General features: G+C 42.2%; 2 protein-coding genes across 2 annotated transcripts in view; one reads left to right on the forward strand and one right to left on the reverse strand.

Moving 5' to 3' along the window:
- The first annotated feature begins 6,174 nt into the window (after positions 1–6,174).
- On the forward strand, positions 6,175–42,342 carry ptchd4 (patched domain containing 4). The gene is made up of 3 exons (XM_021612082.3): positions 6,175–7,017; positions 9,452–9,932; positions 37,405–42,342. The coding sequence occupies exons 1-3, from the start codon at positions 6,418–6,420 to the stop codon at positions 39,084–39,086; spliced, it is 2,763 nt and encodes a 920-aa protein (XP_021467757.1). The 5' UTR covers positions 6,175–6,417; the 3' UTR covers positions 39,087–42,342.
- A 17,157-nt stretch (positions 42,343–59,499) lies between these two features.
- The window catches only part of opn5 (opsin 5), a 14,492-nt gene continuing 1,902 nt past the window's right edge, over positions 59,500–72,089 (reverse strand). Inside the window, exons 2-6 of the mRNA XM_021612083.3 lie at positions 68,336–68,455; positions 61,765–61,935; positions 61,254–61,588; positions 60,799–61,043; positions 59,500–60,592 (exon numbers count right to left, since the gene is read on the reverse strand). Coding sequence (XP_021467758.2) covers positions 60,526–60,592; positions 60,799–61,043; positions 61,254–61,588; positions 61,765–61,935; positions 68,336–68,455 — 938 coding nt within the window. The 3' untranslated portion in view covers positions 59,500–60,525. The remainder of the gene's footprint in view (positions 60,593–60,798; positions 61,044–61,253; positions 61,589–61,764; positions 61,936–68,335; positions 68,456–72,089) is intronic.

Here is a 72,089-nt window from a genome sequence, read left to right on the forward strand (position 1 = left end):
GCTAAAGAGACGGCACAAATCATCATCGAGAATGTTTTCAGAATTCATGGCCTTCCGTCAGACGTCGTTTCGGACAGAGGTCCGCAATTCACGTCTCAATTTTGGAGGGAGTTTTGCCGTTTGATTGGGGCTTCCGTCAGTCTCTCTTCCGGCTTTCACCCCCAGTCTAACGGTCAAGCAGAACGGGCCAATCAGACTATTGGTCGCATCTTACGCAGTCTTTCTTTTCGTAACCCTGCGTCTTGGTCAGAACAGCTCCCCTGGGCAGAATACGCCCACAACTCGCTTCCTTCGTCTGCGACCGGGCTATCTCCTTTTCAGAGTAGCCTCGGGTACCAGCCTCCGCTGTTCTCATCTCAGTTCGCCGAGTCCAGCGTCCCCTCCGCTCAGGCTTTTGTCCAACGTTGCGAGCGCACCTGGAAGAGGGTCAGGTCTGCACTTTGCCGTTATAGGACGCAGACTGTGAGGGCTGCTAATAAGCGTAGAACTAAGAGTCCTAGATATTGTCGCGGTCAGAGAGTTTGGCTCTCCACTCAGAACCTTCCCCTTAAGACGGCTTCTCGCAAGTTGACCCCGCGGTTCATTGGTCCGTTCCGTATTTCTCGGGTCATTAATCCTGTCGCAGTTCGACTTCTTCTTCCGCGATACCTTCGTCGCGTCCACCCGGTCTTCCATGTCTCCTGCATCAAGCCCGTCCTTCGCGCCCCCGCTCGTCTTCCCCCCCCCCCCCCCCATCCTTGTCGAGGGCGCACCCATCTACAGGGTCCGTAGAATTTTGGACATGCGTCCTCGGGGCCGTGGTCACCAGTACCTCGTAGATTGGGAGGGGTACGGTCCTGAGGAGAGGAGTTGGGTTCCCTCTCGGGACGTGCTGGACCGTGCGCTGATCGAGGATTTCCTCCGTTGCCGCCAGGTTTCCTCCTCGAGTGCGCCAGGAGGCGCTCGGTGAGTGGGGGGGTACTGTCATGTACTGTCATGTTGTGTCTTGTCTCTGTCCTTTCCCTTCACCCTGTCTCCCTCTGCTGGTCGTTGTTAGGTTACCTTTTCTCCCCCGCTTTCCACCAGCTGTTCCTTGTCTCCTCTGACTACCCATTCACCCCGTTTCCCACCTGTTCCCTTTTTCCCTCTGATTAGGTCCCTATATCTCTCTCTGTTTCTGTTCCTGTCCTTGTCGGATTCTTGTTTGTTGTGTTTCATGCCTGAGCCAGACTATCGTCATGTTTGCTGTAACCTTGTCCTGTCCTGTCCGAATCTGCCGGTCTATCTGAGCCTACCTATGTTTGGTTATTAAAGAAGCTCTGTTTAAGTTAGTTCGCTTTTGGGTCCTCATTCACTCACCGTAACAAAATGACAGAGTGAAAAGAAGGAAGCCTGTACACAATACAAATATCCCAAAACATGGCACTGAAGTAAAACTACAAAAAATGTGGCAAAGATATGAACTTTATGTCCTGAATACAAAGTGTTATGTTTGGGGCAAATCCAACACAACACATCACTGAGTACCACTCATCATATTTTCAAGCATGGTGATGGCTCCATCATGTCATAGGTATGCTTGTCATTGGCTAGGACTAAGACGTTTTTTAGGATAAAAAGAAACAGAATAGGGTTAAGCACAGGCAAAATCATAGAAGAACACCTGGTTCCGTCTGTTTTCCAACAGGCACTGGGAGACAAATTTACATTTCAGCAGGACAATAACCTAAAACACAAGGCCAAATTATACACTGGAGTTGCTTACCAAGACGACATTGAATGTTCCAGGCCTTGTTACACTTTTGACTTAAATCGTCTTGAAAATCTATGGCAAGACTTAAATATGGCAGTTCAGCAATGATCAACAACCAAGTTGACAGAGCTTGAAGAATATTAAAAAGAATAATGTGAAAACATTGTACATTCCTGGTGTGTAAAGCTCTTAGAGACTTACCCAGAAACACTCACAGCTGTAATCGCTGCCAAAGGTGACTCAGGGGTGTGTCACGATCGTCGTAAGCATACTTGGACCAAAGCACAGCGCGATATGGGTTCCACTTGTTTATTCAATGAAACGCACAAAAACAATAAAGAACAAACTAAATGTGACGTTCAGGAGTGCTCACAGGCAACAACACAAAAACAAGATCCCACAAAACACAGTGAGGAAATGGCTGCCTAAATATGATCTGCAATCAGAGACAATGATAAACAGCTGTCTCTGATTGGGAACCATACCAGGCCAACATAGAAAAAAACTACCTACATTAGGAACACCCCCCCCCTAGTCACACCGGGTAGAACTGGGCCTCGGCGCAGATGAGGGCCCCGGCCATGGAGCTGGGTTGAACGCCGCACCCGGACTGGCCACCCGGACTGGGCACAAGGCTCCGGCCTTGGAGCGGGACTGGACGCCGTGCCTGGACTGGACTGGACTGTGGACCGTAGCAGGACGTTATGGACTGTGGACCGTAGCAGGAGGTTCCGGACTGTGGGCCGTCGTAGAAGGCTCCGGACTGTGGACCATCGCCGGAAGCTCTGGACTGGGGACCGTCACCGGAAGCTCTGGACTGGGGACTGTCGCCGAAAGCTCTGGACTGGGGACCGTCGCTGGAAGCTCTGGACTGAGAAGACGCACTGGAGGCCTAGTGCGTGGAGCCGTCACAGGTGGCACCGGACTGGGGACACACACTTCAGGGCAAGTACGAGGAGGAGACACAGGATGTACCGGACTGGGAAGGCGCACTGGAGGCCTAGTGCGTGGAGCCGTCACAGGTGGTACCGGACTGGGGACACACTTCAGGGCAAGTGCGAGGATGGACACAGGATGTACCGGACTGGGAAGGCGCACTGGAGGCCTAGTGCGTGCAGCCGGCACAGGTGGTACCGGACTGGTGACACACACTTCAGGGCAAGTGCGAGGATGGACACAGGATGTACCGGACTGGGAAGGCGCACTGGAGGCCTAGTGCGTGGAGCCGTCACAGGTGGTACCGGACTGGGGACACACTTCAGGGCAAGTGCGAGGATGGACACAGGATGTACCGGACTGGGAAGGCGCACTGGAGGCCTAGTGCGTGCAGCCGGCACAGGTGGTACCGGACTGGTGACACACACTTCAGGGCAAGTGCGAGGAGCTGGCACAGGACATACTGGGCTGTGGAGGCGTACTGGAGGTCTGGTGCGTAGAGCTGGCACATATTGTCCCGGACAGATGACACACTCCGCACGGCGAGTGCGGGGAGCTGGCACAGGACATACTGGGCTGTGAAGGTACTGGAGACTTGGTGCGTAGAGCCGGCACACATGGTACAGGACAAATGACACGCTCCTCAAGCCGAGTGCGGAGAGCTGGTACAGGACGTACAGGGCTGTGGAGACGTACTGGAGACCTGGTGCGTGGAGCCGGCACAGTTTTTACCAGACTGATAGCATGCTCCTCAGGATGAGTACGGAGAGCTGACTCAGGTGACATCAAACTGATAACACGCTTCTTAGGGCAAATGTCGTGCATCATACACCAACACAACAACTCCCTCATTTCTCTCTCCTCCAATTTCTCCATCAACTCACTGACGGTCTCCGACTCTCTCTGTTCACTCTCCTCCAATTTCTCCCTCTTCTCCCAGACTGGCTCTGGTTCACTCCTTGGCTCCACCGACCACCCTGTGAAAAAAACATTTTGGGCTGTCTTTTGGGCTTTCTATGTGGTCGCCGAACCCCAGCGTCGTCGCTGTCCTCCCTTCTCTCCTTGCGTCTGCTTCCAAGGAAGGCTTTCGTGTCCTGACATGATTTCATCCCAAGTCCAGGATGTCTTCTCCTTTATTTCCTCCCAATCCCAGGATACCCTCTCCTCCCGGGCACGCTGCTTGGTCCTGTTGTGGTGGGATCTTCTGTCATGATCGTCGTAAGCATACTCGGACCAAAGCACAGCGCGATATTGGTTCCACATGTTTATTCAATGAAAAGCACAAAAACAATAAGGAACAAATGAAACGTGTTCAGGAGTGCTCACAGGCAACAACACAAAAACAAGATCCCACAAAACACAGTGAGGAAATGGCTGCCTAAATATGATCCCCAATCAGAGACAACGATAAACAGCTGGCCAACATAGAACCATACCAGGCCAAAAAAAAAAAAAAAAAACTATATTAGGAACACCCCCCCCCCCCCCCCCCCCCCTAGTCACACCCCGACCTAACCAAAATAGAGAATAAAAAGGCTCTCTATGGTCAGGGCGTGACAGGGTGTGAATACTTACGTAAGTTAGATTTTTCTGTATTTCATTTTCAATACATTTGCTAAAATCTCTAAACACATATTTTCACATCATCATTAAGGGGTATTGTATGTAGATGGGTGAGAGAAAATAAAGATGTAATCCATTTTGAATTCAAGCTGTAACACAACAAAATGTGGAATAAGTCAAGGGGTATGAATACATCTACTGTTAACGTGCCTTCTCAAATGGCTTATCACTTTGACTTTCGGTCCTCTGCTGAACTAGTCAGGTGTGTCACAATCACATCAGCATTTATTTCCTCATTGGGGGCAATTTCTCCCCCCCAAAATTCTGCATGTATCAAACACACACAAACCTCTCAATGACAGATACATATTTTATGGCTTCAGAGTACATTCAAAACTCCCAATGGGCTGTCACTGGTGGCCATTCTGAGCAGTCTAGAACTATGACTATAACCTCATAAGAGTAAGACTGACCTGAAATCTCTTGAGCTTCTACTGTTCTACTCATAGTTTGAAACTGCAAGTGAAACAGAGTCGAGCTCACGAGTTCAGGGTGGCCATGTGAGGCTACTATGATTATTTTGAAAAATGAATTTGAGAGAGGTAAACATTTCTCCAACCTCATTCTTCAGCATCATGTGGCAGGCCTACCGTTATGTTTATATTAGGACTAAGGAGTGCACTATTAAGTTGAAACAATATTGTGTTACACAATATCAGATGCATAACTTACTGTACCGTAATGCTTCAGAGACACCATTCCTCTTATCACAGCGTTCCTTGCTGATAGATCCCTAACATTTCCCCCCGTCTTGTCTTATTAGCCAACGGTGTACAGTTCAGATCTTAGACCCTTCTTCTTATTCCTTGTTATGCTTACCTTTTTTGGACTAAATTACCTTTTCTGAGTATGCTAAGCAGCCCTTCTAAGCAAGCTAGCTAACAAACACAAAAATATTGCATATCTACAACAAATCACTCTGATTTAATATCAGTGATATATCAGTATAAAGCTGCTTTAATTTTGAAAGATGCTAGCTATATTACCTTTTTCCTTTAGGCTTCGGCTTTCTGGCTCTGTTTGAATGTGGCTTGATGGCTAGTTGTTTCTTGCATATGCGATTGGCTCTGGTCTAGGGGGCGGGAATGCAGGCTGGGAGACAGGCTGCCTGTCAGGCTCTGTTAAGGACTTAAACGCCCCATGAGCGAAGAGACTGTTGCTGTCCTGGTGCTGAACTTCCGAATTCCGATTGCGTTGCTGTCCACTTCAGTGGTTCCGAATCGCCTCTATTAGCTAGTTTTTATTATTATTATTTTTTTTACATCGGACGATTTACAATACTTATTGTGAGGCATCAAAAATTCCCAACAACGCAAATACTTACAATATATAAACGCTACATTGGTGTAGGACCTAGGCTACTGTAGAAATGTGACCCCAGACGATGACTTGAGGCCCTTTGTCACTGAATCCCAACAGATAAAAGTGAGCTAGCCTACTGTAACCCAATGATGTCACTGACACTATTGTCCCAGGTTGGGTGGCATATGTAAACAAGTGTCGCATTGAGAGGCAATCTAGTGTGTCTTTACTTGACTTTGAAGCATAAATCTCCTGGGGTGCAAAAAGTACTTTATCAGTAAACTCCCCATGACTTTGAAAGGCTGTGTAGGACCCGCTGTCACCCTCTCTCAAGAGGCTAACCTGGGTTACTGGCTATTAGATCTACGCGCAACTGTATGGTTTCCCCATTCATGAGGTGGGAGTGATTTCAGGAAGTGCATTTGGCCATTGTGCCACCAGTTAATATTTCACGACTCTCATATGGCTATTGTGTGTGCTTCTAAAATAACCCACCATCAGCATTACCCCGTCTTCCCCCTTAATCCCAGCACATGGTTACAGTCAAGTAGCCTACATAAATCAGGCGCCACCGATAGTGTACTTAGAACTAGGAACACATGCACATCAGACGGCCGCGGCTTGCTGCTATTGCAGCAGGAGCAATAGGAATAGTCACTGGTCCGCGGGTAGTAAAAGGAGGGGAATGGCTTGAAATGAAACCAAAAAAGCAGAGATGATAAGTATATGACAGTTCTTGTTGCAAATTGCTGCAGTGCTCTTTTTATAGGTGTAGTGTATTCTCATTCGGATTGACTAAACTGGGCAACCGAGCCTCATGTCACATGTGCTTCATAGGAAGAAGCTGGGCATCTGCAAGCTGGATCTGGAGGAGGATGCTGCGGCAAATGATACACAGAGGGCTCAAAGCTTCTTTCTACTGGCTGGGCTTATTTGTTAGTAGGCATCCGGTTTTTTTCCTCACCGTTCCCGCAGTCTTAACCATAATATTCGGATCTACCGTCCTGAGCAGATTCAAGCCCGAAACGGACATCGAGATACTGGTTGCCCCGACACACAGCTTTGCTAAAGTAGAGCGGAGTCTTGCGAACAGCCTTTTCCCCATTGACCAGTCAAAAAACAAGCTGTATTCCGACCTGCACACCCCCGGCAGATATGGCAGACTGATTCTGCTGGCCAAGTCTGGGGGAAATATACTGGAGCTAGCCGACCAGGTCCTGCAGGTTCACAAGCAGGTGCTGGATTTGCGGGTTAATTACAAGGGATTCAATTACACTTTCGCTCATCTCTGTGTCCTGAGCCATCAGGATAAGCGATGCCTCTTGGATGATATAATTACGATATTCGAAGATATCCGCTTAGCCATTCTATCGAATCACACTTTTTCAAAGGTGCCCGTGACCTATCCAAATACCACATTAAAGGTAAGACGGCGAGGATTTAGTTGTATTACACGATAGTCTACAATGTTTCCGCCGGCCGCGGGCATCAATTACCGATTTGAGTATCGTATGTGGTGACAGTTACCCTTAAAGAGAACATGACCGACGTGCGTTGCTACCCCAAACTCCGAATGACCTGGATTAGCAGTGGGACAATGTATCTGCAATGAGACCATAACCTACTGTCTGAAGCCTGCATTCATTTCTCAATGAGCAGTGGTTGTATTCACTCAGCCTATTATGTAGACTGCGGATGTCTTCGTATATCAGGCAGGCAAGGCAAGGAAATACTCTGAATGGATTGAACAGCCAATGTAGGCTAGTTGTTAGCTGCAGGTTGTGAATTGGCTGCATGGCCCCGCTCTGCTCCAATATAGAGGGAATGTCCCCCTTCTTATTTTGATGCAGTGTAGTTCTCCCTCTCCTGCACATATATAATGACATTGCTGATCGACTAGTATGGAGCCTGCATCCTCTCCTCCCCTGTAAGATGTTGCAATGCCTCCTAAGTGTGTGCTGTGGTGCAGCCCTCTGCAGACGTATAGCAAGGCTGTTAGGCTACCTCTGTTCATGTCATTTTAGACAGTAGGCTATAAATTAGGTTAATGTTTTAATCAGATGTTACACAATTACAACAGGTAGCCTAATTTTACAACAGGTGACCAGATCTGTTGATAATACCATGACACATTGAGCACATGTAGTGAATGAGTGTGGAAAGTAGAATATTGTGTATGATCTGCCTTGAGTAAGACTCACTATAGTGGGTGACATGGCTCGTTACTGAGTTGAAAACTGTTCTGTGCTAAATTAGGTCTATGCTTCTCAGAGTATCTTAAATTGTCAGGCACAAATCTAGCTAGTGTTGTATATCCTCCAATAAGATAATCTCTAGTGGGAGGTAGCTAATCCTCCTGCACCAGGCCTAGCTGTGAGTAATGCACTGGGCCTGCTCTTTTCATTCAACCTGGGCTGTCCCTAAATCACTTCTAGATTGCACATCCTACCACTGTTCATTACTCTACATCCAAGGCCACTGTCTTCACTCACTTTGATTGCAGGCAGTTGCCTCATTCCCTATGGCTCTGGCCCTTGTGCGCCCCTTGACACCAACCCCCAAGTTCCCACTTTAAGGTTAGAATAAACTGACATTCTTTTCCACCCCTCTTGGCAGATACTTCTACAGCGCCATTCATTCGCCGTGTTGTGTCGCCTGCATCATTGATATTCCCCGTCTGTCTGTGCAGATTGTCTTGACATGTTTTTTTGCTCTTCATTCAGTGCTTTGATGTCAGCTGGTGGCTTTATTAATTTGTTTACTAGTCTGATGCTAACCCAAGCCACAGCACTGCACTACTAATGTTAAATCCCTGAATGTTATGTCAGAATTTCATGGCTTCTGCTCGTATGAGGAGTCCTTGTGGTGTAGGGTTGATACTATGAATGTTCAGGCCCAGTGTTACTGAATATTCCATTTACATGATAATGATAGGGAATAAATGGCAATGATATCATGCAATTCCCTATTGTGCTGACAGTGTAAGTGATATTTAATTACAATACCCCATGGAATCCCACACTTGCTGACGTTACACTTGTACAATCAACATAAAACATTGCATTGAAGAGATTCATTATTGGCTGTACAGTACAGTAGGCCACAGTACAGTGCAATAGCTGCAAACATAGATCAAATCAGGCCAGCTAGGGCCCTTGTCTGAAATGAACAAACAATGCTTTATTACATTTGCATCGTTTCACTATTGACTGACAAGTTAGCTGTTCATCCACTTGTCCAAGAGATCCATCTTCTCTGGAGGGCAGTCAAGTGGTGTCATATATCTCATCTCCACATATCATTCACCTTCTGGGAGAATTATTGTCACTGCATCGCTATACTAGTGGAGCTCCGATCTAATAGGACACCTACAATATGCCCGTCTAAAAACAACTAGGAAGCCAGTGATTGGTTTAATGCATTTTTTTATTCAACAGTGTTTAAATAATCATGCAGTACAGTGCATGTCGTCTGATTCTTTAGTAGCCGTAGTAATGGGACATTCTCAAGCATGAATTCCAAGATACACAATTCAACTTACTATATTAGAAATAATGGGAATAGTTTGCCATAGCATCCATTTACTATTGCTTGGTAAGTATGATATAGCATTTATCTTAACGTAAAATGTATCAAATATGGGAATTCATGCATATTGTAATGGTTGATTGGTGGGTCACTGTGTTCAAATCATTTACATGATTTAACCATAATCCACAATGAACTACAAATTACAACTGTTGCTAATATCAGGTAACAGAAACCAAACAGCATATCTCCAGCTATGCCCTGTAGGGACTTGAGATCCCTCTCTCAGTGTGTCTGATAGTAACCTGTCTGCTGTGCTCCCTCCCCCAGGATGGTCGTGTGTCCTTCATTGGCCACCAGCTGGGTGGAGTGGCCTTCTCGCCCAACAGCCGAGACCAGCAGGTGAAGTTTGCCCGGGCCATCCAGATCACCTACTACCTTCGCAACCATGGCCCCGTGGTGCAGGACGTCATCGCAGAGAAGTGGGAGAATGCCTTCTGCACCCTCATCACACGCCTGTCCACGCTCAGCGAGGACCTGCACATCCAGTCTCTCACCTCCTTCAGCCTGTGGAGGGACTTCCACCAGACGGGAGTGCTGGCCAAAGGGGAGGTGCTGGTCAGCCTAGTGCTCCTTCTGCTGGCGGCCACCATCTCCAGCTCAATGAGGGACTGCCTGAGGGGAAAGCCCTTCCTGGGTCTGCTGGGTGTGCTCACAATAGCCATCGCTAACGTGACCTCCGCTGGCATCTTCTTCATCTCCGACGGGAAGTTTAACTCCACGCTGCTGGGGATCCCATTCTTCTCCATGGGTGAGTGTGAAGCTGCTTAGCCTTATCAGCAGTGGCCATATTGCCTATTGGGGAGGGGATTAGGATAATTGGCTGTTGTGGGCTTCCTCAAAGAGGAGCACCCTGTGCTACGCTGATTGTTTTCGGTTTGTTGTTGCAGTGTGTTGTAAATTTGCAAGTGTTTGTGTGCCTGCATATGTGTGTGTCTTACAGCACATCCTTCAGGACAGTATAACAAGCTTGATATTTCCCAAACAATCAGAAAGCTTCTCATGGACACCATCTTCAGCTCCTAGCACTCCGTACAATTACTGCTATCATCCTCAGAGTTTCATCAGCACTTAGGCATTCAATCATCAATCAATGTATTACGTTTTAATCAATATTCTTCCAACACACAAAATGCATACCTAGGGACGCATGCCATGGGAGAAGGGGAACGGTACCAGTGGTTAGGGGCAACCTTGCCATAAACATACTCACAATCCATTGTCATCACTTTGGTTTAGGCCACAGTCGCCACACCCGTTCTCCCAAGGAATCCCAGCCTGCACATACTGTTGTAGGGGGATCCCCTGAATGAAATAGACAAGCATTTATACCTGTCCTACGCCCTTAATTACAACGAGGCAAACCTGGGACTTGCAGAGAGGAAAATACATTGAAGAACAACAAATCTCAACAGTTCAAACCTGTTACCTCTACAAACATCACTATCATAATTGTCCCATTGTCGGTGGAGGGTATAAACATTTCCCAGCAGAGTTGTCCTCTAATTTCTACTCAAACCATTCAAAGCCACAGTATCACGAGGAGATCTCCTGTGTACGTGGCTTCTGCCTTATAACCTATTTTCCCAGTCTGAAAGGTTCAGAGGTCAGTCAAGCCCTGCAGGCTGAGACTACTCTAAGTAGGAAGCAGGAACAGGAGGCAAAGGCATCTTGGTGACCTCGGTTGTGTCTCACCAGGGAAGGAGACAGAGTCAGGGAGGAATGGAGGAGGACGAACATAGGCAGGGAGGAACTTAAATACATGTGACAGGTCCTCCGAGACGACAGATGTCCACCACCCACCTCCTGTGATGACACTATAGTGTAAAGACTGTACTTGAGTCCATCCTGTAGTTCCTCAAAATTAATAAAACATAATTATCAACAGACTCAAAGTCCAAAATGATCTTTTAATTCTGTAATATTAAATAATCTGACAAATTGTACTTGAACCAATTTCACTTTATCCTATAGAAAGTCAGACCTCAACCATTCAACAATACTTTTTGGACTGGGATAAAAACCTACAGGTTGGCAGTTAACTCTCACCACGCCAGTGGACAACCGTAAGATGAGACAGCCGGACAGAGTCTTAACACAGTGCACCTTTTCATGTCTTTCCCCAACTATGTATATCTGGGATGTCATCTTAGTGAAGCCAATTACTGTAGCGCTGAGCTTGTCAGTTCTCCTCTCCCTGGGTAGCTGGTGGAAAACAGGGAGTGGGCTTTGTACCAGGACTAATGAAACATACATGACACAGACACATTGGCAGGGCACTGCCTCCCATTCTATCTCTCTGCTCCAAATGAGCTGTGGATATCGACCCTCACCTACTGTATGCTGTACCTCTCCCACACATTATTTAATTTACTGCACTGTAAATGAGTACTTACTTTCTGCAGTTCTTCTAATGATTCCTCTGTGCTGGAAAATATGGAATTTTTTATCTTCCAGAAAGAGTTGACTCACAATCCTAGAACATAAATCATATCAAGAATGTTTTTTTTAATGGAGCAAATTCAAACATGTTGACGCTGTGTGTATGCTAAACAGAATGGTTCTGCAGGCAGGCACAGTGGCCTTTGTGGGAGTTTCACTCCATTTCAATGTCATTTCTCCCGTTTCATGACTACTGAACACCACCCTGGAAAAACGTGGCCTTAGTAAATTCCTATACCTAGTACTTGTATCTAGGGCTGTTATGGTGACTGTATTACCGCCTCACCGGCAGTCACGGGTCATGACCGCAGTCAAATTCCACGTGACTGTTTAGTCGTGGTAACTAGGCTTCTTCAAGCTCTGATACTGCTGATGGTCATTCGTAGCCAACCAAACTTTAAACTGCCGGGTACTCAGCACTCTATTGTCCCTCTAATCATTCTGATAGCGATGCAAATGTTTTCCAAAATCAATTCAAACACTTCATGAGAGCTCATGAGCTCATGTTGCGCAACATTTCTATAGTCTATGCAATTGTATGAGAAAACAGTGATGGACTCTATTAAAAAGAGGAGGATCCCATCAGCTTGTATAGGCTAGGCCTACTGTATTTATTTATCAACTTTCCTAATATTAAGCATATTGCTTTGATTTACAACAGAAGTATAGCCTACTTGGCTGGCATGAAAATGAACCAAGGGAAAAGGTCCTCCATTTTGCTATTTAAGTGCATAGACATATTTTTTTCCAATGCCCCTGTTCCAAGACAGGTGCAAGAGAATGGTCCATTATAGATCAAACTAATTTCACACATACAGTATATTATTGTGAGGACAGACGCTGGGAGACGATGGTGACAGGTGTGCGTAAGGGGAGCGGGAGCAGGCGTGACAGTTCCCCCCTCTAGGGGCGTCACCCGGCGTCCCACCTAGTCAAGCCTGACGGGCTGGTTGAGGCGTGGAAGCTGGACAAGCCAGCTGAAGCGTGGAAGCCCGACTAGCCGGATGACGCTTGGAGGCCCAAAGAGCCGGCTGAGGCGTGGGAGCCTGACAAACCCGGCTGAGGCGTGGTGGCTCGACAAGCCGGCTGAGGCGTAGTAGCCCAACGAGCCGGCTAAGGAGTGGGAGCCCGACGAGCCGGCTGAGGCGTGGGAGCCCGATGAGCCGTCTGAAGCATGACGTGGGATGGAAGCCTGATGAGCTGTCTGAGGCGTGGAAGCCCGAAAAGCCGTCTGAGGTATGACATGGGATGGGAGCCTGCCAAGCCAACCGAGGCAAGATAAACTCTCGAGCCAGCTAAGGCATGGAAATGGAAGCAACAAACCAGCTGAGGCACCCCCGGTTCCTTCGGCAGCGGCACCCGCACCCGACGTCACCCCCCCCCCCCCCCCCCCCCCCCAAAAAAAAAAACTCCCTGATGCTTCCAATATTGGTGTCTGCATTCTGTGAGGACAGACGCTGGGAGACGAGAAGCAAGTACAGGGAGTGAAGATTTAATGGATAAACGGACATATAACAAAACAAGAACAGCGTCTGAACAGGGGGAGCAAAACAACATGAATGCAGACACAGGGAAGAAATATCAGGAAGTGACAGATATAGGGGAGGCTAGAGGTCGACCGATTATGATTTTTCAACGCCGATACCGATTATTGGAGGACCAAAAAAAGCTGATACTGATTAATCGGCTGGTATTTACATATACAGTATATATTTATAGTTGATAGGCTTGAAGTCATTAACAGTGCTGTGCTTCAAGCACAGCGAAGAGCTGCTGGCAAACGTAGGAAAGTGCAGTTGGAATGAATGCTTACGAGCCTGCTGCTGCCTACCACCACTCAGTCAGACTGCTCTATCAAATCATAGACTTAATTAGAATATAATAAACACACAGAAATACAAGCCTTACGTCATTAATATGGTCAATTCCGGAAACTATCATTTCGAAAACAAAACGTTTATTCATTCAGTGAAATACGGAACCATTCCATATTTTATCGAACGGGTGGCATCCCTAAGTCTAATTATTGCTGTTACATTGCACAACCTTCAATGTTATGTCATAATTATGTCAAATTCTGGCAAATTAATTACGGTCTTTGTTAGAAAGAAATGGTCTTCACACAGTTCGCTACGAGCCAGGCGGCCCAAACTGCTGCATATACCCTGACTCTGCTTGCACAGAACACAAGAGAAGTAACACAATTTCCCTAGTTAATATTGCCTGCTAACATTAATTTATTTTAACTAAATATTAAGGTTTAGAAATATATACTTGTGTATTGTGTATTGATTTTAAGAAAGGCATTGATGTTCATGGTTAAGTACATTGGTGCAACGACAGTGCTTTTTTCACGAATGTGCTTATAGTGTGTATTATCACTTGTGAATGATGACCTTCGTGTGCAGTAAGGCATGAAACAGCGCATGCCTTTTTTTGCAACTTTTTAGAATCATAGTTGCACATCTCATGTAGCTTAGCCCGTAGGCCTATATGCTTTGATACGGTTTGTATCACAACTACTGTGATATGTGATTGATATGTGATAACTTCTTAAAATTAAGAACTTTATTCTACTTTACAACCGGTGTAGAATCTAACTGGTTTAAGTTTGGGGAAGATAATTTTCACCATAAAAATGCACCTTTATACTAAAGCATTACATGCATTATCACATTTTCGGACACATTTTCCGTCACTCTGTTTGGAATTTTTTTATTCCTTTATTTAACGGCAAGTCAGTTAAGAACAAATTCTTATTTACAATGACAGGCTACCGCAGACAACACTGGGCCAATTGTGCATTGCCCTATGGGACTCCCAATCACAGCCAGATGTGATGCAGCCTGGATTTGAACCAGGTACTGCAATGACGCCCCTTGCACTAAGACCGCTGCGCCATTCGGGAGCCCAATTTACATCTTGCACAAAAGGAAAAGTTGACTAATAGAATAGATAAACGTTTGTACTACAGGGGATAGTAGATTGACATAGGCTAGTGCTATTGCTGTTCGTTAGACCTACTCATCTTGTTGCCTGACGGACAGTTCTTCTAACATCTTCAATATGCGCCTCGGAATTTGATAAGAGGTACGCTCACAGTTGTGTCCCCGATGTCTCTGTCTTCACTCGTAGCCTACTTCTTAGCTGTGAGAAGGACCCAATCACGTGACAGGCATTGGCTAATAAGAATTTAGATATCTGAGAGAGCCATGTGAGTGAGAGGTGCTCCAGAGCACATCAGCTGGTAGAAAGGTATTATAATTATTATATTCAGCCCAAGGGCACAACGGCCACTTTGGCCACACAAGGGGGATGCTGCCGGGAAATTCGAGGCCTGGTGAGAATATTATCAAGTGCTTGTCAAATTGTGAATGAGAGACTGATAAAGTGTGTGCAGCATGCACAAGAATCAAATCAGAGCTCATGCCTTTCATGCAATTTTTTTCTAATCATCATTAGAGTTTCATCATGCAGCCTTAGAATGTATTAAAAATCTAAACATATAGCACAACTTTTGTATCACAACTAAAGTTGCATAAATAACTTTAAATTAGGCATACAGGAGGACCTGTTCCTTTGATAACTGCTCAAAGCAGAATAGCCGCATGTATGCACTTCCCTGGAAATCGTTTGGAGAAAATATCCTTTCTATTTCATTCAGCTATGTTCGATTGTATTCTTCATCCTACAAAATAATGAAAAATAATGCCACGGAATTCAAAGCAAATCTTGTCTACTAAATTAACTAGTGCAGTCTACAGCCACAATGCATTGCCAGATCAGGGCCTAACATAAGGAGAACTCAGAGTGTGCTATTCTGTTCTTCTGAAATAGACTACATTTTCTTCATATCATGTTTCTTCAGACCTCAGAATAAATAATGAATTTATTGTGATGGTGTAGGCTATATCAAATGGATTTATTAGGCTTTTTAAAATGTGCCTCATTTCAGGAAATTAGGCGAATGTTGCACGTCACTACATCATAGGAGCAGCATTTAAACATAAACGTTTATTTTTTATCAAAATGCTTTCTGGAACATGTGAACTTTAATGTGCCTTAATAAAAACTTGTATTCCATCCATAAATACTAATACATTCTTACATTTCTAGCCTAGTTAGTTTAGCCATGGAAAAAGCGAGGAACCTTCCAGCTAGCTTTTGTATCAGAGATACAAAGATATTGGATAGTCTGGACATTCTGGGAGATAAGTTTGGATTAGTCTGCCATGTAACATGCTTCTGTCTATAACGTGAGCTGTTCGGTGTGTGTTGACAGTCCTTTCTACCGTGATGTTTTTGAAAGATATAACATTAGCCATCGAGATCTACAAAAGTTGTGCTACTTTTCTCAACAACATTGATACCTTGAATGTAGCAGGTGCTGTCGACAGATCCGTTTGAAAAATTTAACAGGCTGCTTTCTACCCACACCCCCGTCAGTGTGAACCGGAGTGATTTGTCACAATGCTGGCAAAAGAAGATGAACTGTAGCTACAAACAGTTAAATGGTTCCAGTCTGCCGTCATCCATTTATACGGGTGAGAGTCTACAGTAGCTACCTTTTCAGATATATGTTTTTCATTTTGTCAGAAAGTCATTATTATTGCAAGTCAAAGCATACCGTTAGTTAGCTAGCAAACGTTAGCTTGCTGGCTCGCTAGCTAACGTTACATGTATGATCTGTGTAGTAATATTATTTGGATCAGAAATCCATTTGCATTGCTAGTTATAGCCTAATGTTAGCTAGATGTGGCTTGGGGGTAGTTATAGAATTTCCTTCACATTAACTATCAATTTAGACAAGTGTGTTGGATAAGCGTCATCTAATAATCTTTACGCTTTCTTTTTTTGATATTGCAACTATGTAAGTAACAACTTCACTGTACCATTTACCCCTTCTGTATCCTGTGCATGGGATAAATAAACTTAGATTTTATTTGATATAGGATGTGTTTACCACATGGCCTCACATGTGAATCCTTAAAGAGATGGTTGGGGCTAATGCTTAAGAAGGTGTGAACGATTCTGAGTGGGTGTAGACAAAGAAGAGCTCTCCAGTAGGGGTACCAAAACATTCAAGGGCCATTTTCTTAAAAGTGGTGTTACGAGTTTATCAACTTTCAAAGCACAATTACTTTTCCATTGTTCCTCAACTGCAGTGTATGATATACAATTTTCTAGCTCTGAGTCTCTACTTTTATCCATTGTAAAAAACACAACTTCAAATTTTGCTACATAAGTCCAAATCGAGGCTTTCGGTCACAAATGTAGATGTTCCAAAAGTCTGCATCAGTGGCTTGTAGGCTATGCATGGAAGCCAGGAGATGCTAAACATGTTTATGTTAATTAACGGTCAATTACTGTGAGGCCGGCAGTTATTTGCTTGACAATCACCAGCGGACAACATTTCTTGACCGCCACAGCCCCACTCGTATCTCATTCCCATCTTCTTTTTGAAAGTGCTCCCCTGCACACGCCATGCTTCCTCTCCATAGTCCACAGTCAGATCAATCACAGTTAATAGTTCTCTACAGGAGGTCCTTTCTGATTTACAGTGTTTTGCATTTTCCTTTCTGGGCAACACCATTCTGGAGGCATTGATTTTATCCCGCAGGCTCTGATGAATAGTGACACTGGACACGGCTGTTCACACAACGTGGTGAACAGGGCTCCTCTGGGACCCAGTCGGCCGCTGATGGACTGGAACAACTGATGACACATTCATAAATATTATTGTCATGAATGTAGGATGATTATTATGATGTGACATGTGACAACTTCATAGCCGTTGTGATTATTGCCATAGGGAATAAGATATTCGTTAGGCCTTGATTAACAAGAACCAATTAATTGTGCTCAGATGAGTGTCCCGGAACAGATGTCCAATCAGAGATAGTGAAATAGTTACGAGAAACATTCTGAGAGAACCCCATGGTGAATAACTTCAGGATGAGGGGATGGTCATTTATTTAAGCAATGTATGTCAATGCAGACAGTTGGTTGTTCTATCTACAGTATATAGTCAAGTTAGAATCATTTTAATTTTCGAGTAGCGACACGGAAGATATATGTTTTGATGGAAAAAGCCAGTCCACCAGGACCAATGAGAATGGAGAAGAAAGCAGTGGGAAATGCTACAGCTAATGTGTTTGGTTCCTAATGATCACACTGATTAATTACCATGAGTGAAAGTGGGATTTACAGAGAAGAGGGAATAACACTGTCGCATGTCTGGTTAAGGAGTGATTTTTATTAGTAGTGTGGTGGTTATTATCATTCATGATCAAAAGGTCCATGGAATTAATGAATATATGTCCCGTATGAATACACCACTAAAGAGAGCCACCACATTTACTCATTCCACATAAACACATTAATTCCTAAGAGCAGTGGAAGCAATATAATAATGTAGGTTTCTAGGCAGCTATTTCACTTCTTGGGCTAATTTGTCAGTGCTGTTGCGTCAAAGACAAGTCATTCGTATTCAGTGCTGTGCTACTGCTGCCACCAACTTTGAGTCAGTCGCCTCATCCAGGATGAGTGTGAAACAGACAGACACTTGGTGGGTGTATCATGCTAGTATAGGCAGCCCAGAAAGCTCTTCCTCAGTACATCAGCTCATTGATCCAACTCATTACTGTTACAGGCCTTAGACTGGGGATGAACGTGTGCTGCATGTACACACAAATGGACCTATTGCCTCGAAGACACACACACACACAGACACAGAGACACACAAACACATACACACCAGTCGTGACCCATCTTTCAGGGCATGTGGGGCAGAGATTTAAAAAAAAATATATATATTTTTTTTTTACCCATCTACCAATAGGTGCCCATATCTATATATCTATATATATCTCTATCTATATATATATATATATATATATATATATATATACATATACATATACAATGGGAACCTATTGGTAGATGGGTAAACATAATAGACATCTAATATCTGTTTGAGCATGGTGAAGTTATAAATTATACATTGGATGGTGTATCAATACACCCAGTCACCACAAAGATACAAGCGTCCTTCGTAACTCAGTTGCCGGGATTTCACCATGAGGCCAAATGTGACTTCAGCTATAGAGTTTAATGGTAGTAATAGGAGAAAAGTGAGGATGGAACAACAACATTGTAGTTACTCCACAATACTAACCTAATTGACAGAGTGTACAGAATAAAACATTTTAAAACATCCTAGTGGAAAACTTGGTTCAGTCTGCTTTCCACCAGACACTTGGAGATTAAATCACCTTTTAGCAGGACAATAACCTAAAACACAAGGCCAAATCTACACTGGAGTTGTTTACCAAGAAGACAGTGAATGTTCCTGAGTGGCCGAATTACAGTTTTGACTTAAATCTACTTGAAAATCTATGGCAAGACCTGAAAATGGTTCTCTAGCAATGATCAACAACCAATTGGACAGAGCAAAGAAAGAGTTTGGAAAATAATAATGGGCAAATGTTGCACAATCCAGGTGTGGAAAGCTCTTAGAGACTTACCCAGAAAGACTCACAGCTGTAATCACTGTCAAAGGTGCCTTTTCAAAGTATTGACTCAGGGTTGTGAACATGTATGTAAATTCTAAAAACATGTTTTCACTTTGTCATTATTGGTTGTTTTACATTTTAGACATTTGGCAGATGCTCTTATCCATAGTGACTTACAGTTAGTGCATTCACAGTTAAGATAGCTATGTGGGACAACCACATTTCACAGTCATAGTAAGTACATTTTTCCTCAATAAAGTAGCTATCAGCAAAGTCAGAGCTAGTAATAGGGGGGGGGGGGGGGGGGGGGATCCTAGCTTCAGGGGGAAGTTGGAAATCCACAATTGAAGAGTTTGGATTGTGCTGAGCGGAGCTGTCCTCCGCTAAAGGTGGGAGGACCAACAGACCGGAGGTGGCAGAACGAAGTGGGGTGTAGGGTTTGAGCATAGCCTGAAGGTAGGGAGGGGCAGTTCATCTTGCTGCTCCGTAGGCAAGTACCATAGTCTTGTTGTGGATGCAAGCTTTGACTGGATGCTATTGGAGTGTGTGGAGGAGCAGGGTGACATGGGAGAACTTGAGAAGGTTAAACACCAGGCAGGCTTCAACATTCTGGATAAATTGCAGGGGTTTGATGGCACAAGTGGGGAGCCCAGCCAACAGCGTGTCTCAGTAGTCCAGATAGGAGATGACAAGTGTCTGGATTAGGCCATCATTGTAAATCAGACTTGCCCAGTTAAATAAAAGTTACATTTTTTAATTACATTTAAATATCTAACAAGTCATATCTAACAATTTCACAACATATACCAAAGACACACAAATCTAAGTAAAGGAATGGAATCAACTGGTTGATGGACTGTGAATAATGTTGTGTCTATCTCCCAGGAAATTACAAAAAAATAGCTCATACTAGAAGATCTCATGTCAAGTGTTATTGAAGTGTTTTAGTTGCAGGTTCACCTGCCTCATCTAAAGCCTATTATTTTAGGGTTTTGCTATATGCCACCAAGTGCTAACACTTATCACTCATCCAACTAGAGTGCATACCTGTACTATTGGATCTTTGACATCCACTTGTATTGATCATATCTTCACTAAGGCTGCAGAGTTTAGCTCCAAAGCAATATCAGTTCCTATTGGCTGTAGAGACCATAACAATGTGGCAATAACATGGAAAGCCAAAGTGCCAAAGATTGAGCTTAAAGTCATTTATAAGAGTTCATATGAAACGTTTCCTCATGACTCTTTTGTTGAAGAAAATGTATGTTGGTCTGATGTGTGTGAGGAAGTGAATCCAGATGCAGCACTGGAAGTATTTGTAAAAGTATTCATGACAATTGTTGCCAAGTATGTGCCTGTTAAGGAAATGAACTGCGAGAACAGTTAGAGCCCTCTTGATTGATGATAAATATAAAAATTGTATGGTTCAAAGAAATTATGCAAACAAGTCAGGCTGCTCAGCTGATTGGTTGACATATTGTTGACATACTGACTAAATTGGATCAATTACATTCCCAAACCAAGATACATGTCATAAAACAATGGAAAAATACTTTGGAGCAGGGTTTCCGTTATGAAAATGTGGCGGGACATTTAACCGGAGGCATTTAAATTTACCAGACATTTGAGAAATGTACCGGACCCATATGCATTGGGTGCATAACCTGATTAGGGCGTCCACCCACGGTGCTCAGAATGACAGAAATCACATTTAGATTATGGTAATTAATCTTAGCAGAACATGCAAGTCGAAGAGGCAATGAGGTGTGCTTTTACCGCGCACTTTTCCTCATCCAAGAAGACGACTGATGAACAGCAAAATCACTAGCCTATGCATAGGCGGAGCGTGAGTTTCAAGTTTGAGGAAGCACATTTTCACCATAAAAATCCTCCTTTATAATAAAGCATTCCATGCATCACATTTTCAGATTAATGTAAAATAGCCTTCTATTCGTATTGTGATGAGTAGATTTGATAGTCATAATTTAGGATAGTAACTCAATTCTTGTTCGCAGCAAGACCGTTCAATGCATGGCTGAATATAGTGTAGAGGCTGGGATAGGGGCAATATCAGATCTGTTCATTCTTTATTCTTTCTTAGCACTGGAAAAACACATTTATGCAATTTTACTGCACTTTATATGACTGGAGACATTAGCAGAATATTTTTTAACCCAACAAATTACAGGGTAGCCTACTCTCCTGACGACATTGTCCATATAATAGGTCTACGAGAAGGGGAGACACTAATAGAATATGATGTCCATCTAAACTGGAAAAGGAAATTATTGTCCAAAAACAAACTTTTAAGTGGCACTGACCCAACAATGACAAAGTGTATATGCGTGGTGCGCACTCACTGGGGACATGGCCGATGAGCTCGGTTGGTACAAATAAGATAGGCCATATGCCTAGTGTTGTTCACTCAATTAAGGTGAGCATTTTGATAACTAAAAGACAGATTGGAGTCTTTTCATTGTCTTCTCTTATTTTTCATTGTCTTCTCTTATTTTGAAATATTGCAAAACACCTGGGCCTCTCTACTTTTCACTGACAGTAGCAACTCAACACTAATCTCTTTGGTATTTGCTCCGTGCAGCCTTTCCTTCTGACTGTAGGCAATGTGATTTAAAACAATGCCATTTTTTAAGGCTAGGGGAAGCTAACGATCCTCTGTGGCCAAATCATGCTTTAGTAGCCTATTTTGTATTTATTTATGTATAGCCAGGAGTAGGCTAATTAGGTTATATAATTATGGCAAGCCTTATAGACGCGCCGCGCCGCCTATGAGCCTATGTCAATCTGCTATACCCCATAGTAGAAAAGTTGACCTATTTTATTGGTCAGCTTTTCGAGAAAGAAATATCCCAAACAGTACAATAGATCCCAAATTGATACAACCAGTAGGCCTAGACTACATAAAATAAATCATTAATAATCGATGAATCTGATGCAACAGATAAACTATCATTATTAGCGTAGCAATGCGCACAAGGCAGTAGGCTACGAAGGAATGTGCATTTGGCTACCGGACAATGAAAGTTGAAAACCAATAGAACATGAGAGAAATAAACTACTGGTTTCAACGGCATATGGACGTCTGAATAAATAATTGCCTCCACCGATATGGTAGGATTTTGCCTTGGCGACTTTGACGTAAAGTAAAACATGACTCATAATATGTAGCAAAACGTTCAGGTTTCAAACAATTAAGTTGCTATATGTTTTCAAAATGCATACTGCCTCCAGCATACTGCCTCCAATTACCAGTTGAGAAATACAAATATTAGCAATTAATCGAGGCCCCAGAAATATTTTTAACACATGATTGCATTAAGAATGACTGCGCAATGACTGGGCTTATAAAAGCGCTGGTTGGCTAGAAGGCACTGTACATACCGAACATGCACACACAGCTTCTCTATCAGATAGATACAGTGGGCTGTTCCTCAGCGAAGTTGCCTTGGGCGTTAATCTTCTCTATTTTTTTTTTACAAATTATTTGCCACTCGTCATACACTCCTCTTACACAAAGCTAGAATGACTACTATACCACATAACCAAAAGAATGTGCACACTTGCTCGTCTAACATCTCATTCCCAAATCATGGACATTATGGAAGTTGATTCCCCTTTGCTGCTATAACAGCCTCCACTCTTCTGGGAAGGCCTTCCACTAGATGTTGGAACATTGCTGCGGGGACTTGCATTAGTTAGGTCGGGGTCCTGATGTTGGCCGATGTCGGCGTGGCTCGCAGTCGGTGTTCCAATTTATCCCAAAGGTGTTCGAAGGGATTGAGGTCAGGGCTCTGTGCAGGCCAGTCAAATTCTTCCTCACTAATCTCGAAGCCATTTCTTTATGGACCTCCCTTTGTGCATGCGGGTATTGTCATGCTGAAACAGGAAAGGGCCTTCCCCAAACTGTTGCCACAAAGTTGGAAGCACAGAATAGTCTAGAATGTCATTGTATGCAGTAGCGTTAAGATTTCCCTTCACTGGAACGAAGGGGCCTAGCTCGAACCACGAAAAACAGCCCCAGACCATTTTTCCTCCTTCACCAAACTTTACAGTTTGCACTATGCATTGGGGCAGGTAGCATTCTCCTGGCATCTGCCAACCCCAGATTTGTCCATTGGTCTGCCAGATGATGAAGCGTGATTCATTACTCAAGAGAACGTGTTTCCACTGCTCCAGAGTTCAATAGCGGCGAACTTTACAGCACTCCAGCCGACGCTTGGCGTTGTGCATGGTGATCTTAGGCTTGTGTGCGGCTGCTTGGCCATGGAAACCCATTTCATGATGCTCCCGGCAAATAGTTATTGTGCTGACATTGCTTCCAGAGGCAGTTTGGAACTCGGTAGCGAGTGTTGCAACCGAGGACAGAAGATTTTTACGCACTTCAGCACTGCGCTCATTTTTATACACCTGTCAACAATGGGTGTGGCTGAAATAGCGAATCCCATTCATTTGAAGGGATGTCCACATACTTAAGTATATATGGTGTATATACAGTATGCAGATGATTCCACACTCTATATGTCACCACCCAAGCCAGTGAGCTAACTGGAATTCTAAATAAGGAGTTACAGTCAGTATCAGAATGGGTGATTAATAATAAACTGGTCTTAAATTAATCTAAAACGAAAAGCATTGTATTTGGCTCAAAACATTCTCTAAGACCTACACCTCAGCTGGAGTTGTACATAAAGGGTGTGAGCATTGATCAAGTTGGGGAAGCTAAACTCCTAGCTACAACATTGGATGATCAATTATTATGGTCAAGTCATATTGACAAAGTTGTGGTGAAGATTGGGAGGGGTATGTCTGTTATTCAGGCTCTGGTCTTGTCCCATCTTGATTACTGTCCAGTAATATGGTCAAGTGCAACAAAGAATAGACCGAGCTGCAGCTGCCTCAAATAGAGGGCAGCACGCCTTGCCCTTAACTGCACGTGCAGAACATCAACAACATGCATGCCAGTCTTTCCTGGTTGAGGGTTGACGAGAGATGAACTGTTCTCTTCTAGTTTTCATGAGAAGTATTGCTCAAATGAAATTTCCAGATTGTCATAATCAAACACAATTCAGCTCAGACAACCATATATATGCCACCAGGGACTTCACAGGCCCCAAGTCCAAAGGGAATTCACGGGAATGCACAGTATTATACAGATCCTTCCATCTCCAATTACTCAGGAAAACAGCAAAATTGCCTTAAAAAAAAGATTAAACAACATTTCATGGAACGGCAGGGACTGGGAGGACACACACACACACACACACACACACACACACACACACACACACACACACACACACAAACACATTATTTAGCTGGTGTTGTATTGTTTGTACTATTATTTCTGTTGTTGTTGTATTGTTTTTATAGTGTTCTATTAATGAATGTGTGTGTCCTTGTCTATCAGTATATATGTGTTTTGTTACTTGTCATGTTTTATGTTTTGTGTGGACCCCAGGAAGAATTAGCATCTGCTTTGGCAAAAGCTGGGGATCTGAATAAACCAATGAACACACTCTCTCTCTCTTCCACTCTCACAAACAAAAACACACACATACACACAGAGAAAGATTCACACAAACTTAATTTATCTTGCAAAGCAAACCAAAATATATACATTTAGTGGATAGGAAAGTGTATGTGTTGAACAAAACCTATTGATCTGCTGCAAGGGGAGCGAAAAATATTCAGGAAGACATTAGATACATTCTGATAGAGCTGCTTATCACTAATGTCCTCAAGCATGACATATTACATGTCATTAAGCTAGCAGCTATTTCATTTCCCATTGCCGTGTTGGACCAGGAAGCAGAGAGATTTCAGGGCAATGTGGCAGCAACCTAAGTTAGAATGGCATTTCCATGTTCACCCAGGCAGAGAGAGAAACCACTCACCATGCAATATGGTTAGATGATGCATACTTTCCTCTACCTGAACTTTTACCAATACAGTACTTGGGTCTGTATGTTTTGCCCAAATTTATTCACATCATCTATCTTAACTTTGGTTTTATGCCTGTCTAAATACATAATAAACTCAGAGAGAGGAGCAGTTTGTCAAATGTCTCTTTTCTGTATGTTCTTACCATTTACTCCAGTTTACAGCAGTAAGAATTAGCCAGATGCTGTTTTTAAGTGATCTGCTTTGTGGTAAGTGAGAAGGCGAGTATTGACTGGGGAGGAAGCGACTTTATAGATGAGAATCAATGCAGTGGTATGTATGTTAGGGTAATCCATCTTTAATTGAACTGTTAGCAGGAAATGTGCTTTGACTTCACAGATCTGTTCCTTCCAGGTCTATAGTTCTATTGGCCTCTCAAGACAGATTGCCAAGTTCACAAGACAACAGCTTCCATGTTTTGTGTCTTGATGTCAATGGATAATAAAGTTGTATTCTGTTCCATTCTATTCTAGACAAATAACTATGTTGATACTGTACGTTTTATAGTCGGTTTCACCAATTACTTTTTTGAGAACGTTTCAAACAAGTCATCTTAAATCCCCCATTGTTCCCACATGTCACTTGCTGTGGTAAAATCGTGTCATCTCTTGTGGATATGTCTGAATAGCTCCTTTATTTGGTCATCTCAGAAGTGGAAGCTTTAAATTAAAAGCAGTAATGTAACCAGAGACTGCTGAGGCAATCATTAAGACTCTCCACCCCATGCAGTGCAGTATGAAATCTTAGAGCACCAGTTTCAATCAAACTGAATCCAATGAATTGCTCTTAAATGTATATGACCCAAACACTCTGCCCAATGGCCCATAACTGGACTACTTTTTTTCAGTAGCTCCATAAAATGTTTACAAGTGAGAAACTGTTTTGTGTGTTATGGTCCATTATCCATTATCCTAATCAGGTTTGATGCTTAGCTGATATTGTCACTGTTACTGTAATGCCATCCTATGACCCATAGTTGCACATTTAAGGTGATTGTCTGTCTTACCATAAAATTATCAGATAGGTCATTTACACAGGCACACAGGCACACACACACACTCACTCACTCCCTCACACACTCTCACAATTCAATTGTTTCTGGATTGGTGTATGGCTGGAATGAAATTACCGGAATCAAATGTCCATTAGAAACTGGGTGGTTCGAGCCCTGAATGCTGATTGGCTGACAGCCATGGTATATCAGACCGTATACCACGGGTATGACAAAACACTTCATTTTAACACTCTAATTATGTTGGTAAACAGTTTATAATAGCAATAAGGCACCTCGGGATATGTGATATATGGCCAATATACCACGGCTTAGGGCTGTGTCCAGGCATTCCACGTTGTGTCATCACTAAGAACAACCCTTAGCCGTGGTATATTGGCCATATACCACACCCCCTCGGGCCTTATTGCTTAAATAGAAACTGATATACTTTGTATTCCCTCAGGAATGTAATAACCCACTGCACAGATACTGAGATATTTTTTAATTGCACACAAATACACAGACCCAAAGTAAAGAGGGTTTCTTCTCCTCCTGTGAATTTCTAATTCAGCAGCCAGGAACACAAGGCTTAAACAATTAATGTTAAGTAGTGTTTTTCCAGGAAGAGAAACTTCAAAATGCAAATGACTAAATTAGCTGTTCCATTTCTCTTGGAATGTTTCAGAATAAATTTCTGCAGAACACGACTCCTGGTGGTATTACTGAAATGACATAACTGGCTTTACCGGATTGATCTGGCTCATGTGTGTGCTCACATTTGTAAATATAATTTATCACCTTTAATCAAACTCAGAGGCACAAGTCAGAGTAATTGATTTAGGATGATCTGGGTATGGATCATGGTCCACATAAGTATGAAATGGATTTGATCCATCCAGAGAAATAATGATTATAACTGTATCTATGTTTGACAGATACATGTAGATCTGCATAGACAGAGATCCACCATTCTGCCCCATATACAGTATGTCATGTTATAGAGCAGTTCTATGTTCATCAAAAGCAGTCTCAGTCAGATCAATAGAACTAATTCATTGATTACAATGAGACAGTTACTATTTGTATTTTGTTCTGCCTTGTTAATTAACACCCCAGTTCAACACTATGATGAATATCATACATTTCTAATGTTGTTTCTCACTCAAATAAAGTTCCATAGCCAAATCGTGCAGTTTTGCAGGGGACCTATTTTTTTCCCTCTTCCATTTAATTTGTTTTTATTCGTCTCCCATTTAAACTCCGACAGTAATTCATGATTTCCTTTGCATTCCTGAAGTATCATAAATGCAGGACCCATCACACTCCTATTAGGAATCTGAAGATTCACTGCAGAAATATAGTTCCCAGCTGAGCAAACTTGGCCACCTTTGGGTTTTTAGATTAGCTCTCAACGGACAAACAGAAAGAAACCAAAAGAGCCACAAAATAAAACAATATTCTCAGATTGTCTTTTGTATCTTGTACATTTTAGCAAAGGAATTGGGAATTGTAGATGATTGACGAACCAAATGCAGTGAAAGCTCATATCTTTATTTACCCATGGTGGCTGTTACAGTCAGCGGGTGACACGTGTTTTCATATCTTTCATGTGTTTTCCACCATGCTGCAGGTTTAAGGAATAGACTGGTATTAGTACCTATATGTATGTGTGTGTGTGTCTCTTACATCCTTCCACCTCTGACCATTAGCAGTGAGTTTCTCCAGATGGCTGGGCCTCCCCTCTCCATGCCTCAGGGCAGGCAGTCGGTAGATTAGGCTGTGCTCTGCTATGCTGTCTGGAACCACATGTGATGCCAATGTGTAGGCTAGCTAGGCTGACTTGTGTTTGTGTGTCTGTTATCGGGGCTTCCCTCTCTCATTTATATAGTATTGTAGGCTATACTCATTGCATCTGTAATCCACTGCAGAGGGATTAGCTCACCTACAGAGAGAACGACTGCTGCTAACTAGGCCAGGATTTGGAAAAAAAATGTACATTTCAGAGTAGACAGCATTGGGAAATCAGTATCTGTAGCTTAACGAATTCCTATTGAAAGACATGTTTCAAAAGTCTAGCAAGAGCTAGTTTGTTGCTCAGAGGGAAATAAAATGATACAAACCGATTATAAAGTTGGTCATTATCTAAACACCTGGTTTTATTTTAGATTTTGTCAGGATGTTGATTTGACGTTAGTTTACTTCGATGTAGGTAAACTGTACTCTGCAAAGCCACATTCTCTATTACATACCACTACTCATCTGTCTTTTTATCAAGTTTGATACATTCGAAGAAGGCAGAACTATCTTTCCAATGTTTGCTCTGTCACGTCACCTGTGAAAAATGTATGCGAATAAAAAATCAATGGCGAGGTGTTTTCCTCATCTGAGATCGATGTGTTTTCTGCCTGTATGCCATTGAAGTTTAAGAGCTGTAATTTGGTTTAATGACTCGGGCTGATGCGACTCCGGCTCGGGGATGAGGCCTCCCTCCTGCCAATAATTGTTCCAAGTCCTTTGTCGTGCCTGAAATGGTCCACCAGAGGCCTTTGACAAACGGCCCCCTCAAGCTCAGTGGGATGTTGTACCTGTCTGGGAGCTGCAGTGGAAATGAGGTACAACCTTTCATCTAACCGCCTCCTCCTGAGATACCGTTGGCTACTGCCGCATGGCACGCTGCTCCGCTTCGGAGATCGGGGACGGCAGGTAGCCTAGCGGTTAGAGAGGCAAGCCAGCAAAGGGTTGCCAGTTCGAATCCTGCGTCCGGAAGGAAAATTCTGCCAGGAAGTGAGCTGGCAACCGGAGGGTTGCAATTATCAAATCCTAGATACCATTGCCTGAAGTTTTGCAGTTGAGCAAGGCACTTAACCAAAAACCTGTATGTGTCTTTCGAAGGGGTTGGGCTAAAAGTGGAAGTCACATTTCAGTTTGAACTGACAATTGACAAATAAAGTGATCTTATTCTTAACGTGAATGTCCTCTCTCCATCCGGAACAGAATGTACGGTGCCAGGCAGCATCGTGAGAATGGGACGTTTAGATAATGTCTGGGTTTTCAACATAAAGTGCCCGTCTCCTCCTGAGAGAGCATGGCAGGTGGGCCTCCCTATAGCCCAGGGAATGGCAACTTTGATGGGGGTGGGAGACAGTTTTACAGCAAATTCCCTGCAATTCTACACATTTTGCCATAGGGTGGAGGCAAATGTTTGCAGTTTTTAATATGATAACTGATGATCAATGGGTAACTGATGATCGATAGTTGGCCGCTAGACTAACTTACCAATATGAAATGTTTTTGCTGACATAGGCCAATTAAGTGACTGATAATGCACAACCAAATTTTGAAATTGAACCTTGTGTATTCTATTAGTCTAACTCTCAACAGTAAATTGTATTGGTCCGCAGGCCTACAAAAGGGTTGCCCATCCCTGCTGTAGCCTATTCCTCTTGCCTCTGAATGTACTGAGATGGCTGTCCTGACGATCACAATGTGTCCGACTGTATGGCTAGCGGTTGTCTGTCCCAGTCATTAAAATGAGATTGTGAAGGATAAAGAGGCACTGGTTTTGCTTTATTGTTTTATTGGCAGAAGCCATGCTAGGCCTTCCACACATACTGTACTGTATGTTCTGCCAACAGTATGGCTCTACAGCCCACGAGGGACATGTCTGGGAAGGCCTGTGGACTGCAAATCAAGTCCTCTCTCTGAAGCGTATGCAGTTGCAAGCGTGCTGTAAGCTACAATTTGGCTTTTCAGTTTTGAACCGTCTGAGAATAACGTTCTCTGTCTAGGGGAAAGCTGATATAGCATTGAACAGTCATGGTTTCAGACTTGTGTATTTGGTTTTTCACCTCATGTTTGATTGAAGAGTTTGGGTTCTTTCAGACATTGCTTGTCAGACATTGTTTGCATATTGAATGTGAAAGTGTCTCCTGAACTATTCAAGGTTGCTCTGCCTGAATGAAGATCACAGTCATGAATATGTTGTTTCTGAAAGTTCTCTCATCCCTTAATTTGAATTCTGTTACATTCCCTGTTTACTATGTTGTTTCTCGCTAGCCGTTTACACTCGTAACCGTATTCTGGTTGAAAATGGCAGATTTGGGCACTGATAAGCACCTAAATTGGAACGCAGCGGCTATAAATTATGTCAGAGCTCTGGCTCTACGCTTCACAGCGCTGTATGGGTTTTGACTGACAGACGTTCTGAACGTGAGCACCGCGTGCGGAGAGAGGTTGCCCCCGCACTGTCAGATTGTATTTTAGAACTTAGCTAGTCGTGTTGACAATCGAACAAGCTTTCAAATGATGCCCACGTCACACAGATTGCAATTTATAACGGGCAGTTTTTGGATTGCGTAAACAACAGAAGTAACTGTGTGATGGCATGCATGCAGCAGAGTTGTCTTCCAAACAAAACAACTACAAGTGTGCTTGCTGTAGTTCCTCAACAGCACAGCTAGGAGAGCTCCAAAAAGCACCTTATAGTTGAAGACTCTTCTTTGAGTCATAAAAGTGTATTGAAATGACTTAGGAACTGTGCACACTTTGGAGAGGTGTGTGGCCACTTGGAGACACCAGTAAGTCCTCTTACTCAAACCCTTGCAATTGTTTTGTCTTGTGTTATGTCCACACATATTCCTGGAATATTCTCATCATATTACTGAATGTATCCGATTTTGTTATCTAATGCTGTGTAAAGCACAGTACATGTAAAATACACATAAAATCAACAGTGTGATGTTTGGATCTTGTGTGAGGTGAACTGTTGTGTCCTCAACTTTGGTCTAATAATTTATCTATAATCTCCGAACTTTTCCCTTTCAATTGATACCATGCTTATGCATGTGCTTTTCATGTTTCTTCTGTAAGAGATATTTCCATTTAGCCCTATCCATATAGGCCAATTCCCACAAGTGTAAAGGGTTTAAGTAGCCTCAAAGTAAGCCTCAAAGTAGTCAAGGTGAAACTGTAATCTTCCAAGTGTGTGTTCATTAAACAGTATTACATCAGTACGATCAAGTTTTTGCCCAGAGGCAGAAATGGATGGAATGCAATCCCAAAAGGGTCTTGTTCTTCACTTTGTTCATAAGTCTACCTGTACAGAATGATGAGAAACAAAAGGAGAGCAATTCCTCATGTGCTCAATTATTTATCATATTTTGCCTACAACCTATGTTACTGGTGAGCTATCAAATCAAATTGTATTGGTCACACAGACATGGTGAGCAGATGTTATTGCGAGTGTAGCGAAATGCATTCTGCATTCTGTGTTTCAAACAGCGAAGACAGATACCACCATACCTCAGAGCGAGTAACTTTAAAAAAAAAAAAAAGATTAAATCCCCAGTGAGCATGCAGGCATGGTGTCAGAAGGAGGCAGAGCAGCAGACTTGTATGAATGAAGCAGCCAGCAGTGATCCTGACCTCGGACAGCCTGGCACTACTAGAATGCAACAGTGATCCTGACCTCGGACAGCCTGGCACTACTAGAATGCAACAGTGATCCTGACCTCGGACAGCCTGGCACTACTAGAATGCAACAGTGATCCTGACCTCGGACAACCTGGCACTACTATAATGCAACAGTGATCCTGACCTTGGACATCCTGGCACTACTAGAATGCAACAGTGATCCTGACCTCGGACAACCTGGCACTACTATAATGCAACAGTGATCCTGACCTCGGACAACCTGGCACTACTATAATGCAACAGTGATCCTGACCTTGGACATCCTGGCACTACTAGAATGCAACAGTGATCCTGACCTCGGACAGCCTGGCACTACTAGAATGCAACAGTGATCCTGACCTCGGACAGCCGGGCACTACTAGAATGCAACAGTGATTCATAGATCCATGCAGGAGACAAACACATTTGTGTCCTCAAGCCTACTTATGGCCTACTTCACATTTACAGTAGCTAACGAATAAAGCATTTTAGCAGCATCTGAGGGGAGTGATAACATACACTGTGTTTATCAGAGCCGCTTCTGTTTCTGACTGATGTTGTTGTTGCATAGGACCGACCGGCTGAGTCACAAGCACCAGTTTATACTGCGCCTTCTAATGCCTCTCTGCACGTGTATTATTTAACCCAATCATTCATGTAACTGGAGTTTAATGATAAAGGACCTGTCAGGGTTTCAGTGGAGTGGAAAGTGTGTCACTTTGGTCTGTGTATGGAGGCTCATTCAGTCCCATTTCTGTTAAGAGAGTGAGCGAGAGCCCAGAGATGCCCCTGATGATGATGCAGAGGATTAGCCAGAAGTCCTATAGAGTCAGATCCTGTCTGTACCTGCAGGCTATTTCCTGGGTATTAGGCCTCAGAGACTCTAGCCTACAAACTCTGTCATGTAATCTCAATGTACAGTATATACCTAGTATTCATATATTCATGGTAGGCATGAATTTCTGCGCCGTACAGCTCAAATTCAAAATAGCCCTAACTATATAATTTTTTTATTGTGTCTGAGTGGAAATCCTGTCCCTGTTAGCCTGACTGATTTTGTATGTTGTATATGCACATAATAATATATTTATTTTAGATAGTGCTTTTCGTTACAAAGAGAATTTCAAAGGTGCTGTAAAAAAACGTGTTTTTAAATGATGTATTTTTCTGGCAGGTCTTTGGTGACATCAGACCAAGGCTTTGGTAACAGAGTTTGTTTTCGCAGTCATTCTAGTGGAGATATTATCTGGGGATATTTTACCAGATGGGTCCAACACTATCTTCCATTCCCCACCTGCAACTCATAAATCACGTTAATGTAACCCAGGGTTTTTCCAATCATACCCAGAAATGCCACGTGTTTTCATGTCAGATATGTAGGAAATGGCGCCAGATATGCAGGAAATAAAGAAAGGCGCTGGATGGGATGGTTGCCGATTTACGCGTTCCTAACCAATTGTGCTATTTTGTGTCTTTTCGCTTTGTTTGTAACTTATTTTGTACATAATCATGATGCTACCTTCTCTTATGACCGAAAAGAGCTTCTGGATATCAGAACAGCGATTACTCACCTCGAACTGGACAAAGATGGGTTTTTTTATGAGTCTGACGCATCGGATATAATGTTACTCCCAGACAAGGCCCAAATCCCTGTTATTTGCATGAAGAAAATAAGGAAATACAGTGGGCGGAGATCAGGGTGCCTTGTGAGAATTTGTCGGCGAGTGGGCCAAAGTGCAATCACTGGTGAATAAACTGGATCAGCTCCATTCGAGGCTATCCTACCAACAGGACATTAAAAACTGTAATATCTTATGTTTCACCGAATTGTGGCTGAACAACAACACGGATAATATACAGTTGTTTGGGTGTTCCGTGCATCGGCAGGACAGAACAGCTATGTCCGGTAAGGCGAGGGGTGGGGGTGGTGGTCTATTTGTCAATAACAGCTGGTGCGCAACGTCTTATATTAAGTTAGTCTTGAGGTATTGCTCGTCTGAGGTAGAGTATTTCATGATAAGCTGTAGACCACACTATCTACCAAGAGAGTTTTCATCTATATTTTTCGTAGCCGTCTATTTACCACCACAAACCGACGCTGGCACTAAGACCGCACTCAACAAGCTATATAAAGCCATAAGCAAATAAGAAAATGCTCATCCAGAAGCGGCCCTCCTAGTGTCTGGGGACTTTAATGCAGGCAAACTTAAATCTGTTTTACCTCATTTTTACCAACATATCACATGTGCGACCAGAGGCAAAAAACTCTAGACCGCCTTTACTCCACACACAGAGAGGCATACAAAGCTCCCCCTAGCCCTCCATTTGGAAAATCTAACCATAATTCCATCCTCCTGATTCCTGCTTACAAGCGAAAACTAAAGCAGGAAGTACCAGTTGCTCGCTCAGTACGGAAGTGGTCAGATGACGCAGATGGTACGCTACCGAACTATTTTGCTAGTACAAACTGGAATATTTTCAATACAGGACTAAGATTGAATCCTACAACACCAGCTCTGATGCTTGTCAGATGTGGCAGGGCTTACAAACTATTAAAGAATTTAAAGGGAAACCCAGCTACCAGATGGGCTAAATGCCTTTTATGCTTGCTTCAAGGCAAGCAGACCACCATAGTCCCTGTGCCCAATAATGCGAAGTTAACCTGCCTAAGTGACTACCTCCTCGTAGCACTCACATCGGTAGCAACGAAGATCTTTCAAAGGCTGGTCATGGCTCACATCAACACCATCATCTGGGAAACCCTAGACCCACTTAAATTTGCATACCGCCCCAACAGATCCACAGATGACGCAATCTTAATCTGACTCCACACTGCCCTTTCACTCCTGGACAAAAGTAACAGCTATGCGAGAATGCTGTTCATTGACTACAGCTCAGCGTTCAACACCATAGTGCTCTCAAAGCTCATCACTAAGCTAAGGACGTTGGGACTAAACACCTCCCCCTGCAACTGGATCCTAGACTTACTGACGGACCGCCCCCAGTTGGTAAGGGTAGGCAACAACACATCTGCCACACTGATCCTCAACATGAGGGCCCCTCAGGGGTGCATGATTAGTCCCCTCCTGTACTACCTGTTCACCCATGACTGTGTGGGCAAGCACGATTCTAACACTATCGATGAGGCAGCCTATAGGGAGGAGGTCAGAGACCTGGTGTGGTGCCAGGACAACAACCTCTCCCTCAATGTGAGCAAGACAAAGGAGCTGATCGTGAACTACAGGAAAAGGATGGCCAAACACGCACCCATTCACATCGACATGGCTGTAGTGGAGCGAAAAATTGTCAAACACTCCAGTCACCCAAGTCACAGACTGGTCTCTCTGCTACCTCGTGGCAAGCGGTACCGGAGCGCCAAGTGTAGTTACAAAAGTCTCCTTAACAGTTCTTACCCCCAAGCCATAAGCCTGCTGAACAATTATTCAAATGGCCGCCCAGTCTTTTATGCTCGCTTCGAGGCAGCAACACTGAAGTATGCATGAGAGCACCAGCTGTTCCGGACGACTGTGTGATCACGCTCTCCGTAGCCGATGTGAGCAAGACCTTTAAACAGGTCAACATACACAAGGCCATGGGGCCAGATGGATTACCAGGATGTGTACTCCGAGCATGAGCGGACCAACTGGCAAGTGTCTTCACTGACATTTTCAACCTCTCCCTCACCGAGTCTGTAATATCTACATGTTTCAATCAGACCACCTTAGTCCCTGTGCCCAAGAAAGCGAAGATAACCTGTCTAAATGACTACCTTCTCGTAGCACTCATGTCGGTAGCCATGAAGTTATTTCAAAGGATGGTCATGGCTCACATCACCATCACCTGGAAACTCTAGACCCACTTCAATTAATCAAATGGCCACCTGGACTATTTGCATTGACACAGCCCATTTATTTATTTTTTGGATAACTGCTGCATGTACTGTATGCAGCCTGAATTTCCCACACACACCTTCTAAATGAACTGACAATAATTCATTGACTTGTACCACAGCTTAGTAAATCTAAAAGCAAGCAAATTCAATCCACCTCACTCATTATTTCGGCGTAATCCTTTATTGTTACGTTTTTTTTCCCCCCTTGTCAAATTAGTCAAAATGTATGACGCCGTTGAGAGCAAGGACCCAACCATGGAGATTTTTGAGGAAATATTTTAAACAGTGTGGAACACATCATGAAGATGGGCCAAATCAACCACTCCCACTGAAATATTTAGGAGATGGAAAAGTGTTACATTTATTATATTGTTCAAAAGCCAACACATTCACGGCAGGCAGCTCCCAGACAGTAATATGGCTGTGACCCGTCACTACAGTGTGTGTGTGTGTGTGTGTGTGTGTGTGTGTGTGTGGGGGGGGGGGGGGGGGGTGAATATGGAGCACATCCCCTGAGTGCGTCTATTTACGGCTCTTTTTACAGCTCATGAGCAATCCCACAGATTTAACTTGTGTATTTTTGCATTTAAAGGGGCAATCTGAAGTTGCTACATCAATTTTTGGATTAGTTAATGATATGTACCCATTGATTTTTTAAGAATATAACTTAGAAATATCTCATGAGCTAAGTTCAACTGTCGTACCCAATCAGAACCCCAAATATAAGCTTGTTTTGCTCCAATATTTGTAAATAAAGAGTAGTGGGGGTAATAATGATCATATATGCATATTATATACACCTCACATGCGACTCATAATAAGACTAAGCAATTAGCGTACTGAAATGTTTATCCGATTACATAAAATAAATAGGAAAATGCAAGAAGACTATGGTTGAGTTGCAGTAATAGGCAATCAAGAAATGTCTGAGAATTTAATTCTAAATACAAGTGTCTTTAAATAATTTGTCAAATGAATGGATTCACATACAAGGCATAAAGATTAAGTTACAAAGCATTAACAAGCATTACTAGGCATTATTCTAAGAATGATCCGAGAGATGTCTACTAGGCCAGATGCCTAGAAGCCTAGGAAATGAGAATTGATCATACAACCTTCCTCCATGTACTGGACACAGTATAAGAGACAGAACAAAGGCATTTAATTCCATTTATAACATCTAAAGGTGTAACCTTTTTGACCCAAAACCCACAACCATTGACCAATCAAACATTACCAAGTTTAGAGTAACCTGACCACCAAGGCCCAATCTCCACAGGGTGTCACAGCATCTAAAGGCTTGTGTGGGGGGCGAGACCAATGGAAATAAGACAGGATTCCTTTTTATAGAGTCATTTAGAGTTCACCCTGTACAGAAATATAAGTTACCACAGAGATCATACATAGCATCAGAGTTATCCTCAGTGAACACGTTTCAGATAGATACCAGACATGAATACTATAGTACTTTTCTATCACACATACAGTATCCAGAGGACTGACTATTGAAACAGAGAGATACATTGTGGCCCCTCAGAGGTGGAAAGGCTGACTAGTCCTTGGGCGTTGTCCGTTATGTTTTCCTTGTTGTTCCTGGACCATTTGCCATGTATTACCAGGTAACAGAGTTTAGGGTCGAGCCTACAAAAGTAAATGTAAACAAATGCTTTATAGCATCAAAACATGGTTAAAACTATCATTTTGATCTCATGGATGGTTCATTCTTGCATCCATAGCCGTTTTTAAGAATTTGAGAGTGTTTAGATATCTCCAGCCTCGTCCATCTGCTTTTTACTGAAACGGGCGAAATAACGCTTTATTATTTTATCTGCTGATTGCTGCTTTAAATATTTTACTTCAGTATTACAATGCATGTGCTATATGGTATCATTTTAAAACTGATAAACAGAAATGGACTAATGTGTATTCACGGGCAATGGCATTGACAAAGTATGTGTTCCTGTCATTTCAGGTCATGGAACCAAAGGAGTGTTTGAGCTCCTGGCGGGCTGGCGAAGAACTCGAGAAAGCCTTCCCTTCAAGGAACGCGTGGCAGACGCCTTCGCCGACGTGATGGTGTGCTATACCATGACCAGTTCCCTCTATATCATCACATTTGGCATGGGTGCCAGCCCCTTCACCAACATTGAGTCGGTGAAGATCTTCTGCCAGAGCATGTGCGTGGCCGTCCTGGTCAACTACTTCTACGTGTTCTCCTTCTACGGTTCCTGCTTGGTGTTCGCTGGTCAGCTGGAGCAGAACCGCTACCACAGTGTGTTCTGCTGTAAGATCCCCTCAGTGGAGTACCTGGACCGTCAGCCCACCTGGTTCAAGACCATGATGAGCGACGGCCATGACCATGTCACGCACCACGAGGTCGTGCCCTACCACAACCACTTCATCCAGCACTTCCTGAGGGAGCACTACACGGAGTGGATCACCAACACCTATGTCAAGCCCTTCGTGGTCATCCTCTACCTGATCTACGCCTCCTTCTCCTTCATGGGATGTTTACAAATCAGTGATGGATCCAACATCGTCAACCTCCTAGCCAGCAACACGCCCAGTGTGTCCTATGCCACGACTCAGCAGAAGTACTTCAGTAACTACAGCCCCGTGATCGGCTTCTACATCTATGAGCCCATCGAGTACTGGAACTCCACGGTGCAGGAGCACCTCACAACGCTGAGCCACGGCTTCAACAAGATCTCCTGGATGGATAACTACTTTCAGTATCTGAAGGTGGTGAATGTGAGCGCCTCGACCAAAAGTGATTTCATCACCATCCTGCAGGGCTCCTTCCTGCGCAGCCCGGAGTATCAGCACTTCATGGAGGACATCATTCTGTCCAAGACAGATGGGGATGAAATGGAGATCATCGCGTCCAGGATGTACCTGGTGGCGCGGACCACGGAGAAGACACGGGAGGAGGTGGTGGAACTGCTGGAGAGGCTCCGCCCCCTTTCGCTCATCAACAACATCAAGTTCATCGTCTTCAACCCCACCTTCGTCTACATGGACCGTTACAGCTCCTCCGTGGTCTCACCCATCCTCACATCGGCCTTCAGCGTGCTCACCATCCTCATCCTCACCTTCTTCCTGGTCATCAACCCTCTGGGGAACTTCTGGTTGATCCTGACCGTCACCTCCGTAGAGCTGGGGGTCCTGGGCCTCATGACCCTCTGGAATGTACACATGGACAGCATCTCTATCCTGTGCCTTATTTATACTCTCAACTTTGCCATGGATCACTGTGCACCCCACCTGTACACCTTCGTACTGGCCACGGAGCACACCAGGACCCAGTGCATTAAGATCTCGTTAGAGGAGCACGGGGCGGCCATTTTGCAAAACGCCTGCTGTTTCGTTATCGGGATGTTGCCCTTGGTGTTTGTGCCTTCCAATCTGACCTACACGCTGTTCAAGTGCTCCCTCCTCACCGCAGGCTGCACAGTGCTGCACTGTTTTGTCATCCTGCCTGTGTTTCTAACGTTTTTTCCCCCATCAAAAAAAAGGCACAAGAAGAAAAAACGGGCAAAACGGAAAGAGCGGGAGAGGGAGCGGGAGATGATGGAGAGGGAGAGAGTGAGGGAGAGGGAGGAGATAGAGTGCATTGAAGTCAGGGAGAACCCTGATCATGTGACTAACGTCTGAGAAGCCGTGTGTCGGTGAGCGGCAGCGGGACAGTCTTCAGTGATTGTTGGGTGAGGTGTTGGAAGCATGTCCTAAAGCGAGGGTGGCCATGTGTTGTAGCCCCTCAAAGGGCCAGAGGGGTCCTCAGAAGGACCAGTCCTCAGAAGGAGGAGGGAGGGAGGGAGATATAGACCAGCAGCCATGACCCAGCTAGACAGCCAGCAGCCATGCTGTCTAGAGTAGAGACCAGACCAGATCAGACCCATAGATCAGCTACTCCTTCAGACTGGATGGGACAGTGTATCTTATCTGCACAGTCTGCAAACGGTTCCCTCTGCTGTTCATACAGACACTCTCACACAACCAGGAAGAAACTACAATATCATACATTTACTTACAGTGTAATGTGTAAGGGGATAATATATCTTATTCTAACAATTGTAAATCTACAGTATCGTGAGGAAAGTATGGTAGCATAAGAATGATAGCAATGTCTACCTCCAGGATGGTGGTCAAAGTTATCTAAATTGTTTTCTACAATTTGTCATATTAAATATTTTTATCATCTACACAGGCTTATACTACCCCCATCACAAAGACCCCATTATAGTATGATTAGTATGACAGACAGACAGACAGACAGACAGACAGACAGACAGACAGACAGACAGACAGACAGACAGACAGACAGACAGACAGACAGACAGACAGACAGACAGACAGACAGACAGACAGACAGAAGGATGTATACATTTGAATTTGTTTGAGAGTACACAGAAATAAAGCATACCCCCAGTAGATTCCATTCTTTCTTTCCGGTAAACACCCGAGCGAACAGCTGAACTGGGCAGATGGCGTACACTGTGTCCATTATGAAGAATTATCCTGCACATTGCATTGTGTGGATACAATTGTCAAGGTTAATTTTACAGGAAGACAGATATATCTGCTTTATTTCCATTCTCACATCTGTTCTTAGCCAACAATTAGAGTAGAACTGCAGCAAGGTACATAATCTAGGGCTTCATTCAGTCTGTATCCCTGAAGTGTTACAGATTGCACCATAGAAATGTAAAGGTCATTTCAGACTGAGCTGACATATGCAGCGTTTTATTGTGAATGCAGTCTCCGCTAACGCGGTAACATTGACTTTCAATTCCAATCACGCTGTAACTTCTGCGATACGGATTGAACAGATCCCTTAATAGAGTTAGGCATGTTCAGGAAATCATAGCAGATGGCTTAACTAGGAGGGAAAAGGCAGCGCTGAACTAGTAAAACCAAAAGGAGGAAGTACTGCAGAGGTTGAAGATCATACTGCCTTTTTAACTGGGCTAAGATATGAGGTGTCTCGAGAAATCATCTGAACATCGTAGTTGGCAAGGCATCTTCAGTGTTTAACACGTTTCAGTGTCACACGTTTCAATGTCCCATGATTAAGAGGTGATTATGGATCATCATGAACAAAATAAATGATTGGGTGGGTTGGACACGACAGGTCATAATTTAATCAGAGATACATTGTTTCTTTTTGTTTGTGTGAAAGACTGTGGTGCCAAATAATTTGAGCGGGAAAAAAATATGGGTGCCGATTTGGTGGTACATGTGGATATTCTGTCAAATCAAATCATGATGTAAAAGACATCCTATTGGTTCAAACCTCAAAGTAATGCCATACATCACAATGATGCGTGTTTAAACAACCGTTGGTGATGTATATTAGCATTCCAATGGCTTTCATGGACCATTGCTTGATCTACTTTAGAAATCTCCAGAGAACATCAATATTCTCCTCTAGTAGCCTCTCTGCTATCCAGAATGGCCAGAGTGGAGTCCCTCTCCCCGTCGGAAAGCCAAGCGCATTATCAAGCTAAGTCTGATGATGCTGGATAAGATCTCTGTAAGGGCAGACACTCTCAAGGTCAGAATGCAGGAGATAGTCATCACTGACCTCTGATACGTCACCTTAGGGTGGTTTGTGGCATGTAACAGAATGCCTCTCATGTAAAAGGATGTGGCTGTCCGTAGGTTATTCTTAATTGAAAGTTATGACCTTGAGAGAGCATTGCTGTCTTTATATGCTGCTTGAAAGGGACAAAGTACCTCTCAAAAAAGGCAATAAAAGCTATGAGGGCAGCTGAAGCAACTTTATGTGTGTTTGGACCAACAGTTAGAGAAGCTTGCAGGAGTAAAATGGTCAGTACAATTAACCATCTTGAAAGCAACATTTTGAAGTAAAGAAGCGAAAAGCAGTTTCTGCTTCTGTATGAAACAGTAGATCGCTAGTTATCAAGATAATGCCTTTACCTGCTCATGGGCTTTCACACTCCTCCTTTAGTAAAATAAATGGGATGAAAAGGGTCCTCTCCCTCATGCAAGAAATCACCCTCCTCACAAAAGACTAATGACGGCCATTTTGTCTGAAAGTTAGCAATGAATGAATCTCTCACGTAAAAAAATAATGACAAGGTAAATCCCTAATTTCATTCTCAAATCTCTTATCCGTGGTGATGATTAATCCTAAGCGTTAAAGCCTAAATAGCAAGAGAGAATCTCATAACTTTAACCAGACATAGTTACTCCAAAGTGATGGGTATAGGCTAGCTACAAAACGTGCAACTGTTGGTGTCACTGCATTTTTGTAAAAGCCATGTCATGTATGTATAGTAAGAAGGTTTGAACATTTAATATAAAGGGGACAAATGCCAATTGAAATCATTGACTTCCCAAAATGACTGTGTACGCATGGCACTGTAATGTATTGACGCATGTATTTGATTTCTGTATATTTAGTCTGTGTATCCTTATTTTGCAACGCTGTGTGAACCCATGTTTGTTGTTTAAATGCATATTCTATAACATTTTGTGCAACAAAGTAACAAAATGTCCTTTATGTTCAACAAAACAGAAGCCAGAGGATCATATGTGTAATATAACTGTATATGATTTTTTTTTTAAAGATTTTCTATAAAAAAAACTCTATGATATTAGATTTTTTTAAAGCTGAAATGTTCTTATAAAAAAGCAATAAAGGAAAAAAGGGTTGAACACAGTAGGCCAGTAATAAACTGCAGAATGTCAACAGTAAACTGAGTAGATCAACTTGTTGCACCTCCAGTGGACCTAAATGTTTGTGGTGCATCAACAAAGGTGATACGTTCTCTATGGGGAGACTGTGGATTCTGCTTGTTTTCCTTCTTTATTTCGTTGTTTATTCCTCACTACTTGGCCATTATATTACAGGGAAATATTACAGCCTCTTTTTACTACACTGCAATTTTGTTTAGCTTGGTTGTGGTTATTTTCTTTCTATCAGAATAGTATGCAAAACAACTGAGCTAAAAGGTTTGCTGTGCTGTTATGACCCATACTTACATAACTACTGTTGAATTTTCAGATTACAATATCATTATACATGATCCATGAACATGCTTAACCCTCCAATAACTTTCAATGTTTTTTTGCTAGACACTCATGATACAGGATAGTCAATTCATCTTTTGAAGTACTCAGCTTGCTGTACTTGCTGTATACAAGCCATCTCTGACGAAGCTATATTTAATGCTGTCTTTCTGAGTCTAGTATGTGTTCTAACGTGCGATTGACCATCACTTGTCTAACACTTCACTGTCTGCTCCACTGAGAAAGTCACTACCTCCTCCAGTGTTTCATTTACCAAACCCCTTGCTCATGGTTTTGTCTAACTCTTAAATCAGGCTGTCTAATGCGGTGATCTGTTGATGCTTATTGTATGTGTGGTAGGTTGTAATTTTGTCAGTGAGTCTGAGTGTCAACTCACTGTTCAGATCAGAACATGGTCATTGATTGATGACATCAGTGATGAGGTCATTGTCTGAGGTTTGGTATTGATGTGGTGTCTGATGCTCTGTGTGTGAATATAAAAACCCAAACACTGTTAACGAGTAGCAGGTGATAGGCGACTTGTTCTTATTTCACCTCACGTTTATACAAAGGATGGGCTTCAAACCTGATGCAGTTGCCAGGAAAACAATGTAATAAGAACACGTGTGAAACAACCAATGAACATGATGACTGATTTAGAATATTGCATAGCGAAGTCAGAATATCTCAAGCAGCAGATTAACTAAAGCCCCCCCCCCCCCCCCCCCCCCCCCCATCCCCCCCACTTGATACACCAGCATAGTTAAGTTTGCGTTTTCAGGTTGACCACAACACAACAACATACACACATTGCAATAAGATTATGCAATTCTAAACTGTGGTTGAACAGGCATACTGTTCCAAAAGCACACATCAGAAATGTTAAGGCAGCAAGAACACACCCATGCCGTATTGTCTGTTATCCATTTCTTCAATGGTTCTAGCCCAGGCAATCTCTGCTCATTCAACAATTCTGTCGTTTATATTTGAAATGATCATACAGCGTTTCCACACCACACAACAATGTCAACATTTGACTACTGCAGTAGGATTTCCCCCTTTACATGAAGAGAGAAGGAAAAATAAAACTATTGCATAAGGACTTGTGTGCCGTTTGGTGCTAGGGCAGCTTAACCACAATGCTACCAACATAGTGAACATGCATGTTAGGCATCTGTCAGAGACTGCATGGAGACAAAGTGCTCAGTGGGAAAGATAGAAAGTCTTGGGAGAATGATTTATGAGGATGTATTTGGGTGAAGTGTCTGGATTAGGTTTGAAAATGAAAATGCCAAGGTCTGAGCCCTAAGTACTGTGGCTATGTACAGATGTAGGCACTTCATTTGAGCCAGTTTGCTACAGCAGGAACATAATCCTGCAACAGCAGGAAATGTCAATTATTTTGTGGATTATAATTAATAGACATTTTTGTAGGGGTTGATCATTTCTGAAATTTGAATGTGGAAATTTCAAACTTCAGAAGCCTTTTTAAACCTAAAATACACTACATGTTTTACTTTTCCTGCATTGTGTGGAGGTTTCTGTGCAACAGAGTGACCGAATGAAGATCCTACATGTGTATGTGTCATAATCTCTAAATTACATGGCTGTGTGCGCGTTATAAATTCATAAGCATATGGGGTCCAGGATAGATGCACACAATTCATCTAGAATGGAATTACTCTTGATTTGACAAAATGGCCTGGCTGCATTGCCTTACTTTTCAATGCTTTATGTGTCTTTCACACAAAGAAACTGTTTGGATTGTGTTGAATGTGCTGTCGATGCTGTTGTCATCAAACTGTCCGACAGAGTTAAGAACTGGTGGTGGGTTGAGCTGACTGTATACCAGTGAATACATGTTGTTTGGAGGTTGATTGACAGTCAAGATTAAATGTTATGTTGGATATACATAGAATTTAATCAAGCAGCTGGTGTAAGGATGTGGTTATGACAACAACTCTTGTTTGTGTAGTTAACACACCCTAATCCATAAAATTACACTTTATCTATTTATTTTTTAAGTGCATGTTTTAGCTAATTCGCTTATCCTATTATTTTTTGTTTAAATCATGGTATAAAGGGACTACGGGGATTTCTCAATGTATAATCAACCCAAATGTAATCAATGTACTGTAGTGCAAAAATGGCCTGTCACCCATTAGGTCTTCTCATGGTTCGGAGAAACTTTACTCCCTGCCTCAGACGTAGGTTGGCATTTACTGTCAATGATCTTGCCTTGGAGGGGGCTCTTTAGACTAGTCACTAGCTGGCACACCACAAAGTCATAGTTTAAACCTAACCCCAACCTTAACCCTAATCTTAACAGTACTGTTAACCTTAATGCCTAACCCTAACCATAAATTAAATCCAAAAAGCTAACTTTTGTTTTCATGAAATGTTAAGGTACAACCAATATTGTCTTTGCATTTGGCCCATCTAGCAGAAATCACTTAGTTCTGCCTCCAGGGCAAGATTCATGACAAACAACGTCAACCTGTGCCTCGGACCAACATAGAGGGAAGGATGCAGGGAGGAGGGAGACAGGGGTGTGAAGTGAACGATTCTGTAGGAACACTGGCTGATGACCACAATGTTCCTTCCTAATCAGTAGCATAGGCAAGGGAGCCGTCAGACCAGGCCATTAGTGTAGAACCATCATTTCTGACTGAATGGGCTTTCCTAGGCTCCAGTGCTGTTGTAGGTTATAGCTGTTGGGGCTGGCAGCAATCCCCTCGCTCTCTTTCCCTCTTTTCTTATCCTGTGGCAGCATGATAATATTTAAAATATTCAGATAACTGGAGAGGTAAGCCCTCATTTGAATCTCAAAAGATTTTAGTAGCTAGAGCAGGCAAGAAACTGTGATAGTCATTACAGAAGATGACTGCAAGCTGTCTCATTACTGCAGCTGCAGGATGACTCTCAACCCGCAACATATTTACTCCTAATGTTGTAGAGTTGTATCCAAACACCCAGAGTTTCCACACACTCTTGTTTTTTCACCATAGACTTTATCTGAGAGGAGAAGTTGGCAGAATGAAGGGTGGTTTGTATTATGTGTTTGGTTTGTCTGTTTACTGTTCTGTGTGCTGAGAGGGATATTCTTGGCTCCTCTTCCATGTCATAATCCTGTCTTGATTCTGCTTGGGCTTATTTGCGCTCTGGCTCTGGCTCTCTTTCCCTCATCACTGGCCTGTCTGTCTATCTGTCTGCATGGGCCGGTCTGGCTACTACAGCTTGTAGGTTGCTGATTCAATGAACTGCTCCGATTCTACACTGATGGTGGTGAAGTGCTTCTACCAAGTTATATAAGCTATCTGCAGTGATTTCTTCCCACTCACTTCCACCCTTTCTTCAAAGGGTGTCACCAGGGGTGGACTTAGTGATTTGGAGGCCCCAGGGCAGAGGCTAGTCTGAGGTTTTTATAGTAAAGATGTAATTTAATTGTAAAAATGTATTACCTTTTAATGTGCCATGAACACAACCAGTCATTATGTTTTTATCTGATTCTCAAACAAATCACTTAAAAAATATAGGGTACAGCCAAAATAATTAAATCCTAAATAAACAGTACACTGTGCACCCGCCAACTTCACTTCAATCGCAAGTCGATGAAACTATCTCATCAGAGAAAGCATTAGAGCGAGCGAAACAGTGCCCCTCTGTCTTACTATATGTAGCCCATGTATCTGATGCTGTCTGGCCAAAAAGAGTATGACATGCCATACTCTTTTTGGCCAGACAGCATCAGATACATGGCATGCCATACTCTTTTTGGCCAAACAGCATCAGATACATGTGGTACACATACAGTACATGTCCTCTGCCTCAATTACGATGGCAGTGTTAGCAGCAGCACCTGTCTTTTTACTAAAGAAATGACTTAGGACATTTTTTTTGGTCAAAATTAAATCTTCTTTCTATCTTTTTCTTTTCTCTGCCCCGCTCTGAAAGTGCCTAATTTCTTCTTCTTTTTTTACCCCTTTTTCATGGTATCCAATTGTTTAGTAGCTACTATCTTGTCTCACCGCTACAACTCCCGTACGGGCTCAGGAGAGACGAAGGTTGAAAGTCATGTGTCCTCCGATACACAACCAACCCAAGCCGCACTGCTTCTTAAGACAGCGCCATCCAACCCGGAAGCCAGCCGCACCAATGTGTCGGAGGAAACACCGTGCACCTGGCAACATTGGTTAGCGTGCACTGCGCCCGGCCCGCCACAGAAGTCGCTGGTGCGCGATGAGACAGTGATTTCCCTACCGGACAAACCCTCCATAACCCGGACGACGCTATGCCAATCAGCAATCTACACACAATACCCTATAATGACAGTGAAAACAAGTTTTTAGAAATGTTTGCAAATGTATTAAAAATAAAAACTATGTATTCACTGCCTTTGCTATGAGACTCGAAATTGAGCTCAGGTGCATCCTGTTTCCAGTGATCATCCTTGAGATGTTTCTACAACTAGATTGGAGTCCACCTGTGGTAAATTCAATTGATTGGACATGATTTGGAAAGGCACATACCTGTCTATATAAGGTCCCACAGTTGACAGTGCATGTCAAAGCTAAGCCCAAGCCATGAGGTCAAAATAATTGTCCATAGAGCTCCGAGACAGGATTGTGTCGAGGCACAGATTTGGGGACGGGTACCTAACATTTTTTTTGCAGCATTGAAGGTCCCCAAGAACACAGTGGCCTCCATCATTCTTAAATGGAAGAAGTTTAGAATCATCAAGACTCTTCCTAGAGCTGGCTGCCTGGCCAAACTGAGCAATCGGGGGAGAAGGGTCTTGGTCAGGGAGGTGACCTAGAACCCGATGGTCACTCTGACAGAGCCCTAGAGTTCCTCTGTGGAGATGGGAGAAACTTCCACAAGGACAACCATTTCTGCAGCTCTCCACCAATCAGGCCTTTATGGTAGCGTGACCAGATGGAAGCCACTCCTCAGTAAAAGACACATGACAGCCTGCTTAGAGTTTGCCAAAAGGCACCTGAAGACTCCCAGACCATGATAAACAAGATTCTCTGGTCTGATGAAACCAAGATTGAACTCTTTGGCCTGAATGCCAAGTGTCACATCTTGAGGAAACCTGGCACCATACCTATGGTGATGGCAGCATCATGCTGTGGGGATGTTTTTCAGCGGCAGGGACTGGGAGACTAGTCAGGATCGAGGCAAAGATGAACGGAGCAAAGTACAGAGAGATCCTTGATGAAAACCTGCTCCAGAGTGCTTAGGACCTCAGGCTGGGGCGAAGGTTCACCTTCCAACAGGACAATGACCCTAAGCACACAGCCAAGACAACGCAGGAGTGGCTTTGGGACAAGTCTCTGAATGTCCTTGAGTGGCCCAGCCAGAGTCCAGACTTGAACCCAATCGAACATCTCTGGAGAGACCTGAAAATAGCTGTGCAACAACTCTGCCCATCCAACCTGACAGAGCTTGAGAGTATCTGCAGAGAAGAAACTCAAATACAGGTGTGCCAAGCTTGTAGCGTCATACCCAAGACTCAAGGCTGTAATCACTGCCAAAGGTGCTTCAACAAAGTAGAGTAAAGGGTCTGAATACTTAAGTAAATGTGATATTTCAGTTTTATTTTTTTTAAATTAGCAAAACATTCTAAACTTGTTTTTGCTTTGTCAGTATGATTTATTGTGTGTAGATTGATGAGGGGAATTTAAAAAACATCTATTTTAGAATAAGGCTGTAACCTAACAAAATGTGGAAAAAGTCAAGGGGTCTGAATACTTTACAAAAGGCACTGTAAAGTCCAAAAGTATTGGGACAGTGACAATTGTGTTGTTGTTTTGGCGCTGTAATCCAGCACTTGAGATTTGAAATGATGCAATGACTATGAGGTTAAAGTGCTGTCAGCTTTAATTTGAGGATATCTTCATCAATATCAGGTGAACTGTTTATAAATTCTAGCACTTTTGTACATAGTCCCCCCATTTTAAGAGACCAAAACTATTGGGACAAATTCGCTTGTGTATTAAAGTGGGCAAAAGTTTATTTAGTATTTGGTCCCATATTCCTAGCACACAATGATTACATCAAGCTTGCGACTCTACAAACTTGTTGGATGCATTTGCTGTTTGTTTCGGTTCTGTTGAATGAATGGTAAATATTGTATTGTGTCATTTTGGAGTTTCTTTTAATGTAAGTAAGAATATAATATGTTTCTAAACACTTCTACTGATATTTATTTATTTGTAACTTTCTCACTCATCATTATTCACAATTCATTCAGGATTATCCATAATCATGGTAGCATCCACATTAATGTAGAAGTGTTTAGAAACATATTCTATTCTTATTTACAATAAAAGTGACTCCAAACTGACGTAATACATTATTTACCATTCGTTTCTATTGGTCACAAAATAATCTGAAACAACCAAAACAAACAGCAAATGCATCCAACAAGTTTGTAGAGTCACAAGCTTGATGTAGTCATTGCATGCTATGAATATGGGACCAAATACTTAACTTTTGACTACTTTAATACACATACTGTATAAGTGAATTTGTCCCAATACTTTTGGTCCCCTAAAATGGGGGGACTATGTACTAAAAGGGATTATATTTCTAAACGGTTCACCCGATTATGGATGAACATACCTTCAAATTAAAGCTGACAGTCTGCACTTTGACAAGAAATGTGTCACAGTCCCAATACTTTTGGAACTCACTGTATTTATGGAAAATAAATAATTCATCTATAATGAACAATGTGGTCTCATTAACCTGGACACAGTAGCCAGGCAAAACCCCCTTCCCTCCCCATTTATTTTGTAACTTTGAAGCGTCCCTCAGATTTTGCTGTTGCTGAACCAACATGCTGAAGCAGGACAGCATGAGAGCGATGAGCTGAGCAGCCCACGACAGTGGGTCATTTGTCAGGGGAGCGGAGCATAGGGGGGCCTCAAGGGGAGAACTTATACATATTTTTTAAATGATTACTAGTATTATTTGTTTTAATTGTGACCAGATCATGAGGCCCCTTGATGATGTGAGGCCTGAAGCAGTTGCCTCTTCTGCCTAATGGTAAATCCGCCACTGGGTGTTAATACAGCCGAACACTGTGTTTCTGGGCAGAGAATGGACCGTTTAGGAGTGTATAGAGAATATAGTATGAGTGAGCCTTGTTGTGATCAGACAATGTTCTGATTTATGTTTCACTGTGCTGTGTTGGTACTATGGCTGGATGATGACAGTGGTTAGAGTGAGTTGCATTTAAACTAATCATGAGTTAACAAACGTTTTTGTCTATGACATCTCAGCTTGTGCAGTGTGTGTGTGTGTGTGTGTGTTTGTGTTCCTTCACCTGATATTCAAGGTCACATTCTGCACTGTGGTGGTTGAATAACTACTTTAAGAGTATAGGTGATATTTGATGTTTTTGAAAACACATGTTGCATTACTCTTCAACGATATATCTGCTTCAGCAAAATACTACAAAATGGTCAGAGCACCAAATGAACAACAGTCTTCCATAAATCCAGTAATCAGCGTAATAAATGGCAGAGAAGACATTTAGGACAGCATACAGTATGTTCATCTCACCTGACGTACTGTGTAGATAAACGTTTAGATGCAGTATGCAGGCGTCTGGCTGAATTGAAGGGATCCAACTCCAGGAACATCTTTACATTTAAATTGTAGCGAGGAACAGTATAATAACCTGACCAGCCAAAAATAGAACCATAGTGAATTGATTATGTAAAGGAATGTTTCAGTCTGAATTTATTAGAAGAATGCTTTTCAATGCTATGAATATTTTCAATGTAAGCTATTTTCTACTGCCTGCTATGTTGAAGCTATAAATAGTATGCATATGTGACATTTTTATACAACAGAAAAATACAATTTTCATTAAAACCTTTGTCTATGAAAGACCTTGGTCTTTTTCTACTTACTGTGATTCTTTACTCTCAACCTCAACCTATTTCTCATAAACTACAAGTGAAAATTATTCATCTTTAGTATTTGTCAACAATCACCTCCTATTACACAGCAGACAACAAGGTCCCTCACACAAATCATTTAGCGCTCATTTGATAGACCAGTTTCTGCTCTGAGTAATTAGCCCGTATTCTCTGCACACGTACTGCCTGACTCATCCTTTTGTCTTGATATCATTTTTATAACGTTACAAGGCAACCAAACCTGTTTCCAAAACATTTCCACATCAGTCTCTGTTCTAGACTGGAGCTGTGCCAGTAACCCAGACAGTAACTCTGCTCTTCTGAACAATGTGTGTGTATTAAAAACCTCTTAAGGATCCCGTAGGATTGGTGTCCCTATACCGGGACGGTTGTTGCTAACGTGCGCTAATGTGACTAGAATGACATTGTAAGTAACAGCAAACTTTCCAGGACATAGACATGTCTTATATGGGCAGAAAGCTTCAATTCCTGTTAATCTAACCGCACTGTCCAATTTACAGTAGCTATTACAGTGAAAAAATACCATGCTATTGTTTGAAGAGAGTGCACAACAGCAAAAAAAAAATATCACGGCAGCTAGTTTGATACATTCACCTCTGAAGGGAAATAATGTACTTACATTCAGTAATCTTGCTCTGATTTGTCATCCTGAGGGTCCCAGAGATAGCCTAGTTTTGTTTTGATAAAATCCATTTTTATATTCAAATGTAGGAACTGGGTTCTACAGTTTGAACCCCTGCTGTCTCTGGCCCCACACCCACTCTGCCCGGCCATATAGATGTGTGAAGGTTAGTGTTTTTTCTGAAGGGAAGCTAATTATGCATCATGCATGACATTCCTGGGAGTGTGTAAACTTACATTTTGAATTACCATATCATTTTTGAATGTTCTTTATAGTTATGTACTTGAAAATGTATCAACTGACCAATTCGTCACATTTTGGCAGACTTGATAGAAAATGTTGTCAAGTATTGCAATGCTTCACTAGATCAGTCTGAAACTTTGCACACACACTGCTGCCATCTGGTGGCCAAAACCGAAATTGCGCCTAAACTCCTATATGATATTATGGCCTTTCTCTTGCATTTCAAAGATGATGGAACCCCAAAAAATATAGAAAATGCATATGTTTATGTTTGTATTATCTTTTACCAGATCTAATGTGTTATATTCTCCTACTTTAATTTCAACAAACTTCAAAGTGTATCCTTTCAAATGGTATCAAGTATATGCAAATCCTTGCTTCAGGTCCTGAGCTACGGACATTTAGATTTGGGTATGTCATTTTAGGTGAAAATGTTTTTAAAAAACGGGTCCGATCCTTATGTTAACAGCATCGCAGAGTATGGAGGGGACTGACTGAATTCACACACGCAGACACACACGTACGCATACTGTTACAGGCCTTAGACTGGGGATAAACGTGTGCTGCATGTACACACAAATGGACCCATTGCCTCCAGGACACACACACACATTCACTCAAACAAACCCCGGAGTCTCTGTGTCTTTGTTTGTTCCATGTGCGGTCCAAACCAACACGTCCATCTGTCACTGTCCGTCCTGAGGATGTGATGACAGGCTGCGGTTGGCCCACACCTCTGATGTATGTGAACTAGTATTGCCTAAGGCGGGGAATATTTATAACTTCAATCAATTCCCAATGCATAGCACTCCTACAATTCAGTTTGCCTCCCATTCACTGTGTGTGTAGCTACAATGAGGGCTTGGATGAATTCATATTTAATGGCACTATAGTTTAAATAATGTTTCAAATGGAATTGTGAAGGTGGGGTTCAATCAAACCTGCCAGATTCATTATCCAATATCTTTGTTTACAAAATCATTCCACACACTCTTACCATTAAGCCTGTGGAAGTGCAGAGGAAATGAATGGTTTATTATCAATCCATTTTTCAATCATTTTCCACACTGGAGCATGTTATTCCCCTCTACATTTAATTAACATGGGGATCACGGCTAGAAGAATTATATTAATCAACTGACAGGACCCGATATTTGAGCTACTCCACACAAACACTAGTGCCCAGGTTCTCCCTTATGCATTCCAATGAACCAGATCAGCCACCAGAGATCCCTGCTACACCAATAAGACTTACAGCAAATAATCTCCCTGGCACATCTAGCCATACAGATGTAACAGTATTGTGCTTGTGTCCCTCACCTTGCCCCAACCCAGGCTCGAACCAGGCACCCTCTGAACTCATCGACAACAGTCACCCTCGAAACATCATAACATATTGCTCCACAAAAGCGAGTGACGTCACCAATTAAAACCGTACTAGCACACATCGCTAACTACCCTAGCCATTTTACATCGGTTACAGTCATCCCCTTTGACCTTTTTCTTCTCCTTTTCCACAGGTCAGAGCCCAACTGAGTGATCTGGGTCTTGGCACCAATGTAACAATATTGCTTCTGTCCCTCTCCTTGCTCCAACCTGGGCTCAAACCAGGGACCCTCTGAACACATTGACCACAGTCACTCTTGAAGCATTGTTACCTATCACTCCACTAAAGCCACAGTTCTTGCAGAGCAAGGGAAACAGCTACTTCAAGGTCTTAGAGTAAATGACATCACCGATTGAAATGCTACTAGCGCGCACCGCTAACTAGCTAGTCATTTCACACCAGTTACACAGAGAATAATGACAATTTCAAAATGTATTAAAATGTGCTAATTATAAAACGGAAGCGGTGCTGAACTGAACGACCAGTTGAAAAACGGCGTTCAAAATGTACTGCTGCCCTTTAAATATGTCACTCATTGCTTCAAGCAGCACCCCGACTGAACGGAGCAAAGTCTGTTCAAGAACGTTTTGGGAAAACCTAGTTCAGTACAAACCCTTCCGCAACGTAGCAAACATTCAAGTGAACTGAATGAATCCCAGGATTTGATACAGCCGTGCCCCTCTGCGTTCACACATGGCCCTGGCAATGGCAACCTTTATCCTCCCTCCATCCCTCGACCAGAATAAATGCAAAAGTGTCTCAGTGAGACAGCTAATGAATGAATGCATGTCCAGCAGTGGAGGCTCCTCAAATGAGTAATGTGAGGACCATCCTCCTCAGTGAATATCAGAAAAATAAAAATAGTGAAGCATTAAACAAGTTATCCTTTTCAGATACAATTATACTAAATATATTCACATCAAGGTCTACAGTAGCCTCAACAGGACTCTGTAGGGTAGCACCATGGTGTAGCTGGAGGACAGCTAGCTTCCATCCTCATCTGGGTACATTGACTTCAATAAAAAAACCTAGGAGGCTCATGGTTCTCACCCATTTCCATAGACTATAACACAGTAATTATGACAACTTCCGGAGGATGTCCTCAAACCTATCAGAGCTTCAGAACTCTTGTCGCATGAACTGACATGTTGTCCACCCAATCAACCCAAGGGTAACAAAATTAACCTAGTACTGAAAGCATAAGCTCCAGCTAGGTAGCAATGCAGTGCATAAAATGTGATGAGTTGTTGACTCAAAGAGAGAGAAAGACAATAGTTGAACAGTTTTGAACAAATACATTCCTTATAAAATGAAGGAGAAGCTTTTACTTACTTAGCTAGCGAATGCAGCTAGCTAATTTAGCCTACTTAGCCTGGTTCAAACAGAGAGGGATGCTATATTAGCTAGCTGGCTATGGCTATTCAACACTGGATTTCTTCCAAGTCAAGGTAAGCTTTTGGTTGTATTAATTTACTGCCACCGGGTCCCGCCGGTGGAACCGCTAAACTGCTTGCTGTACACTGTACTGCATGTTTATAGTGGGATTACTAATGTGTTAGTTCTAGTAGCTATGTTAACTATGACGTTAGCTAATATGGTGACAACGATGTAGGCTGTGTACAGTTGTTAGCAGTTATGATATGAAGGTTCGGCTTGTTCACAGACAGCTGTTGTGTTGTGCAATGAAGTCCACCAGTGAAGGGAAAAGGTGAGAGGAGGACAGCACGTAGATGCAAGAAGGAATTCTTCAACGAGCGAAGTGATCATGCTGTTTGTATGTGGCTGCTATAAAAGTGCATGTGATTTGGCTGATTCTGTTGAAAAGCGTTTCTTAAACGAAAGCAAACTGAACAAAACTGGGATGAACATGAACATCACGCCTTAGATCACGTAGATACAGGCAAGAGTGTGCAAGTCGGTATTGAATGTGTCACTCACTGTCTGTCACCTTGTTCACTCCAATTTTTCTCTCGACCTGTGCACCTACAATGTATTCTTCCATTCGAAGGCTAGGTTGTAGCAACCTCATGATGGGATATAGGGAAAATTACAGTATCATGTAGTAGCCTAAACCTATCAATGTTACATTGAGCTGGGTGAATGGAATATCAATGACAGTCATCCAATACGCTGTAATAGAAATAAGGCCATGCTCATAAAAATAAAAAAAATCCTCCCTCATCTTAAATGGCACCGACCGCCAGTGATGTCCTTATGCAGGCGTCTGCTGCTGAGGGGGAGCCAGCTATTCCTAGTAGCAGTGCACTGGAGATTTGGAGGTAAATGTCACTTGGCTGTTTCTACAAAACACTATATATTTCTTTATTTAACACCACATGTTTTTTCCACGCCACCATGCAGAATTGAATGATGAAATCTAAAAGTTTGGAATAATTGGAATGGCAACGCATCTCATCAAGTCAGAGTGAAAAGCAGTGCTTGTGTTCAGTTACTTCAAAGCCTGGAAGGATGGCTCCCTCTATAGGGCCTGAAAGATTATTCCTTACTAAGGGAGTTTTTCGTTGTCAGTTTTTGCTATCTTGGGTTTTGTTTGGGCTTTTAAGTTGATTTATGACTAATTACTTTGTATTAAGTGCTATAAGAATAAAATGTATTTGATGATTGATGATGAGGAGTCAGAATGCTAAGACACAGTAGAATTGATAATATAAAGGTTTTGGTCCATGCTCGCTCAAAAGCATAGAAATGTTGTCACGCCCTGAATCACCTGTCCTTGTGCTTGTCTCCACCCCCCTCCAGGTGTCACTTATTATCCCTGGTGTATTTACCTCTGTGTTTCCTGTCTCTCTGTGCCAGTTTGTCTTGTTTTCCAAAGTCAACCAGTTTTACCTAGCTCCTTTTTCCCAGTCTCTGTTTTTTCCTAGCCCTCCTGGTTTTGACCCTTGCCTGTCCTGATGCCGAATTCGCCTGCCTGACCACTCTGCCTGATCTGACCTCGAGCCTGCCTATGCCCTTGTACTGTTTGGACTCAGACTTGATCACTGAACCCCTGCCTGTCCTGACCTCGAGCCTGCCTATCGCCTGGTACTGTTTGGACTCTGACCTGGTTTATGAACTCTCGCCTGTCCCTGACCTGCCTTTTGCCTACCCCTTTTGTTATAATAAATATCGGATCTCAACCATCTGCCTCCTGTGTCTGCATTTGGGTCTCGCCTTGTGCCCTCATAAATGTTCCGTTAAAATGCTGCTATATATATATATATATATATATATATATATATATATATATATATATATATATATATATATATTTTGTTTGCTTTATATATATGCTTTACAGTGGAAGTGTCATGGGACTCAGTTACATAGGAGCCAGATTATTTATTATTTGTGCACCATTCTACTCTCTCCTTATGAGGGTGTAGGATGCCTCATGAGGCTGCCTTTTCAAAAATGAATAAAATATATATACCAACTAAATATATGTGCATAAATGCACCTTTATTTGCACGTATCTTTTTTCAACACAACAGATATGCTATCGAATGCTGTACTTTTCTTTACAAAATAAAGGAACAAAAAGTCATTCCTCATAAAGAATGTGGAATGAAGTATAAGGTGTGACATATGGTACTTGAATGAAAACTACAGGTAGTATGAAAGTAGTTATATTACACATGCTCATAGGAAACACAAAGTGTATGACAATAAGCAATGTTACATATTCCTCCTGGACCACTATCCTTGCTGCTTCAGACCATGTTCTTCATGATAAAACATTTAAATAATTTCAAATATTTTGTTTGGAAAATACAATGAATTAGAGCCTTCTTTCCTGAGACACAATTAAACCCTGTTGAAGTACAGTAGGGCATCCTCATTAAAACAGAGGCATATAAAGTGACGAGACTAATACTGTGAAGTGGAGACGGACAGAAAGTCCACTAAGGAAAGAAATTGACCTATTCCTGAGATCAAATAACGACATGTTAGCTATCTCCTTCCTCATTCATCATTTTTGTGCGTTAACAAGATGTGATAACAGGTAAGCATTACAGTTCACTCTATGAGAAATATGCAAATACACGTATGACCTCTGACATCAATACGAACCTCTTGGTTGACATGTATTTTTTTTACAGATTAACATCTCAAACATTTAAGAAAATTACTTAACATTATAGAACGTGACATCACTCAACTTTCCTAATACTATCATTCAAAATGTAACATAATAAAATAATAAACAAATAAAATCCGATTATCAGCAAAACACTGAAAGAATACAAACTGAAAAGAATACAAACAACAAAAACACAACTCTACTAAGACACTAAGAGAGGAGATATTGCGTTTGAATAAATACTGTCAAATAAACATTGTTGATGCCTCTTGCCAATGTTAGGCCCTTGGGCTGAGTGCAGGTGTGTTGATCCTTCTGCCTTTCCATTGTTCTGAAGAGGTCAGTGAGACCTGGTCCTCTCAACACATCAACCGCTATCACCCACTGTCTGTGGATGTTTCAGGCCTTGACAGGACATCCCAACACAGCCATACTTGTGTTTTTACTGACCATCTCAGTTAGAGTGGAGATGAACAGTTCAAAATACAAAAATTGACAGTATGACATTTTATAATAACCAATAAGATAATTATTTCCACTGAATATTTAGATGTTTTTCAAAAAATGGTTTTCTTGCATATGCCTGGACCCCATACACACCCGCACACAGTATCATGTAAAATACTTTTAATAAACATTATTAAGTAAGCATAAACTGATTAAAACACTCAGACTTCTGAGCAATCTTTCGATTTATTAGAACATGTAAACACTTTAATCAGAGTTCCAGCTCTTGAGTAGATTAAGAGAACACTCTCAGAAGTTGCCTTGTAGCCTGTCTCAATGTGAGTTAAAGATGTGAGTTAAAGACACAGTAGGGGAAACAGCGCCACTGTCCGCCCAAGGCCGCTGTTATTAGGAGCTCACAGCAAAGCTGTGAAAGCTATCGTTATTCTTAGATATATATATATATATATATATATATATATATTTTTTTTAGATGGCCAAATAACTCAAACATGGATTGGTCATTTTCATTCTAATTTGGTGCACAGAAACTAAATGCCTTGAGTAACTTGGTCAAAAAGAATGGTTCTGATGGCCTATAGATGGCGCTGTTATAAGCAGTCCCACTTAAACCCTAATTTCCTCCACCTTGTTTGATCTAGAGAAACCTTGGAATGAGGTGTCTTTTCTCATGCTGAACAAATTTGCCTCCATCTTAGACATTTTGGAAAACCTTTGAAAACGTATTCTCATGAACCAAATAACACCAACTTCGGTATGTAGGCCCATGGTACATCGCTTAACGTAGTTTGAGGAAGGCTACGGGATTGGTTAAGAGATGGCTGAGTTATTGATAATCAGGAAATCAGATTTTAAATGTCCATTTAAACCATTGTAAATCCCCTTCACAATGGCCTGTCAACTTGAAACGTTTATACTCAAAGACATTACCATGATGAACCATGTTCAATTTGGCATTGATATCTTAAACAATAACAAAACTATGAACAATTCACTTTTTTGACTACGTAAAGCTAATGCTTAAAATAATCATAAAAAATCTTCTTCTCATGGACTAAAAGTCAGATTTACTCCAAAAGTTGGTATTTGAACTCTTTCAAAGATGGCCACACTATACCAGTAGATGCAGGTTAGCACATATGGTAATATGCTAAAAAATATATTTTTTAATCTTCTGCTGATGAACCATAGGACCAAATGACAGAAAATGTGGAATGTACAAAAATCTGATTTCATGTGTCCATTTAAACCATTGTAAATCCACTCCACAGTGGTCTATAAACTTGAAATGTGTCATCTCCCCTAAGATATACCTTGACAGAATTTGGAATTGCTATCTCCAAAAACAAGGAAACTATTAACAAATGATTTGCGTATGTAACACTAATGCTCAAAATGATCTGCAATGGTTTCTCCTTGTGAACTATATCTCACAATTACTCCAGATTTTGTATTTAGACTCATTACATCAGTCGTTAATGTTAATGGTTTTGAAATGTTGCTGCATTCCGATATGTACGCACAGTACATATAGATAGATGCATGTTCGTACAGATGCTAATGCTTCAAATATTTTACAAATCTTATTCTCATGAATCAGATTGACTCCAGATTTGGCATATGCACTCAATGAATTAACCTGTAATGAATTTGAGAATGATTACTTTCTGCATTCAAAGTCAGCCACGCTACACCACTAGAGGCTATAGGAACTGAACCGATGAACATGGGGCCATACAATTTTATATGTAAACATTATGTATGTGTTCTTAGAAGCTTTGTGAATGGAGTACCACCGTATAAGTCATAATACGCATAAAACCTAGCGGTCAAACAGGGAAATGGTTCCAAACATTTTTCCACCATTTCCAATAGGGGGTTTTAGAAACACTTCAAATAAGGGCTGTGTTTTGTGTAGTGAATGGTGGGAAAACGATTGAAACCATTTCCCTGTAGGTTTTATGGGTATTATGGCACCTCCAGTGTGGGGCTCTATATAAAGTCACTGCAACTTTAAATGGCTGCACCAGGCCAGTTGGAGGGACTATAGATGTCATTGGCACCAGTGGCACCATAGGATACTAGAGCAATAACTATTGATCAAGTGGACTTGGTTCGTCTGCATTAGACAATGTGAAATAGTTCCAACATGCTAGACTGCTTGTTTTCCTACTGGTCACAGACGTCAATTCAATGTCTATTCCATGTTGGTTCAACGTCATTTCCTTGGGTTGCTATCCAACTGATCCTGTTCATTGCATCTCTTAGGTATATTTGTTTTTGTTTTGTTGACAAAGTGGGAGTTAGGAGCGTCGGCCAACGTGGTAAAAACAATTGCAGTACATGTTTTGCTGTTCTATTGCATTCGCAATGACGTCTGAGAGAATAAAGAAACAGTGTTTAAGGTTTGCAGTAACTTCTTTGTTGTTTTAATATCGCAAACGGACGTGGCAATTTCCCCATGAAGGACTCCAGCTAAGGTGCTGTGTGTACATTTTTGGTAACTGTTGTTAGTGAAGGATTTCTGACTACTTGTGTGTGAATATACTTCACTTTGAATGGGTTAAACCTTTACTACCAACATTGATCTCAACTAAGACTGACATCAGTGCATACAGAATGGTTAACAGTGACAGGAACACAGTGCTGTAAGACATAGCCACTACTTTAACAGACTTTGCTGTGATGTTTTCCTTCATTATTTGGTCCAACCACTTCATCCACTGGCTGCTACGGAGCAGTGGACCGTGCAGTTTGTGTATGATCTAAAATGGTATTTCGTTTCGTGACGTCAACGGCATCTGTGAACATGCATAGAGGGACAGTAAGAATCCTATGATGACTTTGATCGTTGATGAAAAGTGCTGCTACAGTCAGACCTGCCTGAAGCCGGGGACAACGCTAAACGCCAACACCACAGTCCCTCCAGCTCTCTTTAGAGTATATCATACCTCTTTCTGAACAGCGCTTTAGATCTTACAGGTGCACATAAAGGTTTAAATGTCTTCAAACTATGCAAGTCACAGGTGCACGAGTACACAATACAAAATAATCTGTACAGAGTGTAAAAAAAAAACATTTTGGCGCCAGCCTTGAGCTGTAAACACAGAGAGGGACATGAAGTAGGAGGGTACAGAGAGCTGTTTGGAGCAGGAACATAGATACCGCAAGGCTGGGATGCGTAGGTCTGGGTGGTGAGCGGTGGTCCATGTCTTAGCAGTTGATAGCAGGATTGTGATTGGACTGGTGAGGGGAAAAAACTAAGAGTCATTTCACAGAAGAGAGTCACTGTCCTTTTCTCACATTTCACTGTGAGACTCTTTTACGGATGGTCTGTCTTTAAGTGAGCCAGAAATGGTGTAAATCCTATGGGAGATACAACGAGAGAAAAGTTAAACTATGCAGTTTTAACTCTTGATCAAGTAACCTGTTAAACAAGATAAATGTGAAACTATGCAGTTTAACCTCAAACTAGTAACCAGTGAAACAAAATAAACGTAAACTACACCGTTTTAACTGTTGATCTACAATCTGTTCAGAGGAATAGAAAGTAGAAGAGAAAGTAATAATACCTTGACTTTTTAAAATGTCTACACTTCTTCAGGACTTGGAAACAGGAGGATTTTGCACAGGAGCGTTTCAGGTTAATAACTTGGTAGATGATGGGGTTGTACATGGCAGAGGACTTAGCCAGCAGAGTGGGGATCACAGAGACAGAGATAGGCACTGAGTCGGGCTCGCCAAACGCAGACACCACTGAGACCACTGCATACGGGATCCACGCTATCAAGAAACCAGCACAGATCAACATCGCCACCTAGAGGACACAAGTAGAACCACATCACAGGTCTGTTCCACAATAGTAAAAGCATCTCTGAGGTAAGGTTCCGTGTATATATATATACACACACACACACACACACACACACACACACACACACACACACACACACACACACACACACACACACACACACACACACACACACACACACACACACACACACAAACACACACACACACACACCTTGGTCAGTTTCATCTCCAGGCTATGGCTGTTCTTGTTCCTGGTGTCAAAGTGGGAGATCTCTTTAGCTGAGGAGTTGACCTTGAAGATTATCATAACATAGGAGAAGACGATGATGCCGGTGGGGAAGATAAGGCAGAAGAAGAGGATGGCCATGACGAAGCTCTGGCCCGCCACGGAGGTCTGGGCCAGCCACCAGTCCAGGGTACAGGAGGTGCCAAATGGCTCTGGTGCGTAGCTGCCCCAGCCCACCAGGGGCATGGTGGCCCAGAAGCCTGCGTAGAGCCAGACAAACACCAGACACAGGAAGGCATGGTGCCTCATCAGCCAAGTACCTGTGGGCAGAATTTTGGGCAGAGGGATTGATCATTTATTGGTTCATTATCACAATAAAGTGTTTATTCAAACTGTTCAGATATCACAGATCACTCAAAAGTGCTAATTATTCATTCTAATAAAGGTCTTGTGTTACTGTAAATCTAACACAAACTGAGAGCATAGCCCACTGTACCGTATCTGAGATGACAGATCTTGAGGTATCGGTCTAGGCTAACTACGGTCATGGTGATGAGGCTGCCAACACCGAAGAAGAAGCCAGCCCAACCATAGAAACGACAGCCCTCCCAACCAAACAGCCAGCGGTGGGAGAAACTGGACGCCACAAAGAACGGTTTCCCTGTGACTTCAAAAGGAAACACAGAGACGTTACCACCTCAGATGATCACTGTGTGCTATAAAGACATGGGAATGTACAGTACCAGTCAAAAGTTTGAACACACCTATTCATTTAAGGGTTTTTCTTTATTTTTACTATTTTCTTCATTGTAGAATAATAGTGAGACATCAAAGCGATGAAATAACACTTATGGAATCATGTAGTAACCAAAAAAGTGTTAAACAAATCAAAATATATTTTATGTTTAAGATTCTTCAAAGTAGCCACCCTTTGCCTTGATGGCAGCTTTGCACACTCCTGGCATTATCTCAACCAGCTTAACCTGGAATGCTTTTCCAACAGTCTTGAGGGGGTTTCCACATATGCTGAGCACTTGTTGGCTGCTTTTCATTCAATCTGCGGTCCAACTCATCCCAAACCATCTCAAATGGGTTGAGGTCGAGTGATTGTGGAGGCCAGGTCATCTGATGCAGCACTCCATCTCCTTCTTGGTCAAATAGCCCTTACACGGTGTGTCTTGGGTCATTGTTCTATTGAAAAACAAATTGTACTCCCACTAAGCGCAAACCAGATGGAATGGCGTATCACTGCAGAATGCTGTGGTAGCCATGCTGGTGAAGTGTGCCTTGAACTCTAAATAAATCACAGACAGTGTCACCAGCAAAGCACTCCTCGATGCTTCACGGTGTGAACCACACATGCAGAGATCATCGTTCAACTACTCTGCGTCTCACAAAGACACGGCTGTTGGAACCCAAAATCTCACATTTGGATTCATCAGACCAAAGGACAGATTTCCACCAGTCTAATGTCCATTGCTCTTGTTTCTTGGCCCAAGCAAGTCTCTTCTTCTTATTGGTGTCCTTTACTAGTGGTTTCTTTGCAGAAATTCGACCATGAAGGCCTGATTCACCCAGTCTTTTCTGAACAGTTGATGTTGAGATGTGTCAGTTACTTGAACTCTGTGAAGCATTTATTTGGGCTGCAATTTCTGAGGCTGGTAACTCCAATTAACTTATCTTCTGCAACTCTGGGTCTTCCTTTCCTGTGGTGGTCCTCGTGAGAGCCAGTCTCATCATAGCACTTGATGGTTTTTGCGACTGCACTTGAAGAAACTTTCAAAATTCTTGACATTTTCGGGATTGACTGACTTTTATGTCGTAAAGTAATGATGGACTGCCATTTCTTTTTGCTTATTTGAGCTGTTCTTGCCATAATATGGTATTTTACCAAATAGGGCTATCTTCTGTATACCACCCCTACCATGTCACAACACAACTGATTGGCTCAAATGCATGAAGAAGGAAAAAATTCCACAAATTAACATTTAACAAGGCAAACCTGCTAATTGAAATGCATTCCAAGTGACTACCTGATGAAGCTGGTTGAGAGAATGCCAAGAGTGTGCAAAGCTGTCATCAAGGCAACGAGTGGCTACTTTGAAGAATATCACATTTTAAATATATTTTAGTTTTGTTTAACACTTTTTTGGTTACTACATGACTCCATGTGTTATTTCAGCTTTAATGTCTTCAGTATTATTCTACAATGTAGGAAACAGAATAAAGAAATACCCTTTGAATGAGCAGGTGCGTCCAAACTTTGACTGGTACTGTATAGTAGGCATGTACAGTAATGTAGTAGTCATGAGAATGTATGAGAATCACAATGAAAACCATCGTCTTCATCCACTTCACAGAAAACAAGTGCTGTTTTTTTCAGATCCGTCAATGATCAAATCAAATCAGAGGTTATTTGTCACGTGTGCCGAATACAACAGTGAAATGTTTACTTACAGGCCCTAAGCAACAGTGCAACTTTTAAGTAAAAAATAGGTATTAGGTGAACAATAGATAAGTAAAAAAATAAAAACAACAGTAAAAAGAGTGAAAAATAACAGTAGCGAGGCTATATACAGTAGCGAGGCTATAAAAGTAGCGAGGCTGTATACAGGCACCGGTTAGTCGGGCAAATTGTTGTAGTACGGTTGAAGTCGTAAGTTTACATACACCTTAGCCAAATACATTTAAACTCAGTTTTTCACAGTTCCTGACATTTAATCATAGTAAAATTTCCCTGTCTTAAGTCAGTTAGGATCACCACTTTATTTTAAGAATGTGAAATATCAGAATAATAGTAGAGAGAAATATATATTTCAGCTTTTATTTCTTTCATCACATTCCCAGTGGGTCAGAAGTTTACATACACTCAATTAGTATTTGATAGCATTGCCTTTAAATTGCTTAACTTGGGTCAAACGGGTAGCCTTTTGGCCCATTTCTCCTGACAGAGCTGGTGTAACTGAATCAAGTTTGTAGGCCTTCTTGCTCGCACAAGCTTTTTCAGTTCTGCCCACAAATTTTCTATGCGATTGAGGTCAGGGCTTTGTGATGGCCACTCCAATACCTTGACTTTGTTGTCCTTAAGCCATTTTGCCACAACTTTGGAAGTATGCTTGGGGTCACTGTCCATTTGGAAGACCCATTTGCGACCAAGCTTCAACTTCCTGACTGATGTCTTGAGATGTTGCTTCAATATATCCACATAATTTTCCATCCGCAAGATGCCATCTATTTTGTGAAGTGCACCAGTCCTTCCTGCAGCAAAGCACCCCCACAACATGATGCTGCCACCCCCGTGCTTCACGGTTGGGATGGTGTTTTTTGGCTTGCAAGCCTCCCCTTTCTCTTCCAAACATAACGATGGTCATTATGGCCAAACAGTTCCATTTTTGTTTCATCAGACTAGAGGACATTTCTCCAAAAGTACGTATGTAAGTAAGTATGTTCAGTTGCAAACCATAGTCTGGCCTTTTTTTATGGCGGTTTTGGAGCAGTGGCTTCTTCCTTGCTGAGCGGCCTTTCAGGTTATGTTGATATAGGACTCGTTTTGCTGTGGATATAGACACTTTTGTACCTGTTTCCTACAGCATCTTCACAAGGTCCTTTTGCTGTTGTTTTGGGATTGATTGGCACTTTTCGCACCAAAGTACATTCATCTCTAGGAGACAGAACGAATCTCCTTTCTGAGCGGTATGGCGGCTGTGTGGTCCCATGGAGTTAATATTTGCGTACTATTGTTTGTACAGATGAACGTGGTACCTTCGGGCGTTTGGAAATTGTTTCCAAGGATGAACCAGACTTGTGGAGGTCTACCATTTTTTGATTTTACCATGATGTCAAGCAAAGAGGCACTGAGTTTGAAGGTAGGCCTTGAAGTACATCCACAGGTACACCTCCAATTGTCTCAAATGATGTCAATTAGCCTATCAGAAGCTTCTAAAGCCATGACATCCTTTTTTGAAATTTTCCAAGCTGTTTAAAGGCACAGTCAACTTAGTGTATGCAAACTTCTGACCCAATGGAATTGTGATACAGTGAATTATGAGTGAAATAATCTATCTGTAAACAATTGTTGGGAAAATGACTTGTGTCATGCACAAAGTAGATGTTCTAACCGACTGGCCAAAACAAAGGATTGTTAACAAGAAATTTGTGGAGTTGTTGAAAAACAAGTTTTAATGACTCCAACCTAAGTGTACGTAAACTTCCGACTTCAACTGTATGTAAGTGTAGGTATGGTTAAAGTAACTATGCATATATGATAAACAGAGAATGGCAGTAGTGTAAAAGAGGAGCTAGCTGGTGGTGGGTGACAGGACACAATGTAGATAGTCCGGGTAGCCAATGTGCGGTTGCACCGATTAGTCGGGCTAATTGAGGTAGTATGTACATGAATGTATTGTTAAAAGTGACTATACATATATGATAAACAGAGAGTAGCAGCAACGTCAAAGAGGGGTTGGGAGGTGGGACAATGCCAATAGTCCAGGTAGCCATTTGATTACCTGTTCAGGAGTATTATGGCTTAGGGGTAAAAGCTGTTGAGAAGCCTTTTGGTCCTAGACTTGGCGCTCCAGTATTGCTTGTCATGCAGTAGTAAAGGGAACAGCCTATGACTGGGGTGGCTGGGGTCTTTGGAAATGTTTAGGGCCTTCCTCTGACACCGCCTGGTGTTGAGGTCCTGGATGGCAGACAGCTTAGCCCCAGTGATGTACTGGGCTGTACACACTACCCTCTGTAGTGCCATTCAGTCGGAGGCTGAGCAGTTGCCGTACCAGGCAATGATGCAACCAGTCATGTCAGTCAGTCAGGATGCTCTCGATGTTGCAGCTGTAGAACCTTTTGAGGATCTGAGGACCCATGACAAATCTTTAGTATCCTGAGGGGTAATAGGCTTTGTCGTGCCCTCTTCACGACTGTCTTGGTGTGTTTGGACCATTCTAGTTTGTTGGTGATGTGGACACCAAGGAACTTGAAGCTCTCCACCTGCTCCACTACAGCCTCGTCGATGAGAATGGGGCGTGTTTGGTCCTCCTTTTCCTGTAGTCCACAACCATCTGCATTGTCTTGATTACGTTGAGGCATAGGTTGTTATTCTGGCACCACCTGGCCAGGTCTCTGACCTCTTCCCTATAGGCTGTCTCGTCGTTGTCGGTGATCAGTTGTGTCATCGGCAAACTTAATGATGGTGTTGGAGTTGTGTCTGGCCACGCAGTTGTGGGTGAACAGAGAGTACAGGAGGGGACTGAGCACGCACCCCTGAGGGGCTCCAGTGTTGAGGATCAGCATGGCGGATGTGTTGCTACCTACCCTCACCACCTGGGGGTGGCCCGTTAGGAAGTCCAGGAGAGAGGAGTTTAGTCCCAGGATCCTTAGCTTAGTGATGAGCTTTGAGGGTACTATGGTGTTGAACCCTGAGCTGTAGTCAATTAATTGCATTCTCATGTAGGTGTTCCTTTTGTCCAGGTGGGAAAGGGCAGTGTGGAGTGCAATATAGATTGCATCATTTGTGGATCTGTTTGGGCTATATGCAAATTGGAGTGGGTCCAGGGTTTCTGGGATAATGGTGTTAATGTGAGCCATTACCAGCCTTTCAAAGCACTTCATGGCTACGGACATGTGCTATGGGTCTGTAGTCATTTGGGCAGGTTGCCTTAGTGTTCTTGGGCACAGGGATTATGGTGGTCTGCTTGAAACAGATACAGTATATTAACAATCCTGAGGCAAAGCATGTGACAGAAGAGCTGATCATAAATAGTGTTTCCCAGTGCCCTATATCGTTCCCATCATTGTGTGAAGAGACATCCTCACTGCACCTGTCTGACGCCACAGAGGTCCAGCAAGTAAAGCTGTACTCTCTACCAACTCTCATAGTTAGCAATAGACTCTTTGTCTCAGTTCATGATTTCTACAGTATCAGGTTAAAACGACTACCAAACAAAATGGACTTTCAACCATTCTGGACCTTCTGGGCCATTCTAGGTCATTCTGGAACATTCTGGACCTCTGATATTCCCAAGATGCAAATCTGGCAGACACAAATAGATTATGCCTGTTGTCTTCTGTGGACAATGGTTCTAATCCTAGAGAGCAATACGAACGTCTCATACAGAGGAACGTAGTTGGCCCAGACACAGATAAACAAGTGAGAATCCTGTGGTTGTATGAGGCACAGAGAGCTGGCCAGAACTTGTTCTGAGACAGAGCGACACACTGTTGTGAATTCTGCTTCTGGCTGGGTCACAGCTATGACTTATTGAGGTGCTAAAATATTCACAATAAATGTTATTTTTGAAACTAAATTTCTTAACTAAGATGACTGTTTGCAATGGAACTAAATCTCTTGTACATCAAAGGCCTAGTCTATCGATGTGTTGTGATCAACAGGCCATGTGGAGTAACTTTGGCGTTAACGTGATGCCGTTCCTCTAATATCCATAGGGTGGCGATAAAGGACCAATTTCAGGTTTAGCCACAATTTAGAATTCTCTAGTATTGAGTTATCAAACATGCCTAAAAAGGTAAATGATTGAGAGAAATATTGGCCTGTTACGTTAATATTAATTTTCAAGGAATTGATGGAACATGCATCAATAGTTCTCAAAGAGAGACAGGAGTGTAATTAGGCACTCCACACCCAACAATGAAATATCAATGTAATACAGTTCAACAATGGTGATTCAGACAGAGAGAGACTGGGATATTAGGTGTGGAGGTTTTTGACATCCACCCACAGACCTGGGATCAGATGATGAGACTTCAAACAATGATGTCAGTTGTATGATGTCTATGATTTTAAAACAACTCTGTGGTTCTCTCTCCCTAATTTCTCTTTCTTTGTTGTCATTATATTCCACCACTTCATCTTCTTCCATCCATGACAACCATTCCCATGTGTCAGGATGTACAGCCGAGAATGTTAATGCCGCGCTAACATTGCTCATATACATGCTGTTCTGAATTTAAATACACAGAATACACGGGACTAATCCACCGGACAACGTTCTGTGCAGAGACTCACTGTAAATGGACATACTTTATGAAAAGCCTGCGGAATGGTTTACCTGATATGCCAAAGTCAAAGATGGCTAAGTTAACTGTCATGAGCTCAGGTGGCCTTAGCTTTGTCTTGCGTTTGATGGTCATGTATATAACATAGCCATTTCCTGTGGCAGACAGGATCCCTGCAGAGAAAACAGAGGACAAGAGGAATACATGACAAGTTGTAAAAATGCAACCTGACCTACAAGTTGGTTAATTTACATACTTAGGCCTATGGCATAATTGGTTTAATTATAAGGTTTACTTGGTTTAATTATAATGTCGTAATACTATCCCTATTAATACGTGAGATTTTGCCCTGTGTGTGTTTATCTCTAGAGCCTTGATACATGATAATGATGCATGATCCACCCTCAGTCTGAAATTATCAATATGCTTTTAAGTAATTGATATCCATGCACAAAAGAAAGGAATAAATCATTTGTCATCTCTATGACCTCTGCTTTGACTCATGTCTACACACCCACTATGTGTGTGACACAAGTTGTGCTAATTACATGTGACAACACATTGAATGGACTCCGATTACACATGACAACTTATTTGTATTCCTATTGATGCTCTTCGTCGTTGTTGCTTCGTTGTTGATAACAGCTTAACCTTCCTCCATGGTCCCTGTCCCCTTACTGGACTGGAATCAGTGGTAGACAGGCCGTATCCTCTGCTCTATTCTAGGTGATATGAGTGGATACGGTATGAAGGGCAGAATCTCTAGTGCTCATTCTCTGGTGAATGTGTCTCATTCTCCCATTCACTCTGGACTGCATCAGCTGAATGACCCTGTTTCACACACAAAGCAATTTATTGAGAGAAATTCAAAGAAAAGATAAATGAAATATCTCTTTCATTTGACTTCTATCATATGATAAACAGATTAGAAAAAAATATCAAATGAGGTTCCAGTTTGTTCGTTTTTTCAGTGATGAAGGTGGGCATATCATCTGGACTGAACATCTTGGAGTAAAATCCAATTCTTATTCCATTTCAAATAGATGTATGTGTATATGTATACATCTACAGGATATGTAGATGTATGTATATATTTTAGGGTGGTAGGTAGCCTAGTGGTTAGAGTGTTGGGCCCAGCGGTGACAACATAAAAATCTGTTGTTCTGCCCCTGAACAACACAGTTAACACACTGTTCCTTGGTAAGTCAACAGGGTAAATATGAATTTGTTTTTAACTGACTTGCCTAGTTATGTATATGGGGCATGAAGAAACATTATTGTGTTACTTTTTTTAGTATACATATTTTAAATTCAGTAAATATTTTCTTAACTCTATTTTCTTAAAACTGCATTGTTGGTTAAGGGCTTGTATGTAAGCATTTCACGGTAAGGTGAGATTGTATTTGGCTCATGTTGTATTTGGCTCATGATCATTTGAATGTCCTGAACTTGTTTCGTGGGACTGGGAGGTCAGCAGGAAATTCCAAGCAGACCTGATCTTATATGTCATTTACTGTACGCCCTGAACGTCCTTGTAAACCTCATCACTTTGATGTCAAAACATTTCCTTTCTCTCTGTAGAAGATACTTGGATGTCCCCGTTCACTGCTGCCTGCCTCTCTCTCTTTTCCCATCGCCACAAACCTGATGCACAGTTAGGGTTCAAAAAGGGAGTCATATTTATGTAACTTTATGTAATATATGACAAAACATTTAGTGGCACTTTTGAGTACTTTGAGTATCTCTGGCCCTATGTGTGGCCTTGTCACATGTCAAATATATACAATAACTGAATAAGATGAAGAAACAAATAGAATGACAAAGATGTAAAACATAAACCATCATCTTAGTGAATACCATTTGTCTCAGCATCAAATATCCTCTATATATATTTTTTACCATGTTTTATTTATTTTACAATGTTAATATGTATTTGTTGTCAATGTTTCGGCATCAAACTGGTTGCAGTTGTGAAAAAAAAGTGAATAGTTGGAAGATTTGCAGAGTTAATTGAAAACAATGCCATTCTTGTATACGTAGATGCTTTTTTCATTAATTAGGCTATTTTCTCTTGAACCAAATGGTCTCTACTGGAAACCCATGGACAATATGAGCACAGATATAATACATTAATACTATGTATTCATATATATTTTTTTACACTTATTCAAGAATAAATTACCAAAATTGACAAAGATTGCCATAGATTTTCTGTTAATTACCCAAATTACCAAGAATTCCAGTCACTTTGTTAAATTACCAGCATACCGTAGATAGACCGTTAGGATCTCAACAGAGGAATTCAAGCAGAGTTTGAAAGTCTCTCAAAAAACAGATTTAAGCTAAACCAAACAGGCAAAACATGTTTATACATTCTGAAAACACAACAAACACACAGTGAATGGATCGAGTTAATACTAAATTAATTTGGTAACCTATAGAGTGTGTCCTCTCAAAAAGGACATGAATCAATTAATAGACAGACACCACAGTATCCATATATCTCACTGAATAGCCGCATCAAAATGCATGAGACATCTTCACCACCATTGGTTTGTTGGGTCAGGACGTTAGTTAGACTAAACAGGGCATTACATGGCTTGCAAATGGCTCAGCACAGTGTAAAATAGAAAATACTGAGTTGCTATGAAAAACAATCTGAACACACACAGTTGTGGCGAGATTAAATAACAAGAAAATATTAGTGACAGGTACACAGCCTCAAGTAGAGAAACAGATAATCTGACAAACCGGAAAATAAATCCTGAGTTACCCCAATGTTGTACTACTGTACGAAGGTGAGCATAGCACAGGGACAGAGATTGCATAACTGTATATTTCTATAAATCAATATATTCTTGTGTTTATCCACTCACTTGATTTGAGTCACTGTAAATGCACAGTTCAGTCATGGATACACAACGGCTTGCAAAAGTATTCACCCCCTTGGCATTTTTTCATATTTTGTTGCCTTACAACCTGGAATTAAAATGGATTTTGGGGGGGGTTGTATCATTTGATTTACACAACATGCCTACCATTTTGAAGATGCAAAATATGTTTTATTGTGAAACAAGAAAAAATACAAAAAAACTGAAAACTTGAGCGTGCATAACTATTCACCCCCATTTTGGGAGACACATTTTGAAGTAATTACAGCTGCAAGTCTCTTTGGGTATGTCTTTTTAAGCTTGGCACATCTAGCCACTGGGATTTTTGCCCATTCTTCAAGGCAAAACTGCTCCAGCTCCTTCAAGTTGGATGGGTTCCGCTGGTGTACAGCAATCTTTAAGTCATACCACAGATTCTCAATTGAATTGATGTCTGGGTTTGACTAGGCCATTCCAAGACATTTAAATGTTTCCCCTTTAGCAGTATGCTTAGGGTCATTGTTCTGTTGGAAGGTGAACCTCCATCCCAGTCTCAAATCTCTGGAAGACTGAAACAGGTTTCCCTCAAGAATTTCCCTGTATTTAGCGCCATCCATCATTTCTTCAATTCTGACCAGTTTCCAAGTCCCTGCCACTGAAAAACATCCCCACAGCATGATGCTGCCACCACCATGCTTCACTATGGGGATGGTGTTCGAGGTGATAAGAGGTGTTGGGTTTGCACCAGACATAGCGTTTTCCTTGAGAGCCAAAAAGCTACATTTCTGTCTCATCTGACCAGAGTACCTTCTTCAATATGTTTGGGGAGTCTCCCACATGCGTTTTGGGGAACACCAAAAGAACACCAAAAGTGTTTGCTTATTTTTTTCTGGACACTCTTCCGTAAAGCCCAGCTCTGTGGAGTGTACAGCTTAAA

The sequence above is a fragment of the Oncorhynchus mykiss genome, chromosome 8 (genome assembly GCF_057628025.1).
Source record: "Oncorhynchus mykiss isolate SJ-2025 chromosome 8, ASM5762802v1, whole genome shotgun sequence".
In the NCBI taxonomy this organism is placed as follows: Eukaryota; Metazoa; Chordata; class Actinopteri; order Salmoniformes; family Salmonidae; genus Oncorhynchus; species Oncorhynchus mykiss.

Bases quoted from the DNA above. Each gene is read 5' to 3' on its own strand.
- ptchd4 (XM_021612082.3), top strand. From the start codon at position 6,418: ATGTGCTTCATAGGAAGAAGCTGGGCATCTGCAAGCTGGATCTGGAGG. The intron at 7,018-9,451 runs GTAAGACGGCGA...TCCCTCCCCCAG, and splicing joins ATCCAAATACCACATTAAAG to GATGGTCGTGTGTCCTTCAT. The intron at 9,933-37,404 runs GTGAGTGTGAAG...CTGTCATTTCAG, and splicing joins GATCCCATTCTTCTCCATGG to GTCATGGAACCAAAGGAGTG.